This window comes from Enoplosus armatus, chromosome 18 (assembly GCF_043641665.1).
Source record: "Enoplosus armatus isolate fEnoArm2 chromosome 18, fEnoArm2.hap1, whole genome shotgun sequence".
Classification (NCBI taxonomy): Eukaryota; Metazoa; Chordata; class Actinopteri; order Centrarchiformes; family Enoplosidae; genus Enoplosus; species Enoplosus armatus.
In genome coordinates this window covers 4437895-4498842 of record NC_092197.1, presented here as the reverse complement: position 1 = coordinate 4498842, position 60948 = coordinate 4437895, and the positions used below count along the sequence as shown (strand labels likewise).

The 60948-nt window shown below is 41.4% G+C and overlaps 1 protein-coding gene across 1 annotated transcript; it reads left to right on the top strand.

The window, feature by feature from the left end:
- The first annotated feature begins 270 nt into the window (after nucleotides 1-270).
- On the top strand, nucleotides 271-11903 carry enc1 (ectodermal-neural cortex 1). Its single transcript, XM_070924711.1, has 3 exons — nucleotides 271-472; nucleotides 6098-7913; nucleotides 11104-11903. Exon 2 carries the CDS (start codon nucleotides 6104-6106, stop codon nucleotides 7877-7879), a length of 1776 nt encoding a protein of 591 aa, XP_070780812.1. The 5' UTR covers nucleotides 271-472; nucleotides 6098-6103; the 3' UTR covers nucleotides 7880-7913; nucleotides 11104-11903.
- Nucleotides 11904-60948: the final 49045 nt, after the last annotated feature.

Here is a 60948-nt window from a genome sequence, read left to right as displayed (position 1 = left end):
ATGGTGATGTGTGTGTGTGTGTGTGGGGGGGGGGGCTCCTGCTTTGGGAGACCAACTGTCCTCCACATCTTCTTGCCTGGTCTCTCTCACTTCATTTCCTGCACGAGGAGACGGTCCTCCCCCTCTCAGTGTAAACACACCCATTGATTTGAGGGAGAGAGGACTGGGAGCCCAGGAGGGGGACCGCCACACAGGAGCAGAGCAGCAGCGCTGGAGGAACGCCTCCAAACATCTCGCCCCATTCCTTATATTAAAGCCCGTCAGTGCTGATATATAAACGTATATACAAGCCAGTGTAGTGTGTTATCTGAAGAAAACGGCCGCATCCTGACCGAGCATCCGCCAGCATTTCGGAAATAACCAAGGAGTTGTTCCGCTCCCCGAGCGCAAGGCTTGCATCGTGGCTCTTTCAGAAGCGGCATGTTCGAGGGATACTGCGGGCACAATTGAACTCCTGCTTTCACCCAAAGAGGTAAATGTGACAGTGAATGACATCCGTGTCGACTGTTATAGCTGATTAACAGATGGTTATGTTGTAACTACCGCTGCATCCCTCTCCGGTCACCTGATGATGGAAAACTCCGGGCTGTGGCTGAGAAAGCGCAACAGAAAACACGCTGATGGACGAAGGACTGTTGTTGACATTCACTGATTATGTCAGCATTGCCTTACTGCTATCATTTACCCGGCACATTGATTGCACTATTGCTTTGTTTTCATGAAGTGTGCCTCAGATCTCCTCGCAGTCCTTTGTGTGCTCCCTTCGGCGTCTTGTTCCTGCATTCTCATGCGCGCTCAAGATGTTTTATATGGTTTTCAAGGCGACATCAGGTGTGACACGCTCCTCTTGGCCTTATAAATTGATAAACAGTGTTTTCTAAGTGGCAGGGCTTTGGTTTAAATACAGTTAACCTCGCTGGGATGTGTGTGGACAGCTGGTTTGAGGCTATAAATTTGATTCTGGTGGAGATTGAGATTGATGCAGACATGCAGATCAATAGCTGCTGGCGTGTCCTCTTGTTTTGCATCTTGTTTCATTTTTTTTTCTTCCTCGAAGTGGCAGATGTATAGAACTGGCCCATGTAAGCCTGGTGTTTACTTTTGAAGTCTCCCCCTCCAATCCCTCTTCCTGAGTCCATGGCTGACTGTGGACACCTGGCAATGATTTTAAACAGGCTGCAGCCAGCCAGGCCTCAGATAGAGTCCAGAGGCTGCATGTGCAAGCCCTTTTTTTTTTACTGTGTGCTTTGTGAGTGTGGCATGTTATGTGCTTTCTGGTTATGTGCCCCGTGGATCTGTTTTCCGTGAGGGGATGAGGATGACAACTCTCACAGACATCCAGCCAACAGCTCGCTCTCACATGGCTGGCTTATTGTCTGCATGCAGGATGTGAAATACATCAGAGAAGTTACAACAGAATTTCATTTCAATTAATCCGTTACTTACTTTATTAATGAATAAATTAATCGTTTAGTCTATAAAAATGTCCATCACAACTTCCCTGAGGCCACGGTGAGACGACGAGAAGAACTAAGAACAACCAGATAGTTCTTAGTGGCCAAAGTTAATCCAAGATAATCTTAACTTTTCAAAAGTTTTCCTTGATGGTCCAAAATTAACGTCCTTATAATTAACAGCATTAGGGCTGAAATTACCAATTCTTTTTTAGATTAATTGAGCAATCATTTGGTCCATTAAATGCCAGAAAATAGTGAGCTCAAGGCTTGTTTTACCCAACTAACAGTCCAAAATCCAAAGATATTCAGTTTACAATCACGGACCAATATAAGCAGCAAAGCCTCACATTTGAGAGGCTGGAATCAGAGACTGTTTGGCAATATGAATTATTTATCAATTATATAGTTGGCGATTCATTTTCTGAGGATCGATTAATTGTTTCAGCAAAGACAGTTTTGAGACCTGAGACGTTAATGCCAGAAAGTTGTCAGGAATTTCACAGCGACTTGTTACCCTCAGGATGTTTACACGCGTGCTGTAACCAGTTATCTGTGAACAAGCAGATTTAAGTAGTAATCTGATTTGAGAGGTTCTATGGGCTGCAGTAATCTGATTTTCCCAATAATCTTGTGTTTACATGTGTTGGGTTAATGTCCAGAGGGGGGGGGTGTGGTAGTAACATTACATAGAGCCAATAGTCTAAATGGGTGCATATGATGATGAGAACTGGTGATTGCAATATTTATTATAAGACTCCATGTAAGAAAATATCATTTTAAACTCTGAAACATCCAAGTTCTAATTAGATTCTGTGGGTCTGGCATACAATGATAACACATCCTCACGAGACTCAAATGTTGGGGACAAGCGAATTTGCAACGAAGGACAAGTTCCCATTTAAATTACAAATATGTGACCTGCAGGCCTAGTTGGTAATCCAGGCTTTATGCTTTAGTATGCAAATGGTATAAGTATCTGGTTTACTGCTTTTCTCCTTGTTCAGCTCTCCTGCACTCGCTGTATGTATGAGTGAGCTCATTCATCCGTGGAAAACTTTGTTTATTGTTTGGCAACATGCAAAACTGAGATCATACAAGAAAAACACCTTCAGTAATTGTATGGGGCTCGTATGTAATTTAATGGGATCGTGGCAGGGGAATAAAACAGGTGTAATATTCCTGATTATCATCATTTTGGCATTGAATGCATCATCAAAGGCTAATTAGGTCAAATTCAAAATTACACAAGAGTTACAAGAGTTAATGGCTGAGTAGATTTATAAATACATATGAGGTGAGCAAGAATAAATGACTCAAACTCTTACTTGGACAACAGACCCAAATATTGGCATTTCCTAGAACAAGGCCACATCATGCCTCAAGATGAGATAATCGCTCTTTGAGTCATTTCAAAGAGGAAATGCTGGAAACACTGGCACAGAAATTAATTATTAGTATATGCAAACCCTCTCCAATTTAGACATGTGAGTCCAGTGAGGATGGATTATCATTGCATGCCAGAATTCGGATGTTTCAGAATTTAAAATGATATTTTCTTACATGGAGTCTTATAATAACACTGTGTGTGTGTGTGTGTGTGTGTGTGTGTGTGTGTGTGTGTGTGTAGCAGGTGACATATGCAGCTGAGAGAGCAGGCTATGATATTCTCATTATAACTGAGCCAGAGGCCAGAAGATGACGAGTCGCCAGTTTTGTCAGTGCTGGAATGCAATACATCCTGTTGAACCGAAGCTGCAGTTGGTTTTGTATTTCATTAAGTTTTGTGATAAATAACAATCTTCCTCCTATTATTACGATGAAATATGACTATTGTTTAAAAACTAGTCCTCCCACTTTTTAAAGAGAATACTTTCACATTGACTACATTCCTTATTTAGACCAGAGTGTACCTGAAAGCTTTGCGAACACCGGTGAACCATTTATTATTGTTTTGTTCCCTTATAAAAATGTTTCAATGGCTATTCTTTTGGTTGATTCAAGCACGTCACATTTATGAGTCATTTGGTTTCAACATTAAACCAGATTTTTCTTTGGTAAGTCACTGAGAGCAGAATAACAAGACTAAGAGTCTACAGCCACGCTAGCGGCTCTGTGAGGCTTTATTTAGGCACAGCTGTGCTTTGAGCTAAATGCTAACATGCTCAAAATGACAATGCTAAAATGATTACGTTAGGTAGGTGTAAAGTTTACTATGTTTACCATCTTAATTTAAGGTGTTAGCATGCTAACATTTGCTAATTAGCACTAAACACAAAGTACAGCTGAGGCTGATGAGATTTTCATTAATTTCGCAGGGATTCGGTCACAAAACAAATTATTGTACAAACGGAAGATTTGACTAGATGATGGGGCTAAATTAAGATTTAGGGGATCACCAAAGTGATTATGATTCATCCTTAGAGGGACATGAATGTCCGTACCAAATTCCAATTGGCAATCCATCCAATAGTTCTTGAGACATTCACTCAAAACCACAAATGACACTGGACATAGAATCAGTCATCACCAAAGTTATTAGGCTTCATCCTCTGGGCACCATTAATGTCTGTATCAAATTTCATAACAATCCTTGCAGTAAGTGTTGAGATATTTCAGTCTAGACTGACACAAAGTACCTGAAAACAAGTGAACACAGTTCTTTCATGAAGCAGTCACATACTTTCTTATCTATGCAGTTCACATACAATTACAACAGGTTATCTCCTCGCCTGGTTTCAGTTATGGCTCCAGTTTGGAAGAATTTGGTTGGAATGTAATGCAAGTCGTTTAAATACATTATGCTAACACATGCTGCGGGTTGTGTTTTCCACATTATGTTTTCCACACGGAGAAGCTGGTTTGGGGAGTTGGTTTAACTGGAATTGAATAATTTCCCTGGAACAGCTGAGTTGTAGAGGAATTATTTATGACTCCTGGAAACCTTTCAACTCTATAAGTGTTGATAGTTTGCCAAAAATCTATCATTTGAGAATCAAACACTCGCCACCTGTAGGTTTGTAAAACATTTTCTCACTGACAGAGAAACAATGGCAGCTTGACTTCAGTCAGTTACAATGACTTACAGTTGTGACGCACATAGTTCCTCCAGGAAGTTGATTATTTAACTGTGTCTGTGACATACTGGGCAGCAGAAGAGTAGATTATACTGCAGGGGTGTTTTGATAAGTTTTATGGATGTTTTCATACTTTATTGTCTTGAAAACTTGTTATCATTGGAATCAATTTTAGCAGACATAATTCAAGCTGATCAATGAGGAAACTACAAACATGCTACAACCACCTCGTGCCTGTTTAGATATTAAAAAGGCAGATTTTGTGTATAATTGGTCTCAAGGTTTACTCTTCTATCAGTCCTTAAATTATTTGGAGAGCGCTTGAAGAGAACTTAAAATGTGACAGCTGTGGATTTGCTAGGTCAGACTGGGACTCAGAGTGCAGGAGGCACTTGACATGTCTAGAAACTGTGTGGAATGAAAGTGAACTCAGGGCAAGGACAGGGAAGATGGGAGCTGTGACTTTCCGGAGGGGAGTGGAGTAAATTCTGTGCATTTCTCAGAGCCTTAAAAGAGTCCTGCTGTCTCTTTCTTTCTCCTTTTCTTAAAGAGCTCCGCAGAGGGACTCTTACTTGTAAATCATGGTATTTCTAAAAGAGGGGGATTAGTACTGCTTGGAGTTGAAAGTGGAAAATCCTGGTCTCTGTGAGAAGACAAGTGTTATCTACTTGACCTTCATAACTCCCAGACGTATGGTGCTGCAACTTGCAATCACTGGATCTATTGCTAAATGTCTCTCTATCTCTTGGGAAGGATTGCAATGCATCATATTATGTATTTTAGGGTTGCAAAATGTAATATTTCCCAGTGTGTGCATATACAATAGTTATGGCTGAGAATACAATTTAATAAGGAATATTAGGCCCACTTTACTTGATAGAAAACTGCAGCAATCTGCTTTTTCATGATTAATATTACAGACAGTCTAGTCTCCCTGATAAACAACATCATTTAGCCTGATTTACAGTGATTACACACAGCTTGCATACAAGCTAACAAGCGCTAACAAGCGCTAACAAGATGCGTATTTTGCATCAAACTTAAAAATGAGTGGATGTGGTAAAAATGAAGTTAGACGGAGATTGAATTATTGAATGATTTATGAATTGTTTTAATTCTCAAAATATTTTCCAGCTAGCAGATATAATTGATGTGAGTCATTTCTTTAAGAGCACATTGTCCCTTTATTGCCTTTATGCATCCCTTTATTGAATTTCACATTTATTTGATATTCTTTGGTTGATGTTGAGAGGGAATGGGGTTGTTTATTAGACTGTTACTAGAGTTACTTTGAGTCAGAGTGAGAATGCCTCTTCCGATGGCTGTCATCTTTATGATGGCAGCAACTTCAAGCAAAGTTTTTAAAGATGATGTGAATTCTCTTCATCGACTGAAATAACCAAGAATCTTGATTTTCCAAGTACACCAACCATTTATATTTTCACCTCATGGATGGAAATTGAAAAAAAAACTGTGACTTATACCAACCATTTCTTCTGCAAAACCCTGTAGAACCTTATATAATGGACATTAAAGATGCATTACATGTCTTTCTGTCTTTTTCAGGATTCAATGAAAATGTCCGTGTGCGTCCATGAGAACCGGAAATCACGAGCTAGCACTGGCTCTATGAACATCTATCTGTTCCACAAGTCCTCCTATGCCGACAGTGTCCTCATGCACCTCAACTCACTGCGGCAGCAGCGGCTGTTCACAGACGTCCTGCTTCATGCCGGTAGCCGCTCCTTCCCCTGCCATCGCGCCGTGCTGGCTGCCTGCAGCCGCTACTTTGAGGCCATGTTCAGCGGTGGGCTGAGGGAGAGCCAGGCCAGCGAGGTCGACTTCCGTGACTCCATCCACCCGGAGGTTTTAGAGCTCCTGCTGGATTACGCATACTCATCACGTGTGGTCATCAATGAGGAGAATGCAGAGTCGCTATTGGAGGCTGGGGACATGCTCGAGTTTCAGGACATCCGGGATGCCTGTGCTGAATTCCTAGAGAGAAACCTTCACCCATCTAACTGCCTTGGCATGCTGTTGCTGTCTGATGCCCACCAGTGCACCAAGCTGTCAGAGCTCTCCTGGGGCATGTGCCTCAGCAACTTTCCCGCTATTTGCAAGACAGAGGACTTCCTCCAATTACCCAAAGATATGGTGGTGCAGCTTTTGTCACATGAGGAGCTAGAGACAGAAGACGAGAGACTGGTTTATGAAGCTGCCCTTAACTGGATCAACTATGACCTGGAAAAGAGGCACTGCAACCTTCCAGAGCTCCTGAGAACGGTCCGCCTGGCCCTGCTGCCTGCCATCTTTCTCATGGAGAACGTATCTACAGAAGAGCTGATCAACGCCCAGGCCAAGAGCAAGGAGCTGGTGGATGAAGCTATCCGGTGTAAGCTGAAGATCCTGCAGAATGATGGCGTCGTTAACAGCCCGTGTGCTCGACCAAGAAAAACCAGCCATGCCCTCTTTCTTTTGGGAGGACAGACTTTCATGTGTGACAAGTTGTACCTGGTAGACCAGAAGGCCAAAGAGATCATCCCCAAGGCTGACATTCCCAGCCCCAGGAAAGAGTTCAGCGCCTGCGCCATCGGCTGTAAGGTGTACATCACCGGTGGGAGAGGCTCAGAGAATGGTGTGTCCAAAGATGTATGGGTCTATGACACCGTCCACGAGGAATGGTCAAAGGCGGCACCCATGCTCATTGCCAGGTTTGGCCACGGATCTGCAGAGCTGAAGCACTGCCTCTATGTAGTAGGAGGTCACACCGCTGCGACTGGCTGCCTCCCGGCCTCTCCGTCTGTATCACTCAAACAGGTGGAGCAGTTTGACCCGGTGGCAAACAAGTGGACCATGGTCGCTCCTTTGAGAGAGGGTGTGAGCAATGCGGCAGTGGTCAGTGTCAAGCTCAAGCTCTTTGCCTTTGGAGGAACCAGCGTCACCCACGACAAGCTGCCCAAGGTGCAGTGCTACGATCCACAAGAGAACCGATGGACTGTGCCCGCCTCCTGCCCACAGCCGTGGCGCTACACAGCCGCTGCCGTGCTGGGGAACCAGATCTTTGTCATGGGAGGGGATACGGAGTTCTCAGCATGCTCTGCTTATAAGTTCAGCAGCGAGAGCTACCAGTGGACTAAAGTGGGTGACGTGACGGCCAAGCGGATGAGCTGCCAGGCTGTGGCGTCGGGGAACAAACTGTATGTGGTGGGTGGGTACTTTGGCACACAGCGGTGTAAAACTCTGGACTGCTATGACCCCACGCTGGATGCTTGGAACAGCATCACTACTGTGCCATACTCGCTCATTCCCACTGCTTTCGTCAGCACCTGGAAACATCTGCCTGCTTGAGCCCCAAACCCTCTACCGACACCCTTTCCATGAGGTAAGTTTGACCTCTCATGTCTCTATGTCTGTCTGAAAGCGGAGCTCCACTGATTTTACACATTAAAGTGTGTTTACAGGAATTGGGGAGTACTACTTCATATGTGAATAAAGTACTATATAGCCTTTTGTAGCTCCAGGAGGAGCTGCACAAAATCTAATAGATTGCCTCAAGTGATTTGTCGTGAGCCAGTTGGGGCCGAAGACTGCCGCATTCAAAAATGGACCTCTGTAGCCTCTGCAACCTCTGTTGCATTGTGGATAATGTAGGCGCCTTGTTTTGAGTAAGAAGAATGGGATAAAATCTCTGGTCCTGCTGCATTGATCTGGATTTTTTTTAGACTGACAATGTTATAGGAAGGAAATGATAAGTTAGTGGAGTACTCGTTGAAGAGTTTGACAGTTTCTGCTCCTTTACCCATCAGTAAAACGTTGATATTCAGTTTCATTTTTAATGTATTTATTTGTGGGGGTTTTAAGGAAGATACCAATATCAGTTCATATAACAATATATTGGCTGATATTCCATTTTCACACAAACACTTCACATAAACAAAATCATTTTGGCAGTGATCCTTCAAATCTGGCAAAGACACATTCTGAAGCAGCACATTTTAAAGTTGAACAATAAAGTTTCCTATCAGCAGTAAATGAGATGATACAATACATTTTTACACGTTAACATATAGTTAACTCAGCTACAACAAAAATATTCTAAACATGGATAGGCAGCGTCGTCTCAGGAGTAGAGAGGAAGGAGCTGCAGAGGAGGGAGAGTGCAGCGATGGGGGGACTGATGGGGGCTTGTGTGCGTTAGTTAAGTGAGTTATGTGGCTGTGGGGATGGGCTGAAGGACAGAGAGGGTAATTGAAAGAGAATAGGATACTTTTATTGCTCCTGTGGGGGAAATCCCTCTAAGAGGTAAAACGGGGTCTGCCAATTAGACAAGCCACACACCAGCAGGCTACAACACCCCGGCGAGGCTAATCCACACTCAGTCGCCTTCCTTTGATGAGGTTATGGTCTTTACGCTGGGTGGGAGGGAGGCTCACGAAGTGTTGGAAACTATTCATCATCAGTTACAAGTAGAGGTGACTGAGAGAAGTGGCAGCAGGGGAAGTGAGGAGGGAGAGTTGTAGGGCTAGAGAGCGTCAGCAGCCCCCCGCCCCCCAGCTCAGTCAGACACACATCATCCTTGATCGTAGTGGTCTCGCTCTGAAAATTTACTGTTGAACTCGACAGTCTCTTCTGCCTCCATCTATGTCTTAGTGGCCTCATTCTAACCCTGCTCTGATGATGAACAGGCCGGACGTATGTGGAGCATGGGTAGTCAGCTGGCAAACCTGATCTTTCTGCATGCTGCAGGCTCGCAATCACATCACATCACACAATCCCTACACCCTGCACTGATGCCCCCACACATAACCATGCAGGCAGTCCTTTTCATTTTGCTGTATTTGCTGAAATGGCTGGGGGCCCTCACCTCCTGAGAAAGCGAAGGAAGAGACATAGAGTGACTCCCCAGCTGTCCAGCACAGCACAGTCTCCCATTTGATAATGCCAGGAAGCAGCTCAGAGCAGCTTCACTGCTGCTGCGATGCTGTGATGTTCCTCTTCTCCACAGGATGAAATTTTTTTTTTTAAGACTTATTATTCCTTTTCTTTTCGGTAACTCATCTCTGAAAGGAAGAGACTAGACTGAAGGTTTTAACTATCTCTAAGCCAATGCAACACAGCGCTCGCTGAAGGCTATAATCCTGCCACTAATTTGATACAGAATTTGTTTTTGGTGCGCCTGCCTGTCATGGCAACTGACAGTCTACTCACTGAACGCGGAGAAAAGACGAAAAATGTGCAGGAATGGAAAAGAAGGCTGACTGTTTAGGAATGAAAGGGGAAGGAAGTATGTGAGACCTCACAGAAGGAGATTGTAGCTGTGAGAGAGAAAAGAAGTTCTCTCTCAGTTTGTCCCATGGGAACAATTCTAACCTTTTTAGAATTTCTTTTCCTCGGGAAGCTTTTAGGGTACTAACAAAATCAAATAACTCAGTATTTTTGACTGAATTCCTTAGTGCTGATAATGTAACCATATTTTCAGGATGATTTTTTAGATATTTAGAAGTTATTTACACACAAAACTAAGAGAAACTATCATGAGCAATGTGGATCTGATGATTTTTCACTTCACTCAGCTGTAAAGCTCTAATGAATTGAACTGAGATGCAGCTTTTAGGCCAGGAAATGGCTATATAACAATATTAACCAAACCAAGTAATTAGTAGTGAAGTGCAGAATGTATAATTCGTATCGCCATATCAATATATAGTCAGGTAATCCAAGAAAATGATTAGATGAACAAATGTAGCGTCACAACAAATGAGTCAGTCTCTAAATGCAATTTGGTCTAAAGTAACATGATCAGCTTCATCTGGTTTCCGATTCCCATTGCAGCCGTGTGGCAGTTTAAATGAAAGAAGCATAGTGTATGGCATGAGCACAGTGCTGACATTTTGGGAAATATGCATATTTGCTTTCTTGCCGAGTTAAATGAGCTTAGCATGATGTCTGTATGCTAAATATGGAGCTACAGCTAAACAGCCATTAAGCTGAGCTTAGACTCCAGGAGGTTTCTGCTCCTGTCCAAGAAAAAGTCTGGCACATATCCCCTTGATAAAGTGTTAGCCCACTCTGCTGTTCACTCTACTTTGATTAATAAATCCATAAATGTATTTCTCTAAATGTTAACATGAAACAAACTGGAATCCAGGGCTTAGCTAGTTTTTTGGATTTCAGGTAAGTTTACAAGAGATGATCATTGTAGCCTCAAGGCAGATCGAGGCTTCATCAGCAACAAGACATTTCTCTCCTAGCCAAGTTGCTCCTGGGTAGGAAGTGCTCTTCAGGGTTTACTTATTCAGCAAGACAAAGTGCATATTAAGTGAAAGCTTTAAAAAACCGGAAAGGTTGAAGTGAAATTCTGAGAGTAAAAGGAAAGCACAGAAGGCCACACACACACACACACTCTTTAAAGAGAGAAAAAGCAGCAACTAAAGTTTCAGAAAGTTTTGAGGTTCTTTTGTACTTTGAATGATTAAAAAGTCACCTTTTAAGTTGTTGAGCGTTGTTTGCTTTCAGGCATCTTCACACATCTTATTAGCCTGTTTAACGGGTTATTGTTTTCTCCTCCTCAGATTTCTCCTGTTTTGCATCATCTACTGGACTCCAACTGTGAAGAAGCACACATCATCTTCCTCTAAAAGAGACGCTGAGCAGTGATGTACAGACACGACCCGCATTCATCTTGATGTTGCAAAGATACAGAACCAGAAACCCGTACAGGTGGACACTTTACTGGAATGATGTCATGTCTCATTTCCGAGAAGGAAGCTGAGACATACAGTGCAGTAGCTCACGCAAACAAACCAAACAAACTGCTGCTTATATTATATGCGGCGCAAGCTCCAACCTTGTGTACATCTGGTATATCAGGCTTGTGCTTTCATGCTGCCGTATGAGGACTGCAAACATATCACACAACCTGCATTTTTCCCCATTTAGTCATGACAGGCTTGTGAGGATCTGTATTGATGTTTTTCTCTATGATAAAAAAAAAAAGAAAGAAAAAAAATACTCTTTTCATGGAGACTGCAATGTATAGCATGGTGGATGTTCTATTTAGATTGAGGGAGGGAGAATGCAATGATTGGTGTGCCAAAGAACAGAAAGCAGCTCAGTTTGAGTGCAGCTGATTTATAAAAGGCACAATGAAGGAGCAGATCTCCCCCTTCTTTCCTCTAATAAGCTCTTTTTGTTTGACGCCTTATCTCTTTTTTTTCTTCTTCTTTCAAAGACGTGCTTCTAACAGCTCTGACACAGAAACAAACCTTTGAGTGTTCCTCTTATGAAGGCTTTGGCAGTTTGCTGTCACTGCACGCCACGAGGTGTTGATGACCGACACCAGCTGAGGTTGAGGAGGAGGATGGAGGGGATCTGTGCGTGGCCAGGGGGGGGGTTGAGGTGCCTCGGGGTCACGACCTTACATGTTTGCTGTTTTGCAGCTACGCATTAACGCCCGCTGAGCGCCGGTTAACTAACCCACTGCACACAGGGACAGTATTCAGTGTGTGGACTCAACACTGTCACATTCAGCTGTACACTTAATGCTGTAAAAGACCGGCTGTGCTTCTGTTATTCTGATAAAAGCAGCGGCTCGCTCGCTGAGTCATAGCTTTTTAGAGCATGTCCACTCATAGTGATTCAGTAAAACTGGCATGAACTCTTCTCTGTGGTCACAGAAATCTTGTCACCTTAACCTAAACTGAGAATGAATCAGTTTCTGTTTAAACTTGCTGCAATGTAGTCTTAATTTATATGACAATGATTACTCTGTTATGTTAATGTGTTTAATCCTATTTATTTCTTCTCTGCCTGCATTCTTACGTGAATGTATGTTTGGGTTATGTCATGCATGGCCAGGTGTTGTGTTTTATTGGATCTCAGTTGGGCTGCATTTTGCACAATTCAGTCTTTCCCAGGAGGAGCTTGTTCTTTTACAAGAGACAGAGGTGCACCTCTCCCAGGGTTTTCATTTATGTCAGAGTATGAATGGAAGAGGAAGAGTGGCTCGGATTACTGAAGGTGTGAAGCAGTGTAGGCCACAGGGTCGCTGCCTAAATAAGAAGACTGAATGGGGGTTGAAAGAAATATTCATTTTACTTCTGATAGATTCTCTTTAAGCTCTAACCTGGGTCCAAACCTGTCTTAAATCGTCCCGTTGGGGCCCAAACTGTACCAACAAAACAAGAAGATATGAACCATAAAACAGATAGGGCTGCTGGAATGATGCAGTAAGTGACCCAGTAACTATCAGGGACGTCACAGATAACCCTGACATGGTGAAGAATGCGACAGTCTTTGCAGCTGTCCTTGGGACAGCTGCTAAGACTGTTGCATGTGCTAATTTGGCTCATTGGGGTGTTAACCCACAGTCTTCTTCACCATTTGGTTGAGGAAGAGTTGAATCCAGTAAGCTGTGCATTGATAAGGGCAGACACCGCAGTGCTTTTCACCATATTGTCAATGATAAACAAAAAAATGAAAATTGCAAGTTCCTAAAGAACAAAAAGAGAGAATGTCTTAAACACTTTCGAATTTAACTCTAATCAGTGTTTTGTCTGTATGTCTGTGTAGGTGACCTGAACATTGACGTTTTGCAATTGAATATTAATGGAATCATTGAATTTCAATGTAAGAGGTAATGTTTTGGTGGAATATGTATATATTTTTTCAAATGTCCTTCCTCGTGGATTCATGAAATAACTCAAATCTGTGGGGATCAACTGGTAAACAGCTCTGTAGATTCCCGCTCAGCTCCTTAAACCACCCAAAAGTTCCTCCTTTTATTGGCAATTTCAGGAATTCTATGGAGACCCTCGTGGCTCCATAAGGTTGACCTCCTCCGACCAGTGAACACAGAGCCTCTGGGCCCACCAATCAGATAAGAGCGTTTCTTTTCCATAGAACCCAAGTTTCCCTGGCAACAGCAAGCAATGAATGCCCCTTCAATTTGCACGTAATTGCTGATTGGCATTTCCCATTTCTGCTCTTATCCTCTGTTTTATCTGGAAATCCAGCTGGCTCAGACTGGAGCACAGTATCTTGCTTCACATAATGATGTAAATTAGACAGAAAACACTGTCAGCGTGCATCAGTCTCATTTCTTTTTGTCATGTAAGAGTTTAATTTGTATTTTTTATGGCATTATTTTGTACATGTGATTTTTTTCACAATGTGAAATTCATGGCTAATAAACATAAGAGTTTTTTCCTCTTGACTGTAAAGCATTGCGTCTTTGTTTTCAGTGCGAATCACATTTGTCTGGCGACATGTATTAATGTAATGGTGCAGATTTAGAAGGGAAAAGCAGCTTCAGCGCAGCATAGGGTGCTTTCTCATTACTGCATGTTTCGCATATTTAGGCAGCTTTGGAGTGAATACAGCAGCCAGAGTGTCCTGAGGTATTTAAGGCAGTATATCATGCGTACAGCTTTTGTTCTGTGGAGGAGGGACTGAAATCATCTTATCTGTGCCTCTGGCTTCTAAGCTTCCTGCACAAGAACAGGCAAAACAGAGCCAGATACTTTCCCTTTCTCTGTCAAGTCACCTTGGCAACGGCAACCTTTATCTGCAAACTGTGGGGGCTGGAGGAGAACATGAAATCTTAAAAAGCACCTCTTTCTCTCTCTCTCTCTCTCTCTCTCTCTCTCTGTTCCCTCCCTCCCTCCCCGGCCTGCCTCCCCTCTCACTTCCTACGCCCCCTCTCACACTTTTCATCAGTGAAATGCATTGCAAAGTGGCTCGCCAGTGGCGGAGCCCTCCTGCGTTCCCTGGATTGTAACAAGTCTAACATCCCATTAGTGAGTGACTGCAGAGCACACTGCTTTCCTCCAGCTCTGAGGAGTCCGGCTCTGTTCACTGTTTACATTCTTCGACTTGACACGACTCCTGACCGGTGACGTGATGTTGAGAAACACCAGTTTTACTGGATCCTGACCGTCATGCATTCACAAACAAAAAAACACCCCTATACTGGGGGGAGGGGGGAAGCTTGAGAAATAAACAAGCTTTCTTTTCACTGTCACAATATGTGCTGACATGTTATAATGAGCTGTTAAAAATCTTATCTACATTATCAGAAGATAAGTTAGACACAAGATGGATTTTCTCAGGCGCTCTGTGGCTGAGAACCAGAAAAAACAGTTGACATTAAAGGTGAAATGTGGGAGCTCTGTGTGTGGGAGAGCCCTCCGTGCCCCTGTGAGATCCAACAGTCCCCCCATTAATCAAGACAGGAAGTTGAATTTCCTGTCCGCCAGGAAGTAGCCCCCCCCCCAGCCCTCCCACAACATACCGCTGATGGCTCAACCCTTCAACACTGTGAATCCTTTGGGTGCTGTTAGCTTATGCAGAGCTTGGCTGAACAGACTAAAGTCTAGTGTTTTGTGTGGGCAGTCTGTGTGTGTGGCCGAGTGTGATAAAAACAATATACCTACATGTCACCGTCGCCTGGCAACGCAGACATGACTCAGTCATGCGAGCGCGCGCACACACACGCACACACACACACACACACATACAGACAGAGATGTTTTCCAATAGATTTAAAACTGCATATTAGTTGCGCATGTCCTTACACTACACTGACATGTTAGGGTCAGCTGAAGTTATTTATCATATTTAGATTTAGGAGAAATAAAAATATATAGAAGATATAGAAAAAAGTAGTCCAGTATCAGTTGCTATATATGCTATGTATGCTAAGATTAATTACAAATTTTAAACTACAAATTTTTATGTTTTTACTGTGTTATTCTACAACTTGGAGAGCATTGATGATATCCCTGAACAATGATTAACATTTTCCAGAAGAAGTCTTAGGATTAGTCTGATGTTTTTCTTACTGTCAAGTCCCATGAAAAGACCAAACCCAGCAATGTGTTAAATTTCTCTTCTCTGACTTTGGCAGTCAGCACCAAGCCCATTGGTTCCTACTGAAGATGCAGATCTTTAAAAACTGTTTACAAATATATAGTTTCATTAAAAAAGAGAGACATTGCTCACACAGGAGTATATAATGCATTTGCTGGTGATTTTCGACAGTGGATTAATACATAATTGGTGTCCTAATGAGTATTTCAGCAGCAGGACAGCAGTTAATGTGGGATTGAGTCAAAATAAACTACACTGTGTGTGTGTTCATGGTAAAGAAGGAACATGTCACCCAGTGCAGCAATGCAGCTCATAGATGTGTTGTCAATAGTCTTTAGACAACATGGGACTTTTGATATCACAACAGTGTATTAGGGCCGCTGTTAGACAAAAAACAATTGCAGATTTCATAAATAAAGTCATAATATTTTGGGACCTGCAGAAGAGATATATATCGTCAAGCGAGGGGGGGACGCGGAGGTGACTAGCCTGCCCTGCAGACCCCAGACCAGCTGGTCATAGAAAAGTGACAACACATGAAACGCACAAACAAAGTGTTTTGTGAGGAAAAGGACTGTTAAGTATATATGCACTGTCAAGAAAGGCTAAGAGATGCATTATTTGGTCTTGAAGCAACTTAATTTGTTCTCATAATCTGACGTTTTACTGTAATATTACAACTTTTTTGTCTCAAAACACAACTTGTTTTTCTGGTATATTTACCACTTTGTACTCAAAATGTTGGACAGACGGTACTTGTTGGCAGAATCAATTAATCTGTGGTTTTGGTCTTTTCAGAATTTGCTGACAATCAGGAAAACATAGAATATCGCCAGACTGGAGGAGAAACACTGCAAATCTACAAATATCAAGTTATCTTATTTCAGAAAATAATGCCATTTGGGCTCAAGAGGCTGAATCCATAGTTAGGTGCTTGGCTACTTGTGTTGATTGTTGAAATATTTTGTCACTGGATTGCATGCAGATACAGATCCAAAACAGACCCCTTTCACAGAGGATTTCTGAGGATTTCATCAGCTGGGTGGAGGTGCAGGTAGGTTGATACAAAGCTGAAGAAGCCTGCTGAGCTCCTGAGCTTTCGCCCACCCAGAAAAACAAAATTCCTAGTATGCAGGGTGGAGCTGCTTTAAACCATTCCAGACACACACGCACAGACACTGTGATCATGTCAGGGATGTTTTCAAAATGAGAGCCGTCCACTGGGCCGTGCTCGCTCTGACCTCTGAGTTACATCAGCATTCAGGCGCTGCAGCTGAGGACCGATCCGCCTCGAGCAAGGGGACAGTGTGCCGCTGTCAGATGTCCTGAAATGTAATTTACTGTAAAGATCTTCTTATAGAAAAGTTAACTTTTTTAACTTTAAATATCAGAGCTGAAATGTCCTGTCAGTTTTTCATGCTACCTCATGTTTTACCTTATAAACATTATGTTACAATTAGTTCTGTTCTAGTATTAGTGAATACTAATGAAACTGTTTTGCTGTTATAAATGTGTTACAAACTAGAGTTCCTTTGAATGTGTCACCTGCTTTGAAATGTCTACTTTAAAGAAAGTTTACTGTCCTTTCAGCCCTGCAGCTGATCCTGCTTATCTGAACTACAAGGCGGAGATAACATACTGAGGAAAAAAATAGCATCTGCTGGACTCAGATCACACAAGAATTTCAAAACCATCCCTTATCGGAGCTTTCATTTAACTTGCAGTACGACACAGAGAGACGTCTGGCTGCAGAGATGTTTCCTGGGTTTCGGAAGGTGGAATTCTTACTGTTGTTTGTTTCCAGTAGCTCAAATGTTTGTTGTATCTCTTAATGTTAAAGTTGTTGTTTTTTTCAGTTCATTTTGTGCATGACATCATTAGTCCTCTGTTTATCCTCCACAGCATGCGCCCTTCCCTCTGCCTTATCGTGAGAAGGCTGAATGAAAATGGATGAGAGGTAATTAAGTCTAAGGAGGTCTGCTCAGATGCACAATGGCTCCTCTCTTCTTTCTCTTTTCACTTTTTGCCTGCGCCTTTGTCTCCCACTTGTGTCATTACTTTAGCCTCCTCCCTGGATAATCCCCGCTGACCCCCATCCTTAAAATCTGTGGCTATCCCAGGAAAGATTGGGTTGCTTTGCAGCCGCAAGCTAATTTACAGCTTGAACATCACCTGAAGTGATTTCCCATCAGATGAGGACATTTAGAAAAGCGTTGTAATTAATCGAACACAGGGGAGCAACAAATACGTGACTGACCTTGACAACTTTCCTCTCCACTGATTTGGTGAAAACTCCACCGACCTTTAAAGGCCACAAACTTAAACTTAAAGGAATAGTTTGACATTTTGGGAAATATTATATTATATATATTACATATTATATATATATATTTTTGGCTTTCTTGCTGATAGTTAGATGTGAAGGTTGATACCACTCTCATGTCTGTATGGTAAATATGAAGCTACTATTAAACATGTTAATGTTTTACTGTTGGATAGAGCCAGGCTAGCTGTTTCCCCTTGTTTCCAGCCTTTGTGCTAAGCTAAGCTAATTAGCTGCTTGCTGTAGATTTGTATTTATTGTACAAACTTGAGAGTGGTATCAATCTTCTTATCTCACTCTATGCAAGAAGTTAAGAAATTATATTTATATTCTACAACTACTTTTCAACAGGAAATACATTTTGAGAAAAACAGAACGCCACCAGGAATCAACATCAAGACGAGATGTTGTTAACGTTACTGGCAAGTTGCAAAATGTTCTCTGACAATGTATTTCATTTGTTTTCCTACTATATCCGCTCCAGCAATTACAGCATTATTAAACACTTTTATGGATATGTTTAGGCATTGACAGCACTGGGTTAAAGTTTGGGAAAGATCATGGTCTTGGTTTAATACAGAAAAAGAAAGCGTTTCAACGGATGCATTTAAGTTTTTTTTTTTTTCTTCAAGCGCACTTAGTGACGCATAAGCTCCACAAACTGCATTCAAAAATCACACAAATCACCCAGTGTATATATGTTCTGAACTTATTCACTGTGTCTGTAATAAGTGATCAAGGCTCCCAGTGTGGCTGTGAGCTTGCTGGTTTTACTATAGGCAGATTTCCCCCTGTTGCTATGGTGAGAGGGGAAAGAGACTACATGACTACATGAGAGCTGTGCTGACGGACAGTTGGGTCTCACTTTTGATGCAGACTCCCAGTAAGAGTCGCTATACTCTGTCAAAGGGACAGCAAGACTTTGGGCTGAATGCTAACATGCTCACAATGGCAATACTAACATGCTCATATTACGCAGGTATAATGTTTACCATGCTAGCATTTGCTAATTATCACTAAAGACAATGTGCCGGATATAAGAAGACAGATGTCTTTTGTTAAACAGCTGGATCAACACCTGCATTTTGCAACTGTCCTGAAATCCTACTCTCATTTTTTTCTGGCAGCTGCAGATTTATGAGCCTGTGATTTAAAACACCACTTCACCCTTTGGATATCCCACAGCTTTATCAGGCTTTTTCATGATAAGATGTGTTTGGGGGTCATTAGTACATACTTATTAACCGCTTAGGGATGCTTTTAAGGCCACTTAGCTTACCTCAGCGATCTCAGGCTTATCTCATCGCTGAAAACCACAGAAAGATGAAACGCTACACGGCTTCATAAGGTAGATGTAATAACAGTTTGGGGTGAGTCACTGCAGGCAGTGTGCTCATAACATTGTTTATGTTCTCTTTGAAATGAGGCTGTTGGGTCTTTTAATCAGTGTGGCTCAAAGGCATTTGCCCTGCAATTTCTGCTGTTATATAGATTTTCACTCGGGTGTGGTTTGAGGTCGGGTAAGGAAAGAGGGAGGTGGAGGAGGGCTTGACGGTTTAGGTGGGATGATGGGGTAAACTCACTTTACTTTAAAGTAGCATAGCTCGGGAGAAGTCTGTTAAACAGTAAACATTATTCTCTGTTGACGTGAACGGGAAGCCAAAACAATCAATTACCTCCAGCCTTCTAATTAAGGAAGGGAATTCACGAGAGAGGTGGCGGATGTTAGCGCGCACTGTTATCTTCTTTCATTCCTCGTCAGCTGCCCTTTTCAAACAGACAACAGAAGGAACTAACGTGATAGTACGTCAGTGGTGACCTATATCATTCTGACAAGATGAATACATGCTTTTAGAAATCCTTCAAAATAATCAGTGGTAATGAGTATTCAGTGCATTTATTCAAGTAAAAGTACAAAAAGTAAAAGTAATACAACAAATCTAAAAATACTCCATTACATGTAAAAGTTCAGCATTGAAAACACCACTTATGTAAAGGTAGAGATGCATTATATTAACAGCAGCAAAATTAAATAATCAAAGTATCAAAAGTACCTGAGATAAATGGCCCCTGTGAGTGATTGATTTTTTAGATTGTTAATACTGATGCATCAATGTGTTAGCAGCATTTACTGCTGTTGTAGTTGGTCGAGGTGGAGCAAGTTTTAAACGCTTTATACACAGTTCATTAGTTTAGTCCGGTGGTTCTTGACCTAGGGGTCGAGGCCTCTCCAAGGGGTCACAAGATAAATCTGGGGGGTTGGGAAATGATTAATGGGAGAGGAAAGGAGAGAAAATTTTATTTTTAGTGGATCATTTTACCTATTGGCCCGAGAACAGTTATTCACATTAAACCATTAGAGAAGCATCTCTTTGGAGCAACTGTTAACTACTCATAGATGGCTGAAATGTGACGAGGGGCCCCACCTACACACAGCTTTCTTGTAAGGGGTCACAAGCCATAAAGGTTTGGGAAAAAATTGATAAGGCTATGATGTGTTTTTAAAATTGTACTTAAATATAGCACTTGAGTAGATGTAGTTTCAACCACTGAAAATAACACAAGTTGACCTCAAACTTTCTTAATTAACATGAAGCCTGGATTGCTTCAGTCTCTCAAGGGACTCCACAAATAATGAGAATCTTTCCTAAGAGAGGGGGGTGATCCAAACTCTTTCTTGCCCATCATGCTCAGCAGAGTGACCCACCCTGATCCCCTGAAACTACCTGTCAGATAAAGGTCAGCTGTGCTCTCACTCTGACAGGCATGTCTGAACAAACAACTCCAGGCTAAAACCTGAATCTGCAAACCAAAACTACCCCATCGAGAAAAAAATAAATAAAAGAAGACAATAAAAAAAACCCATAGCTGAAGGAATGGAAAGCCTGTGTTTACTGAGGCATGCTCACAATGAGGCTGATGAATGAATGTGTGCTGATGTAAGGTAGCCGAGCCGCAGCTAATGAATGAGCGTGAGGCGTGTGCAGAACTCCAATTTCTGAGGCATTTTTATAAGCACTTGAAGTCAGTCTGCGGTTTGAAGTTGCATTTCTCGTTCTCTTTCATCAATTCGGAGAGCCTCCTTAACTAAACGCCGGGCTTAAAGAAGGAACAGAGGTGAGGCTGAGACAGCAGTAGGTGGGTGTGTGTGTGTGTGTGTGTGTGTGGGGGGGGGGGGGGGGGGGGGGGGGTCAACCCACTGAGTTTGTAATTAGCAGACTAATACAGGACGTCTGACAGCTGGTTAGGATTTTGACTGTTTTATCCTTTGCCTGCCTTCCCCCGTGGCAGGTTGTTATCTGTGCCTTAGAGAGATTTCATTGGCTTCCCCTGACCCCCTGATGGGGGCTCTGAAGCTATATCTCAGGCCCCAACAGTGGGGGACCCCTAAACTTTTAGTATTAATCACACAAAAGGATTCCTTTCCTGACTCTGGCATGTGGTCCCCATTGGGGTCTCAGCAAGCATGAGCGAAGATGAAAGCCTGCCTCTCTTTCCTGCTCCGAATGTGTTGTGCACACGCCAACTCTGCTGATGAGTGTCCGCCTTTGTTCTGCACCGGACCACACACACACACACACATAAACACAGCAAAGCACACATGCGCTTGAACACACTTCCAAACACCCACAGACACACTCAGTTAGCCGCAGTCACTCCGACACCCAAAGCTCTGCGTCAGGACTGATGAAAAGTGGCTGACATTTCAGAGGAGCTTTATCACGCGGATTTGCTGATGGCTTTAGTGACCACATCAAACTTTGGTTCTCCTTACAGATGTTTTCCTCTCTATTTTGCCTCATGTGGACAGAGTAAAGGAGATGGAGCCGGGGCTTATGTTTGTGCTCTCATCGCTGGTGAAAAAAGGATTTACATGAAAAAGACTTTTCAGCGTAGAGCAGCAGAGACATGATGTTCTTAGACAGCAGAAATTTAAACCATTCAAGTGATCCTGAGAGGATGAATTTTCCATTTTCATTAGATTTCCTAATCTCACTTTTCAACACAAATACTGGGAATATCCTAAAATGCATTCATGAGTTCTTTTAATGAATCTACACTGGTAGAGCAGATGTGTATTCCAACAAAGCAGATCCACATATGGAATACGTTAGGGGAAATGACTGGTTAAGCACTGTAAGCTACTCTTTGCAAGCAACCTGCGTGCAGTCTGGAAGGACTATACCACAACAACGCAAGAAGAGAGCAAACAGACCCACAAAGAGGAAAACAAGGTGGAATGTACAACTCCATCAAAGAACAAAGCTTTGTTAAACATTTGAATCAGGAAACATAATCCAAAGAGAAATCTCAGTCCACTCAGTATCCTTAAATTGCTGTTATGTGCCTGAATCAAAGCTATTGGAGGCAGAACAAACTGCACAGTACTGTATAATGTATACCCTTTAAGGTACAGTCGGTGGCAAAGGTATTAGCTACAGGTAACAGTTTGGGAGCAGATCCAAACACAAGCCCTCTAGTGACTGCTTTAGCCACAGTCCACTTGTTATTAGGGCAGTAATTATAATTGGCCTATGCCAGCTACTTCTCAATCCTCAGACCTTGTCATCTTAATCTCTGCTAATCCTCCTTTGTGTTTGCAGAAATTAGTTTGTGAAGTGGGCTCAATCTAGGTCAATCCTTCTTGCACTTTGGAAAGAGTCTGACGGGGTTTGTGTACATGTGTGTGTGTGTGTGTGTGTTTGAGTCCCCCGCGACAGATTTGATGGGAGGCTGCAAGGAGGGAGGACGGAGCAGGGGTGCAGTGGTGGGCACTGAGTTGGGCAAACACCTATTATCACCATTTTAATTGGAGATTAGTGGGAGGATTTAGCTGCAGAGTCTGCAGGGAGGCAGACAGCAGTGGGTGCTGGCACCACTCTCTGTGGGCATGACTCTGTATTCCCTATATAAGCCTGCAAATCTGCTCAACGGAGAGAAAAACAAAAAGAAGACAGTCTGTTTGGGGAGAAGGCTGAGAAGATTCTTCTTTTCTTCTTTTTCCTTCTTAGACAAGATAGAATGAAATGACACACAATTTCAATTATGGTGCAAAATGAGTTTTCCCTTTGACAAAGTCGCAGGCAATATTCTTTCAGCGGTGACGGCAACGGGTCAGATCATGTGCGGAAAAATAATTCTGAATCAGAAATGGACAGCAGAGAGAGGTGAGAAGCAGTCGTGACAATATCAGGAAGGGATATTCAAGAATTTACATGATACTCATGCTGTTGACAGACCTGTCCACCTGCCTGAGGAGGTGAAAGGAACAGTCGTGGTTTAATGCGCTAAGAAATAGTTCGACACATAACTCCCCATAAAACCACAAAGTGTCGCTTTTACACTTTGTGGTTTTGTTTGTATTAAACAAAAGGTGATATAACGTTGTAATTAGTGAGCATACGTGGTGCTGCTAGCTGGATTTTGTTACCTTTGGACAGAGGCAGGCCAGCTCTTGCTCTCTGACTCCAGACTGTGTTAAGCTTACTGTCATATTATCATATTTACCGTACAGACATGAGACTGGTATCAGGCCTAGTATCAGGCCTGCCGGAGGAAAATCAGTTTCATCTTTTAAATCCCTTCTAAAAACACACTTTTATAAACAAGCTTTCACGTGAATCATTAGATCTGTTCTTAATTTGTGTCTCTATTTATTGATGTCTTCTTAGTTTATGGTACACCTCATTTCTATTTTTTTTTTTTTGTTGCTGCCTTTGGGCTTTATTGTATGGAAAGCAACTTTTTTTCCAAAGTGCTATACAAATAAAGTTATTATTATTCTGATGATTAATTAACTCATCTAACTTGTGTAATAACACATGTATTTCCCAGAATGTTCAACTATTCCTCTAAAAGAAGCTATCTCATGAATTCTGCATGTAAAGTCAAATTATAAAACTGCACCTGCATTAATTTCCCCAGTTTATATTCCAGCTAACAATCCAAAGATTAAGATTAACAGTTAACAGTTGATAGAGCTGCCTATCTGAGACCAAGCACACCCAGGCTGAATCAGTGGCCTCAGTGCCGGTGCTAATTGATAAGAGTTTTTCATTTCTGTTATCTCATAAGCACAGCACCTTCGGGTGTTACCTTGTGACTACAGTCATATCGTTCCAAGGTGAAAAGTGGACTCTTGTTTAATCTTGTGTGTTGAAATTGCTGGAAAGTGCACTGCCATAAACATGCAGGGATATAACCTTGGTCAGAGTGTGTTGGAGTATGATAACACACCTTGCCCTCAGCGCTAATGGCTAATAGGCAGGAGAGCTGAGGGGGATTTAAGATGATATATTGTAGTTTAACAGGGTTAATGTGCTTGAAAGAATGTCTTTTTTTATCTTGCTTACTTTGCTCTTTTCCCACAACTGTCTCTTCTCCAGAGCTCTGTCCACCTCCCTGCTTCTCATTTCTCACTGTCCTCCCATCGTTGCGTTTCTCAACTCTGTTATTTTCCTGATGTTTGATGTGTTTAAGCCACTGTTGGAGGCAGATTTGAAACACTATAAATTTGTATTATTTAAAGGTTAGATATGAAGCTACAGCCAACAAATGATTAGCTTATCTTAGCATAAAGACTGGAAAGCGGGAAACAGCTAGCCTGGCTGAGTCAAAAGGTAACAAAATCCACCAGCACCTCTAAACTCACCGACGTGTTATATCTCGCTTGTTTAATCTGCACCAAAACTTAAGTGTAAAATAGACAAGTTGTGGTTTTAAGCCTTGATCACACTTCAGTGCAGACATGGACAGGCAACGATACAACCCCCTGAAAAACCTCGACTTTCTCTTTCTGCTAAGCTAAGCTAAGCTAATCGGCTGCATCTTCAGATTTAGTTCAGTAGATATGAGCGTAGTATTGATCTTCTCATCTAACTCGGCAAGAAAACGAATAAGTGCATTTCCCAAAATGTCAGACTACTGCTTTAAATAAATACATACCCATGATGTTAAATTACATCTGGTAAGAAAGGACATTGTCTTCACAGCCTCATGTGTTAGTCGCAGTGGGAATCGGGGGAATGTAATTTAAGTATTTTTTTTGTATGTGTGGCTGCAGTTTGAGGAAATCCCCCGTATAACACCTTACCCTGCAGTTCTCATCCCACCCAAAGGCTTCACACCCATTAATCCTCAGCAGTTAGAAACTAGAGCATCTTATATCAAATGGTGAAGGGCTGGGAGGCAGCAGAATTTTTAAAGCACAAGTCAAAATCTTCTCAGTAGATACTAAATGCGTGAGCCCATTTACAAATCACCTCGTCGACAGTTTGCGGTTTGTTTTACATTTTATCTTGCGGCACACCTGCGCTCACTGTTTTCATTTCACAGTTGTACTTTTTCACTTTCACAGAAACAAAATATGGATTGATCATAATGAGCAATCGCAATTTCTTTCTTTCTTTCTGTAGCCATCTTTACTCTATCCATCTCAAACTCTGACGTTGTCTCTCTGTCTCTGACCCACTGTTAAACTTTCAACTCTTCCTGACTTTTGTGTGAGAGCAGCAGAAATTCTCCATCCATCAGATCACATGCAGGGAGCATATGCAACCCCACTCCTCCCTCATGACTAATCAGCTGGAACAGCACACCACCCTCTCCCACAGACGGCGAACTCTTTACCTCACAGTACTACGCCCACCGTCTGGATTTGACCTGTCCTACATACCACATGGGACAAGAAAAAAAATTCACAACTGCTTCAACCAACTTCAAAAGAATACTCCACCGATTTAGCATTCTTCTTCCTTTAAAAAAAACATGGCGCCATTACCCTCAGCCGCAAACAGTTCGGTCTGAGATTTGGGTGTGTTAGCGGCTAATGTAATGTGTAGTAGCGGCTAATGTAGCCTCGGGCCGCTAGCCTCAAGCAGAGAGCTTCATACAACTTATTTCACATGCAGTATTAATCCTCAACACCTGCAAACAGATTTTGATGTGCAGTTCTGCTTTAAAGTAAGTCGCCACTGCATTGACATTGCACCTGTAATTTGCTATTTATTAAACCCATGTTAGTTGACTTTGAAAATCAGCATATTGAAGTACTGATTACCTCTTTTACACCTGACAAACTTAATCCAATTTATTCCATCATGTTAAAACCATTAGTGCAGAAACAATTTCTTGATTGACATAAAATTAGTCAACAACAATTTTGATAACTGAATATTGATTGAAGTCATTTATGTTATAAAAATGAAAAATGTGCTGCTTTTCTGTCTGTTTTCTAACTTTTTAAGATGAATATCTCTGGGTGTTGGACTGTTAGTCAGAAAAAACAAGCAATTCAAAGACATCCCATTGGCAACTATGATGGGCATATTTCACAGTTTTCGAATGTTTCACTAAACTATTAATTGAATGAATGCTAAAAGAATCTCACATACAAAAACCAAACTTCAAACTGTTTTTTTCAGGGCTTTAAACCACCTCATAGTCTTAACCATGAGTTTGGTCAGTCGGCAAAATGGAGAGTTGTTTCCATGACAACTGAGCATGCTGATAAAGGCAAAGAGATGCGATTGAAAGCTCTAGAAAAGGCTACTACTGTAAATCTTAAATTACGATTGTAATTGTAACGACGAAGTGTATGTGTGAGTCAAACTACTTTTTACATGGACAAGAATGAACCTTCATGCTCATTGATTAATTGAATCACCGAAAAATAACTGAGAGATTAATCCATACCATCATATTGATTGTTTTTCTTTCCCTTTATTCATAAAAGATCATCTCTTTCCAGGGAATCTTTCATAACATTAGACATTTGTCCTCCTCTCATGTCCATTAGCCAGCTCTAAGTAATGCTGACCTGCTGACAGAGTCACCACTTTGGCTCCGGTCCAGTCCAAATGAGCCCACTTTGGCCCTGGTTCCAGTGTGGATGACTCTGCCCTGGCGTTGTTCCATTTGGGATCGAGCAGGTTCACTACCTCGGAGATCACTCAAGGTCACTGTTCAGAGCTCACATTTCGTTTCATTTCCTGAGGCAGGCCATGTACTGTGTGTTTTTTCCTTTCACTGTATCTGACCATAGAGAGAATTTAACTTTTTTTCAGTGTCATTAAACGTCCTGGAGCCAAAGCCTGAAGGCTGACATTCTTGTGGGTTTTATCTTCAGGTTGTGACGCCAGCTTGATACGGCATGGCTGTGTGTTGCGAGCATCTGTTATCCCAGAATGCCCCTGGGGCTCTCGGTCACTCTGTGAAATGACACTGGAATGTTAATTGACCTAGAAATCACTAGGTGTTTTTCTCTTCAGCTCCAGAGACCTGGAGAGATATACAGACATAAATACAGAATATGCAGTACCCATACATTTGACTACTTTGCAGCTTAATTTAAGCATGAACAATGACCAAAACAACTCTGCTCTTTGTTGAATACAGTATCTACCAAAACATGGCTCCAATTAATTAATAATACAAATAACTCCAACTCCTTTAATGTGACAATTTAACACAGGCACATAGTGTTTTTTTTTTGTTGTTGCCAGAATAGAGAAATAACATAAACACCTCATGGAAATAATTAGCCTGCAGTCCATTCATCCTTACTGAAGACAAAAATCAAAAATAGTCAGTAAGGCTCAGTAATTTCCTGAAACAGCTGGGGACTGTAGTTTTTAGCAAATGCTACTCAAACAGCAATAAACAGTGTATTTGTTGGCAACTATTTTCAAAGGCCAATTAATACACATTTGTTTGTCAGCTTTGTTAGCTAACAGTATAAAAGACATGTAGCAATCAGCAAAACTAGACAACTAGGACAGCTGATAGACTTCAAATCAACTGACAGAGCTCCAAATCATTTGATCACTCAAAAAATTAGTATTTAGTGTGTCAGCAGGCCACAATAATCGGATGATCTTGCCATCTTAAGACTTATCACCACCAGTGTTTTTCTTTATTTCTTGTGAATCTAGTTTTGACAGTGCGTCAGAGGGGTGTTGATTCAATTCCATGGTCATTTCTGTTGCTGCCGTTTGTTCCTGTCTTGATTGATTGTAGTATAAGGCGTCACTGTTATTGTCCCAGCTCTCAGACTAGATGGCTTAGCTGGGAGAGATTCCTCCCGACAACACCACACTTCTAACACAGTCTCTTTACTGATCTCGATACTCAATACCAAGCACTCAATAAGAAGTGGTCTATTTTGATTTGAAAATGCGTCACATTCATTTTATTTGTTTGAACATGGTGGGCGTATCATAGGAATGTTGGTACGTGACACTGGAATGTGTTTTGACCTAAATATCAATGGGTGTTTGTCTGTTAAGCAGTACTTATACATGCGCACACACCTGCCAGCGTGCTTCAGGCTACTGCCTCGTCCAAAGATGGAAATTCCAGCAGTCACAACTCATGCAAATCAGCTGGTGTAGCTGCTGCTGAGAGGGTCACAGCAGACCACAGGTTACAGTTTAACCTTGCTTGTTACAGCAGTCAGGTAGTGGCAGAACTGTTAGCCAGCCTATCCCAACCCCCAACTCCACCCCCCACCCTGCTACATTTCCACACTAAAATCCTAACAAGCCTATTGCGATTCAGGAGAAGGCGTTTAATTTGCCCCGGAGCCAACATTTTTTCCAGCATGTGTACACTGTAATGAGATTTCCACTGCATTTCCCCGAGCTGTGAAACCATTCTCACCACATTTGAATAGAGAGCAACTGCTGCAATTCCCCAGAAATAAAACTTTATGGTGAATAACAATAAGTACTGTTGGTTGTCGGTTGGTTTTGCATCATTCTGCCGTGCCTGGGTCTCAAGCCTTTGAGAAAAATACTCGGTAAAATAATGCCTTGTTTACTCATTACTGGTAGTCTTCTGCTGAGGAGAAATGATGGGATAAATGACTCACACTGCAGCACTGTGGGCAGGGATGCTTATTGTCATTTGTTGTTTATTGGCCTTGTTTGGTCTAGAAACTATTACTAATTCCTGCTCAGAGTTAAATAAATGGAACAAATCAATCATCAGTCATGGACGGACTATACTGACGGACTCAGTAGCAGAGGAGCAGTAATAGCAAAAAAAACTTTAAATGGCATTATTATGAAATGTTTGCAAATATACCTAAAGATAACACCATAGTGCAGCATCCGCCCATTCATCAAACGGACGGCAGAGGGAAAGATGCTGCTGGTGGGTTAAAGCTCAGTATGATAAGAGAAACACATAATCAATATTGCAGCAGAATGAGATTCATGAGATCATAATCATAGCACATATAAGATTAAGACATAAGTATATTTCTCCAGTTTAGGAAATAACTGTCATGTCATGACACTACACAGAAGAAGAATCATGTGATTTACACATTTTTCTCAACTGGTTTGTTGAATTAAATGTTTTAATGTAATATTGATCAAGACATGTTAAACATCACCATTGTGTCTATGAGAAATTTAATCTCCAACATTCACAAATTTCAAGATTTGGTTTAATATATCATCATTGCAAAGTAACAAAAGCAAAGTCAGTGGAGGCATTCAACAAATAAATTGGTTTTTTGACAAACTCAAAAACCAAAGAGTTTATAATGTAAGATGCTTTGTTTCTGTTGACTTTCTACTCAAATAAAAAGAAAATGTAAAAAAAAAAGTCGGGTCTGTAATCCCAGCAAATTCACACAAAAGTAGAACTAAATATGAGCATCTTGCTGCAACTGCAGCTGCTGTGTTTCCTCAGATTTTGAGTTGACAATTGTTGAACACAAAGTTGCTGTAAAAGGCCTCTTCTGGCTGTGATCACGTAGATGTAAGGCTTGAGTGTGGTTGTGAGAATAACTACAAACACATTTGCCTTCCGACTTGGTCCGACAACACGTCTTACAAACTAGATCTTGTCCTTCTAACCTTGCCTTTATAAGCCTTGGTGGGCCTAAAGTGATAATCTGTAATACTTTAAAGTAATCAAGTGTTGTAGTCAATGTGACTCAGATAATACTGACTATGTGCGCATCATATAGACAGGAGCCAATGTCTGTACTGATACTTGCTCCAGATAATAAGATGGTAATAAGATGGTGACTAATTATCAGATAACAACCAGATGGTTAAAAATACACTTAAGTGGGATTATGGTTGCACACATTAATATCACTGGAAAAACATTGCTCCCAGTCTCTTGCATGCATGCCCAGATGTATAAGACCATAAAGCACTGAGTCAGAAAAGAAAGGATTGCATGGGGGCGACTACAGCGAAATGGACTGTAAGAGCTGATGTATTGTCAGAAAAACACACTCCCAGAGCTGAATTAGTCACACCAATACATCAGTTAAAAAACATTATGAGTCACATTTCAAGCAACTCCTCTAAAACCTGACATTACAGCCCTACATCGCCCTCCCCCAGCCCCTGTCCAGGGCCCCATCTGTCATAATCACTCACATATGTTTTGGGAAAGGGCCTGGGGCCGTCCTCTAAAGGCACCCAAACATACCCCACCTCCCCTGATTAATCTCCTGCAGAACAGACACACTGTATGATGCTTAACACACACTCTGCCTTGAGACTTTTTGATTGGCCTAGACTGAGGAAACATAACCCCCACCCCCAACCATACAGCTCATTCATAAAAATTAACACGTGAGAAAATGTAATCGTGCTGACACATAGACGTGTTTGATTTCTCACAGGGGCTTTTGTGTGTTGTTGTGCAAAGTGATGAAATATCCTAAAGCTTCTTACATGGTGCACTAAAGAATGAGGAACCAATGAAACTGCTGATGTTTTCATGAGACAACCGACTTCATGAATGAGAGCCTTTGGCACCTGCTGCCTCTTAATTGGAAGAGGTTGAGTGTTCTCTCACCTCTTCTCTCACTGATACACCCCTCCTCCTAACCTCTTCACCCCCTTGACTTTGTTGCTGCTGGTGTCACCTGCTGGGTCAGACTGTCATCTACTTCTTAGCCTCCTGCCGGGGAACCATTTGGGGGGACTGGAGGGAACATCACAGGGGGATGGTATGCTGGAGTAGCTTTTGCAATTTAGAAAACCCTGAAAGGAGGTAGATGAGCATCACTTAAGGTGTGAAATATATATATTCTTATATGTGTTTCAGACCGCCTCTCTCTTGTCTGCATCTTCTTTCTCCTTTTGTCTGAGTTTCTGTAATGGGGTGGAATGTGATGAAGGCTTGTTACTTACATTGTTGTTCATTATCTCTGTTAATCATCGTCTTGCATATGAGCAAGAAGGGTTGTGTCAAATCCTGCAAGGCTGGTTTGATACCCTGTCCACAGAGTAGTGGTAGTAGTAGTAGTTTTCCATTCACCATAGCTTTTGTTGTCAGAGGTTCCAATACATATTGAACCACTAATTAATTATAGATTCACTGTTGAACAAGACTTGCTAGCCGGTCTGTGAGACATAGTGTACGTAGGCACAGGGGTGCACTGAGCTTATAATACATCTTGGTTTAGCGTGTTAGCATGCCAACATTTTCTAGTTAACACTAAACACAAACTTCATGACACTGATAGGAATGTCATTAGATTTCCAGATATTATACATCATATTAGTATTAGCCATATTAAAATGTTGACCTGATAATGGAGGAAAAAGGTAAGGGACCATTAAATCACCATATCTAGAAAGAAGTCAGAGATGTTTTAAAGAAGCCAATATAGTTTAGCCAGATTATCTAAACTACTTTATTTGGAGGTAAAACCGAAAGTAAGTGTTGGTAACAATCCAGTAGGTCAGAACTGAACCAGGATTATGATTTTGTCGTTCACTTGTTTTCTTTTTTAAATATGTTTGGTTAACCCATTAAGTCAACTGCATAATGTGTTTGAAAATGGTGGGTGAAAACATTTTTTAGACTTCCTCCGGCTTCGTATGTTTGGGCCCACAGAGCATGGGCATTAGAGCCGGCCGACTTCCAGCTGGCTCCCCATACACGAAGGGCACCAAAACAATTTACTGATATGGCTTATGAGACTTTTGGACTGTTTGTGATTGTCAAATAATTTATTTATCATTTTAGAGCCACTTCTTTGTATTGATTGTGTGTGGGAAAAAGTGTTTTTTTTGCCAGAGGAAGTCACTTGACCTGCAATACCGACTGTGGCCACAACGCCAAAATTGCCTCACCACCCAGCGCTGTTGTTTGGGGTTTGTCAGTTGAAATACCAACTTTCTGGCTCAACTTTGACCTACCATACTTACCGTAGTTGTGAGCATAACTTTTGGTTGGAAGATGCAGTTATTTCTGACTTCAGCTCAGTATTTTAACCATTTTACTGTAACTCTTCATGAGGGTTTCTCAAGTGGAAGTGAGTGACTACAGCTCTCATTACCTAACCTGCCCATCCACTGGTGTGGGTGTGCGTCAGTGGTTTTAAACGTATACTTGCTGAAGAGTTTCAATAATTCACTGCACTGTATGTGTCAGAGTTCTGTTGCGCGTGAGGAGTTGTGGGCGTTAATATTTGATGTCCTTTCTATCTGTGAGCTGGTACGAAGCTGATGGATGACCCCTGATGCTTGTGTGTGTCCGTGTTATTGATCAAACTAAAGAGGGAAAGAAAGAGACAGACTCATTCAGGATGTCTCTGGTCAGGGAAGTTTCTCTTGCATTTTCTTTGGAGGTCTGCCAAAGCAATCAATTCTTAACGGAGCCATCCTATAGACAAATCATGAATAAGTAACCTTACCTTTCACCTGTAAGGGTTTATCTGTCAGGCCAAGCTACCAGCTTGTAAATGGAAACAATGAGAACAAGACAACAAATAACACATAAGATAAAACTTTAATGCTCCTGTGGTGAAACACATAAACACTGGGGGTAGCACTGTAGGTACCCTTCAGCAAATGCAGAACCTGTAAGCTCAGGGTTAATTCTATTTTTAAGATGATCTACTCTTGGTCCAACATTATGATCTGGGCATCAACTCTGCTGAACAGGAGCTGAGCTTTGTGTTAGTCCTGTGATTCACAACTACAGGCCGGTAAAGTCTGCAGTCTCAGATGATATAAGGGTCGTATTTCACCCTGACTGGCATGAACTCCTGAGACACTCTGGCGTGACCCAGGGCGGCTCTTGTCTGTCAACGCAGTTTAGGTTTAGTAAAAAAAATGGGGTAAATCTTCTCTGGGACTTCTGGATGAAAATAATTTCTGGCTACTGAGAATAACAGAGTTGAAAAATACATACATTGCAACATAGTGTTCCTGAAATCAGCAGATTTTCATGGCACCATTAACATTCCCAGTATAAAACGGAGTAAAAACACAGCATTTTGACCTCATCACCTCCGTATATTAGCTACAGACACACATGAAAATAGCTGTTAGCACACTCCTTTTGTTGCACTATTTTTTACAAATCTATGTTCATTCATAGATTTTTTCCTCTGAATGTTTGCAGGCTGCTTGTGATTTCCAAAGAGATGAAAGAAAACCAAACATGAATGAAAGTTTGACGGCAAGTAGTGAAGTGAAGCTGCATCACACTAATCAGGGCAGCTCAGGAACGAGGTCACACACTTCTCCAGACGAAAGTGCCACAAGCCAAACTTAATAGGAAGAGGACACAAGAAGATGCATTTCTGTGAGACAGAGAGAGGACATGAAAAACAGCCTGTTCTCAAAACCTTAAAGTAGGTTCCAGCCATGGCCTAATAATAACGTGAGCATTAGACAAAGTCTTGTGGTTTCCTGCTTTGAGCTTGCAGTCATGTTTCTTGCAGAAAAGGAAATCTTCCCAGCTGGAGCCCAAAACCCTCCATCCTGCCCGTCCACTCTCCAACTGTCTCCAACTGTCTGCCTGCCCAACAAATACGTGACTGGAAAAACCTTATCAGGCAGATCCCTGTCTTGTATACTGTATAGCTCATGGGTGTGTGTGTGTGTGTGTGTGTGTGTCTGTGAAAGTATGTAATGTGTGTGCACTACTATTTCACAGATTTACCTTCTCCAGCTAAATCAACAGGTGAGATTCATCTTGAAATTAAGGATGTGCACCAGGTGTGTCCCTGTGTCCTATTTTCTCATATAGCTCCTATAGAACTGAGGCCATTTCTTATATCAGCCACCACCATTACAGAATTATTATTATTATTATCATTATTATTATTTACAACCTGTGCTACAGGGACAATGCTGACATACAGGTGTGTAGCAGTATGTTTACCATGTTCATTATCTTAGTTTAGTGTTACCATGTTGACAATTCCTATTTAACACAAAGTGCAGCTGAGGCTCATGGGAAATGTTGTTAGTTTCACAGGTGACACGAGATGAAAACGTATGGGATTACAACTCATCCTCTGGGGGACATGAATGTATGGACCAAATTTCATGGCAATCCTTTGAATATTTTTGAGACATTTCAGTCAAAACCACAAATGTAAACATTGAGACAGCGTTAGAAGAAAGGTCAGGGGATCCCCAAAGTCAGTAAGATACATCCTCTGAGGACCATAAATGCATGTTGTAAATTCCATGGCAATCCATCTTCTAGTTATTGCGATATATACTGCATCAGTCTGGACCAAATTGGTGGGCCGACCGACACTGCCATCCATAGAACCATGCCGCTATCGTGCCTAAAAATGAAGGAAAACATCAAAATTATTACCCATTCTCTCTGTTGACCTCCATTTAATTATGAAGACTGACTTTCTTGTTGAGCCGAACTAGCATGCACACAGTTTTTCTGTGCAGTGGGAGATCATAACTAACATTCTGGGTGTGCTCGCCTCCAAATGAGTTGTTTAAATAATAAACCACTCTTCCCCACAGACCTCAGCAAAACTTAGTGAGTAAAATGTTATCAAAACCAACAGGACGGTGGCTAAAACTAATAAAGCAAGATAGAGGTTTAAAATAAAACATCATTATGCTCATGAAAAGTCTAAATGCAAAACCCACTACTGTCTTTCTGACTGATTTACTGTGTATGCTAGAAGTCAAATGCTTGACTTACTACTGCTTTGGGATATGCAATACATCATTGCAAATGAGACTATTATGGTAATTTTTTCCAAACACATTATAATGCCACAATCACTGCAGTTGCAATCATGTCAACATTAGCTCTCCCCGAATTGAAGGTGAAGAGATTATTAAGCTTTTCCAGCTACATGTTACAATCTACTGGGACTCAAATGTAGTTTTGCCTCCTCAACGCCACCAGAATTAATAACGCATGATGATGGAAAAAGTGAAAATATTTCAATTAAATGTTAAGAAGAATGAGTATGGTCTCACTGAAATTGATGGATTACTTTTGTCAGTAAGTATCTCTACTTTTTCCAATTTTCATGTGACTCAGCAGGTGAGTCAAATCTGCAGCACATCAGACTGTAGGAGTCTCTGTCTGTGGTGAACACATCAGTAGGTTTAGGCTTTTTGTTGTAAAATTACAGTTTTATCATTCTTTCAAAAACCTCTGCAGAACCTTCGAGCTTCCTTCACTTGTGTTTACTCCATGTTGTTGTATTCTCCTCAGGGTTATAAAGCTTGTGTGTGTGTGTGTGTTTGTGTCAATCTACATTATTATTTGCACCTGTAGAATTGAATCCTTGAGGGGCAAAACATCTTTTGTTACACCTATTAAACTGGAAAAAAAAGCAACTTAAGTTTTTCACGGTCTGGGTAACAGAGCAGCACTTCTAAGATTTAAAGTTTCATATTTTGCCTTGCATTCTTGTTCCTGATGACCACAGCCAAACGGGAACAACACGCCAAATGGGAACAACACGCCAAGTGTTAAACAGAAAAACACAGAGTTACATTATAAGGAAATTACAAAACTAAACAAAACTATGTTTTGCAAGTGTGTCTGTGTGGAAAAAAAGAGAGAGCTCTCGCGTCTTGGCACTATTTTAGCTTGTGTTTAATCTCATTCAGTGAAGCCCCTCTGAGATAACAGTCTAATTAAGCATCGCTAATTCATCATTTAAGCCAAAACTCTCCCAGCATAAACAGTGGGATTCACTGTTGACTTGGAAGTTACGCTGCTTGAAACCATTTCTTCCAAGTTGATCACATTGTGTCTGGCCTTCGTTCCAACAGAAGAGTTGGAATCAGATCGAGAAATGGAGTGTTGACTGTACACTTCCAGCAAATTGATTCTGGAAATCAGTGACTCTCCATCTAATGCAGTGGCTACAAGCTGCACCAACAAACCATGGTGGTGAACTGCAAGTAGGCATTTTTACATGGTAGAAAAAGGACAATAAACGTAACATCACCTGAATTACATTTTTATCAACATAATGAGGACATTTTTTAAATTAATGTATCTGTCAAAATGTTCACATTCAATGTATCTGCAAAACAGTCACTGACAACGTATTTCAAATGTTTTCAAATGTTTTTTCAAATGTTTTCCCCAAACAGTTGTCTAGTTGTCTGCTTGTAGCAACTAAAGCATGAGTACTGTTTTTATGGTTATGTTTATGCTTTTTCTTGCCTCAACGTAAATGTCTCCAATATCAAAGTCATGTGCTTTTTAAAGTCTGAATATAATCAAGCACAGCGGATGAAGTCAAGTCACTTGAAAATGGAAAATATGGCTTGCATGCCAAGCTCACAAAAATGTGATACTTACAGAAGCTATGCAAAAAACTGGCAATGCTGAGCATCACTGCGCCTTCGTCATGGATACAGTACATGTTTATATAATGCCAACCCTCAAACCCAGAGTGAAACTGCTCTCAGGGACACGGAGTCCAGGTTTTTCCCGCTGTTTGATCAACCTGCGAGATTCATCTGGCTTCCAAGGCTATGCGGATCAGCTCTTTGCTGCAATTGGCCCTAGAGTGACTATAACATGGATACCTTGACATAATGAGAGCAGCCCTCTGCGAGTCTCAACCCCGAGAGTAAACAAGTGGCTTTCAGCTCATTATGTTTCAGCTGCTGCAACACGCTCATCAAGTTTGGAAGAGTCAATCGTTAAATGTCCAATAAATTTATTTTATTTTGGTGAACTTCATCAGGTAACATGCAATGAAACACAGCGACTGCAAGTGCTACCGCCTCAACTCCTTTGTTGGAGGACAGGGCAGCCAGGTGATTTAGTGGGCCTCTGCAGTGCTTGGCTTGATTGGAGGGACAGAGGTCTACTGGTGACACTTCATATATCAACCACATCCCCTGACAGAAAATCACCGAGGTATAGGCTTAGACTCCTTTCTAGACAAAGCTTAAAGGATGATCAATATTTTATTACCCCGTGCAATGCTCTCCAGAGTTTGAACCAAAGCTGAAAAGAGTAACTCTAACATCAAGTGTAACTATATTTCATTCAGATGATGCTTTATCCTTGTCCAAGCATGGGTCAGACATATTTATTATCTAAAATCTGAATATTAATAAAAGTCATTGATACAACAAAGCAAATCGAACACCTATTATGAGATATTCATAATAAGATATCTACTGTAAATCACTATGGGTCTCTGTGGTGCAGGTCTCATTAAGACATTGTCAGTCAGAACCTGTTTATTAGTTACAGACAAGAGCTCTCAGCTCGTATAGAAGGTGTTATGTCTCAGTCTTAACACATCCCAAGATTAAGAATAGAGAGAAGATAGAGGAAGAACATGTGATTTTCAGACCGCACAGGAATACATTACTGCTTTTGTCACTAGGTACATGAATTAAACACATTCAGTGCACTGACTTCAATGGTAAAAGAAGATATCCAGAGAGAACATTTTGAGGGGGCAAGATGACACGGAAGATAATGAAAGAGCGGGACGAGAAATGTTCATTTCATCCTCAAACAAAAAAGAAAATCACTATGGAAATTATAATACCAGTAAGCAGCAGACACCAAAATCTTCTCTAATCAACTCCCTGAACAGCGATTGTCCAATCATAGTTTATCAACCGTAACTACAGATGGATTTCCCCACATGCTATTTCAATACTAGGCATTTAAAGAGTTTGGAGGGTGGTGCCATTTTCTTTTGCCTTCCCACAACCAAAAACACAAAAGCAAAAGTGTAAGGAGAGGACTAAGTGTATTTAACATTGTATCTAACATGAGCTGTATGTTAGCATGTCCAGCTAACTATTTTACCTACTACTCCGGCATTAAAAACCTTACCCTAACCCAAAATTCGTAGGCTAGAAATGAGAAGCAGCTTAAAAAATTATGAGCAGTAAATATGTCACCATTATCGTATCATAATGTTTTTTGTTTCCCTCACATTAAGTGTGAGGGAAATACTAAGTTTAATTACCTAAAAAATACAAACTGGTTGTTGTTACATAAAGTGCAGGTGATGTTAGCCTGTTGAGAGAAGCTAACTATATATGTTAAAAATTCGTATCATCTTGAACTGCGTGTGCCTAAACTTATACTGCCTTCAATATAGAAATTAAAAAACATATTTTCCAGTATTTTTTAACTCGCTCAGGATAACACAAGGTTACTTCATTGACAAACACACAATCATCATATACAACAAGCTAAACTTTAGCTGACAAACATTTAATGTTACCACACACTTAATGCTAATAATGCTAATGTTAGTTACAAATGTTTTAATAAAAGACTGGAGATAAAATCTGCCCAGGAACACCTGAACATTTCACTCGCTGTAAAGCTTTCTTGGACTATTATTTTACTTCTAGCTGATTTTTTACACAGAAGATACTCTCACCCTCCCACTCTCAGCAAAAAGGAGTTAAATTAACTGTAAAAATAGTAGCCTATTTGGTTTTACACTTTTGTGAAAAGGAAAAGGAAGTGATGCACCTTCTCCAGGTCTGCAGTTGGACCCTCTGGGCTTCCTGAGTGCGCAAATGAAAGACTCTTCTTACTTTGCTTATTCTTACCACGCTGTCCATGCTCCCTCTGTTAAAGCCCTGTGAGAGTGCGACAGAAATGCATGAATGGATTACATGAGCTGAATCAAAGTAGAGAGGGATAGAGAGAGGGAGATGACAAGGTGAGAGAGGAGGGATGGTGTGGAAACAGGGGACTGGTGCATGGTGACGGAGAGAGCAGAGATGGGAAACCTGAGGTGAGAGAGAGAGAGAAAGTGAACCTACGTAATCCCTCAGCCTGGGCGTTGCTGAGTTGAATTCTCCATTGGCCGAGCAGTGGCATCCAAGAAGGATCATGCCATAAAAATGATACAGAGTGGAGACTTTGGCCATGGCCTGGGGAATACACATTACACATATCCCTGCTTTCATTACGCCTCAGACTGCACACAGCACAGTGTCCTCTCCTCATCTACTTCCCCTTTATTGCCTCCATTTCTCACACGGAGAATTCATTAGAAATTGACGCTTGACAAGTGTGCAGAGCTTAAACCACTTAATGGATGTAGGAGATAATAGACATCACTCTTTGTGTTTGTGTGTGTGTGTGTGTGTGTGTGTGTGAGAGACAGTTGGTGGTGTCTGTACATGTGTGCCCACAGTGTTGACTCTCCTATGGAACACTGATTGTGTTAGTTTGTCTGTCTTTTTCATGCATCACTTCCTTGTTTAAAATTCTCCACAAACAATCTTAAGGTGCTCGGACACACCTGCCTGTAATGGAAATGTGAACAGATAAGAACTTTCTCCCACGCTCACACACACACACACACACACACACACACCTTATCACAAGGCTGCCAGGCAACTGCGTGTTTACCTGTCACACCAAATGCATGACACTCTCCTCATCGTGTCTGCCATTGCGGAAACACTGATCTTTGGCGGCAGGTTGCAAGCTGTGTTTACTTTATACTTACGGGGTTTGAATGGAATGATTGTTGTCCTCATGCCCTGATTGGCATTAAAAGGGGCAGTGGCATGAAAACATGATTAAAACAGGAAACAAGGCAATGATAAAAGAGGTTATGACTGAATGCTTTTATGGAGGTAAAAAGGGATTGTCTACAAGCCATTTTTAAAATTTCTTCTCATGAGGAACCGTGTGAAGTCGAGCCAGACAGATGACATCAGATAGCTCATGCTCACATTTTCCCTTTGCTGACTTAAACCTCATTTTGCTCTAGAGAGCGTAAGATGAATATCTCCTCACTTGAACAATGTCATGGTGCTTTGAGAGTGTGAGTGAGTGCCAGTTTCTTGTTTTCAAATGAACATTATAACTGGTTGAAATTCCCAGATTGAGGTGATAGTGAAAGCATTTACATTATTCAAAGTACTGCAATCTGATTTCTACAGTAACCTGAATTTACATGATTTTACCGTTTGTTTCACCAAATTTAAAATAGATTTATTCTTTGTAACAAGGAAACAGATTTGATGGCAACCCAAAAATGTTTGTTTTCCTTTTTTTCAATTCATCCTCGCTGATAGTTTCTGGATAGAAAGACTGCTTTCGTACAGATGCCCCTCTGGTGGATACAGACCAAATTATAAAGAAAATGACAATACCCAGATTAAGACGTTTACATGACAATTTTTTCCAGGGTGTTGTCCTAATCTTTATAGTCAAGTTATTAGTGTGCATGTAAACACACTGAAAACACTTTCTGCTAACTTTATAAAAGAAGCGTTGGCTGTGGGCTGGGACAGAGACCGAGACAGGCACTGTGAGAACAATGAGCCATCTGGAAGGTGAGATCACTCCTTAAAGACAGGGTGGAGCTGGCGATAGGGATTGCAGATGGATTTAACCCAGACTGACATGGTTATAACTCTGGTACATCATAAATCACACACACACACACACAGACGTCAACCCTCACAAGCACACATGCAGTGAAACTTACACACACATACATGGAAGTGGTTAGCCGATCCTACTTGAATTGAGCGGGGCCTCTTTCAGAGATACTTATCTCTGAAAACTCCACACGCTAGTTTAACACACCCTCCTCTCCCTGTGGTGCTCTTCCTTGTTAGAGTAACTGAGAGAGGGGGGGGGGGGGGGGGGGCTGTTGTGTTTTCATAGGCGGGCCGCCCAGGCTGACCTCTGCTGGCATGCAGCCTGGGTGGAGACACTTGACATAATCCAGCATGATGAAGCGGCGAGGCTGCCCAGTCATACTGGACTCCAACACAGGGTGGTTCGACAGAGACGGCGGAACTAAAATAATCATGAACAATGATGTCTGCTTCAAAGGATCACCAGGGTGGCTGACTCTTATTGGACAGGACAGGGCTAGCCCACGACTCCTTGGCTTGTCCTACAAAAGCAATCACAAGAGAAAACAAAAAGAGTGTTAAAGTAGATTGAGTCACTCTTTGTCATCCATCATCACGCTCCACGTTCATACAGTTACATATAGAAACTAAATACTTGAGCTTCTACATGCATTTACATCTGGAAATCAAAAATGTACTCAGGGTTATAAAGGCTAATTACAGCAACTTTGGACCTGATTGCACAGAGCATCTTTAGTGCCAAAATAGTAATAATACATTATTAGACATAGTTTTACAATTAGATAGTTAGATAGAGCTACAGGAGGGGATGTAACCACAGTGTTAGAGAGGCTTGAACCCAGGTATCAAGTCTGCAGTAATAAATACTAGTAATGAATATTTGCTCTGAAGTGTTTTTTTCAGCTGGAAAGAGGTTCAAAGAGTCCTCGGGAGGAGTCCTCACTGATAACCAGCTGAAAAGACAAAGCAAGATCCTTAACTTTTAAAATTGATAAAAGAGATTATTACTGATTTAAAGCACTACTAAACGATTTATAAACATTTGTCACTGATTGGTACGCAAGCCATTATTAACAAGATCCAGGAAGTCCAGTTTGAGTAACAGATCAGATCAGATGCCAAAACACAGCAATTTATAATACTCTGAGACAAGATTTTATACTTGCATCATGACAATTGCAAGGTAAACAGTAGAAATATAGTGTTACACGTTACAAAGTAATCTACTAGGAATGTGTTCTTGCATGTATTTGATTGGCCACCGCAGCGTCTTGGAGATGACGCCATTTTGCGGGACAAAAGCTAAACCAGTCTGAATATGGCCTTAGTTTAAATTGCTATCATGTTTTCTGTACAAGGCATAGACAGAGATGATGCTTGTCAGCCTGCTCTGTGTCAGTTAGCTCATTTATTTTCTGGCAACGCTTTCATCCCTCTCGACAATGTTTCGCCTCTGACCACACAAATGTTTTCCTCAGTAGAAATCTGTGATGATAGATAGTCTGATTTCCTCTTGGTCATTATTATAAGAGGTGATATTTTGTTTTAATTCCTCAGCCGCGTCCTGACAGTGTGTTTCAGTGTGTGTAAAACCAATCACATCAATACAACCACTGTGATGAAGAAAGCTGTGTGGGAAAAAAAATCAATTCAACATCAACAAACAGCGTCATATGTGTTTGTGATATATCATCAAGCACATGAATGCATGTGTTTCGTGATCACACCAAACCTCCATCCTCCAACACACACCCACCACCACTACCAACCAGTACACACAAACACATAGTCAACACTCACGTACAACCATGACGTGATTTATGAGACCAGCGCTGGATGCTGCTCTGCAGGGTAATGCATTAAGCTCTTATCTGCCTCTCCTGTAGAAGGCAGGCCTCATATCATTTAGGAGAGGAGGGCAGCCCTATAAACCATTGCCACTGGAGATTCATACACCCACAGAGCTGCAGAGAGAGGAGCAACACAACAAAAATGCTTTTGTATTGATGGGGAGTCGTTTTGGCTGAGAGCGGCCGGTGGGAACGTGTGTTTGAAAAGTGTGTGAAATGTAGAGTGAGTTCAGAGAACAGAGGCTGACTTGTCTCACAAAAAAAAAAACATAATAGTTTTGGAAGGATATAAGATATGAAAGGTTATTGAAACTCTAAAAGGTAAAAACTACCTTATCTGTGCTGGGGAATCTTTGAGGATGCATTGTGTCTTCAAAGACAGCGGCAAAAACACAACCTGTTAAGTCTGATACAATCTCATAAGCTCCAACATAATCCTCTCACTTTGGTCTTCCTAGAGTGAGACATTGGCTGAATACTAATAAAGCACAAAGGTAGCTGAAGGGAGACACAATAATGTTCTCTGTAACTTCTTACTATCAATACACAAGCTGAGCTGCACAGTGGACCCGGCGTTTGTGTGTAGGTGTTGTGGGCTTTACTGAGAGAAAGAAAAGGCGTAGAGAAAAATATACTAAAAGACAGCTTTTACTCTTTCATGTCTGCGGCAGCTGCTTCCAGTCTACACACTTAGGAAGAAACAACCTAACTGTTATGGCTGTATGCGTTTCCCTGTGCTGTTTGTCCCTTTTTCCTCTTCTGCCCTCTCTTGCTCTGCCCAGGTGTGCTACATCATGATTGTCCAATGAGGTGCACCTGGCCTGGGCATGTGTGGGGACTGCTAGTCTTGCTGCCTCTCTGCCTTTTGGTTGTCTTGATTTAGTGTTTTGGTTGTTTGTATGCCCTTTTTGTTAATGAATCCCACGGCTTTGGTTGTTTTAAAGGTATTTCTCTGTGGTTGATTGGGTCAGTCGGTAGAGTTTTTGTTCATCCCATAGGGCCGCCTAACAGTGGTACGTAACACTAATCAAAGCCAAAGTTTACAGCTGGTTCATTCAGACAAAAACTACAAGAAATTAACAACTGGTCCAACAAATTAATTTCCATGCCCTTCCTGACCATGGCTAGTAAAAGACAAGTTCACATTTTTATCATCTTAAAATGGATATAACATTGTATTAAATGACAATGAGAATGAGGTCACTAGTAGTGATGAACGTACAGAGAATTATGACGCCAAATCTGCAGCTTCCCTCTGCTTTATGGCGAATTTAAGCTCGCTTTCCAGTACGCAACTTTACAGTTTTGGTTCACTCTCACCTCTCTCATAGTGTTATTTTCACCTGCAGCAGGCAGCTGTTTTCAGTAAACAAGCTCTGATAAACCCACTGGCTAGTTGGTGAACATAGTGGAGCATTTAGCTGCTAAAGAGCAGGAGCTGGTAGAGAACAAAAACTGAGCAAAAATACAGCCCCAAATGAATGATAATATTGCGCCGTGCCTGCTGGATGTGCTGGATTAGCAATTGTTTGCAAACAAGTTTGGAATTTAAACTCAAGTTGATGTCAATGTTGTGTTAACAACTTGTTTCTGCAGCCCCAAGTGGAAAAAAATGGTTATTGCAAGTTGGTTATTGCAACTCTTAAATACTCATTTGTCCCTTGAAAGAATTGTAGGCCGTTCCTCCTGTCCATACTGGCTGTGCTGCAATATCTTCATAGAGCGACTACACTGTAAGAAATGTGGGATAAAATCCACAGTCCAAAGGTATCTTTCAAAGATACTGACTTTATTAAGAAAAAGAGAGTTATGATCTTTTTACTACATGGAAACACTGTCTGAAGAAACACAAAGAGACGATTTGTTTTCTGTTCTGGTGTCCATTTTGCCAGGACAACATTGTTTTATGCCTTCCAAAATGATCCATATCACTGAAATGATTCATCTTTGATCTGCCACCTCTACTTTAAAGATTTGGTTTCGTTTAGGCAACTAAAACTTGGTTGAGGTTAGGGATAGATCATGATCATGGGTCAAAGAAAAACTCCTTGGTTAAGGTTAGAAAAACATTTGGGTCATGAATAAAAGACACCAACACTGACAGCTGGTCGGAGGCTGGATGCGAACAGCTGTCTCTGGTGTCAAAGTCACGCACTTTGTACACAGTTTCGTCATTTTAAGTACTTAAACAAACAAATGGTAATGCTGTCATTTTTGTGGAGAGGACAAAAATAGGATATTGATATCATAATGAGAAGAAAGCTTTACATGTGGTGTTGCTTTCCCAAACTCAAATCACGTCTCCTTTTTTCCTCTCTCTATCTTTGTATTCAAGTGGACGAGTAAGTGAAAGCATAAGAGATGAATGGAGGCTTCCCACATTCATCTTTGTCAACTTTAGTCCCTCCTTCATTTCCTGCCTCTGTCTCTCCCTCCCCTCGAATCTCCCTCTCACCCATGTTCCTTTTTTCTGGTCACCAAAAGTATATACGTAGCAGCACACTTGGTTAGTCCATCCACATTCCACATAGAGAGAAAACCTATAATTTGAGTCGTCTGAATTCCTGTGAATTCCTCCTATCTGTCCCTCAGGTACAGTATAGAAGTAGATCTGCTATCTGAGGGCCAGATCTCCAGATGCTTGACCGTACCTCTCTCTTCTCTATCTGGGTAAACACAGACGGATGAGATGCACAGTGGCTTCACAGAAGCAGTTCAAACATGAAATATAATTGAAGTAAATCCAGGCTGAAGCAATATAGTCTCATAGCCGACATGTAAAGGAGTGGGCAAGATGGTACAGGAACTTATGTGGTGTAACAATTTACAAAAACTCTATGTTGAAATGATTAATTCTACAGGACTGACATGTCCTCTCTTTCTTGCAACAAAGAGCATAAAGAATATAAATGTACTAGCTGAAGCTGCACAAGGAGATTATGTACCACAGGACATCACATCACAGGTAAATAAACAGCTAAGGGACAGTAAATGACTATCAAAGCCACTAATAGCAGAATATTGCCACATCATACTTTTAACTTTTTATGAAAATCAACCTGCACTTCTTTGAACTCTGCTTACGGTAGGTAATCCATCACAGTCAACATTTTGTTTTCCTATTTTTTAATGCAGTTGCAAGCAGAGGCCATTTAAAAAACTCTCCTTGTTGGTGTGTTCAAGGACTTTCTGACACCTGAAATTTGCAAAGCAGGCTGCAGAAAAGCAGTCAATTCATGAGCTATGTTCTCAAAAACCCAGAGGGCAAACCAGGACGCTGTGATAGACAATCAGAAGTTGATTAACTCCTTTTTTCTATATATCATTTGTGTAACCCTAACCCTACATCAGAGTATTTCAGGGGTGTGGAGTTTTTGGTTCTGACTGACAGTGTTGGCACTGTAATTTGGTGCAATATCTGTGTGGACAGATGCTCAAAATAGTTTGCAACGGCCACACCGGCAGCAGCCACAGGACCGACGTTAGCCATAGGATTAGTCATATCTGTGATTTCAGCACTTCCCCTGGTTGTAAGTTTTGACAGTCTGGTCATTTTTTGAGACCACAACTGGATGAAAGAGAGCCAGCCAGCCAAACGCTTGCTAGAATCCCACTAGAACAAACACAGCACCTTCCTGTGCAGGAGCTGCCGATGACTCAACAGGTGTTGGTATAGCCTGACTTACAGTGTGGTGTGTTGTACAGCTTGAACATGTGTACAGTGCGTTTTGTCATCTGCTGCACCTACGATAAAATCAACTTTGTGCTGAAACCTCAACAGCGTCTCAATCAGGAAAGTTCTTTAGGGCCAGACGTTATGATTTAAGCTGATGAGACAGATATTATTCTGAATTAAACACACTTCCTACACTGCAGCTTAAAGGCAGCGTGTCCCTTTTCTTTGCAAATCGTGTCGGTAGCTTAGATGCTTAGAATTGCGTGCAGGGATTTAACCTGAACTGTCTGTGCACTCATTGTGGTGACTCACGCTCACATGACTGAGCTATGCTTGGAATGTAGGTTTCATATGTGTTTTTGTTTAGAGCCCTGACTTCCCAGGTCCCCCTGATCCGCAGGTAGAATGATTAAAGAAAAGCATCTCAACGTTCAGCAAAGGCCACTCATCAAGATCCACTGCAAAAAACAATATCTTACACTGCATGGGTGAAATAAGTACTTTTACTTACTTTACTTACTAAAGTAGCAATACCACAATGTAGAAATACTCTGTTACAAGTGAAAGTCATGCACTCAAAAACAGTACAAAAGTATTAGCATCCAAACATACAAAGTACTCATTATGCAGAACGGCCCATTTCATAATAATGCACATTATATTATTGAATTATAATTAGTGAAGCATTAATGTGTACTGTATATGTGCTGGTAAAGGTGGGGCTCATTGGAATTACTTTATATATTGCTGGGTAGTTTGTGAGTTTCCCCCCAGGGATTGATAAAGTCTTATCTTAATTATATTTTATTTCATTAATCTGAATCTGCAAAGTGACTAGACACTAAAGTTATGAATTGTAGTGGAGTATAAAGTAGCAGAGAAATGGAAATATTGAATTAAAATACCTCCTGTAAAGTACCTGAAGTACCTCAAAAGTTCCTTTCCACATAAGTATATAAATAAATCCACTGTTGCATGCTCATGTGTTTGTGTGTGTTCACACAAGGAAACAGTGTCCTCAGGACTATGTGAGGTGATACTTCTGCAATACTAGAACTGATGAAATAAACATGAAGGACTCCCACAGGACACACAAGGCAGTCTGAGGCAACAGCATCTGTTCTACAGGCACACACACAAACATGAATACTCATGCAGACACACACACAAACACTCATATGAAACACCAACTTCTGCTGCTCACCATACTTCCCACTAATCTCTAACTCTAATAGTGACCGATTTCCGTAACTGTGACTGTGAATGTCGCACTGCAGCTCCTTTTCCATATAATTAGATGAGTGTAAAGTTACTGATGAGTGACAACATGCAGAGCGATACTCTTTCTCAAAATAAGGAGGAAAAATATATGCCGAACTAATCAAATTCCTGTATATTTTGCTATGTTGATGTTTCGCTGCGTCTGAGTGTGCTCGAGAGTTTAATACTGTCGCTTCTAATGTGTTCCACAAGGAAACAGGAGAGACTACTATCACCTTACTATTGACACACAATGGAGAATACAGTTTCAGACAGGCTCCACAGGCGGCTTTCAACAAAAGTGTGCAGACAGACACATTCTGCAAACGTTTATATATATATATATGTATATTTATATGTATTAACCACACACACATTTACACATATGAAGTTAAGCAAACAAAAGCACAGACTTTTATAACTGCAGATACAGATCTCCTGACAACCACATGTGACTACATAGAAACATACACAGGATGGAAAAAATAATGTCCTGCAACACCTCGTGAAAGAGGACACTGAAGTAACTTAATCAGAGGTTGGAAGTAATTAAGAAGCAGCAAATAAGCTATCAAAGAGGTCTGGCAATCAGCACTTTCATATATGAAAAAAGGCCAAATCATCTGTGTACAAATCGCAAATTTGCACCACAACTTCTGAATGATTTAATATTTGATATTCAAACCAAAAAGTACTCCAACAAAAACAACAGAAGAGATTGTTGTCTTCTATGAAGTATATGAATATTTTCTGATCCAGCACCTGTTGACAAACCACATATGATAAAAGTATTAATATGAGCATTTTCTGAGAGTTCAACTTAACAACCAAAGCTGTGGTTTTTCTGGTGAGGACATTATTATCCCTGCAGGCAAACTGCATCGTAAAACTGTTTCTGATAAGATAAAACAGAGAAATGTTGGCATGTTTGTAGCACTGTTTTGCGCTGGTGATTTGTTTGTTCGTGTTTTATTTTTAAGTTGAATTCCTTTTTCATGAAGTGTTGACATTATTTTGTCTACCCCCTGTAAGATCTTCAATGAAATCAGGCTTTCTTCTCCGTTGGTCTCACATTAATCAACTTTCTGTCTAGCTTATAATACAGCCATTGTACGTGACAGGCTCCAGAATTTAATATACAGTGGAGCGGTAAATGAGGCGCCCTTCACAGCCGATGTGACAGGACCATCTATGTGCTGCTCTCCTTCCCTTGAACCACCGGGCCTCGAGCGGGGTCGCTCAGCTGGAATGGGTTCGCGCAGGACAAGGTCGGAAGTTCAAACAAGCTCATCAAATAGTCCCATGCTTAAAGTGTTCAGAGTGTAAGGCTGCGCTGGAGATGGTGCCTGTGTTTAATGGAGGGGGCTGCCTCCTTCAGCCTCGACTCTCTTTCTCGGTAGGAACACACACACACACACACACACACAAGCACAAACCGCCTCAGCGCAAACGCACTTAATGCAGGTGACATCTGGCTGCCCGAGGATGAAGTACAAAACAGCAAGGACGCTGCAGGCTGCTCTGACTGGAAACTTGCTCTGAATGATACTGTCAGTCTCTTGGTTTACTTTGTCAGCGTGGCCGTCAAACTACTCAGTAGGTGGATTTGGCTCTGTTTGAACATAACTTGCCCTCGGGAGAACTGCAATGAAGTGGATTTGGTTAATGGGAATCTGTCCATCACCATATCTCAACTCGCTGTACATTCAATTACGGCGCTGCCTGCCTGGCTGGCTGTAATTATTTACTGATCTGGCTGACAGAGCTTTCAAGTTCATGTGGGTGTGTGTGTGTGTGAGCTGGGGTGTAAGTACAGGGGTGGTGGTGGATGGGGGGGGGCACCCCTAGAGTTTATTACAAGAGAGGACGGTCATGTGTCATTGGAGTTCATTGTGCTGCAGTGCCAGCGTCCCCCCCGATGACTACAGCTCCTAACGGCGTGAGGAACCGCTGTGATTAAGCAGGACGACGTGCTTACAAATTGATTTCCGCAAAAGAAAGTCATCGCCTTTGAAGGGAAAGGGAATCACGCCAATTATTTAATTCCTCTTTGTTGATTTTAAGAGTAGCTTCCCATAAACATCTGTCTGGGAAACCCTCGAGAAATCCGCAGTCATGTTGTTTGCAGGACTTTGGCAATAGAAATGGGATTTTGGAGGCAGCGGGGCCTAAATGAAGACAGACACATTTGCCCACACAGTCGTCACCCTCTGGTCAGGCTGTCAGCATCAATCAGTGTGCGTAATATTTTAATAGGCCGGGGTAATGTATAGCCGCTAATCTAGAGACCGCTGACATCCTGCTGGCGGACGGCCAGGTGGGTTTCCCTCTCAAAGTCTGCCCCCTTTTCTTTCGTCTCTCTCGCAGTGCGCCTCTCGTCTTTCTCCTGTATTCTGCCGCCCCCCCCCCATCTCTTTATTCTACCCCCTTCAGTCTCTCATTACAGCCTTATCGCAACTATTAATCTCACACAAGTACTTCACTCAGCAGGTCTTATTGTGAGAGCCACCTGCCCAGAAGTGGGGGGTAATGAATACGAAGATCGCTCCTTCCACATCAGCAACCAACCATCGCTCCATTTTCTTTTCTTTTCCCTTGTTTTCTTTTCCATTCTCTGATTGTTTTCTGTTCTTATTTTCATCCACTCTGATTTATTGTGCTCTTGCATTTCTGCGTTTTCACCCACTGACCCTAAAACCTGAGACCTTGGGGCTGTTTACTGGCGGTAGATCGCGATGGCTTCATTGTATTTCCATCAGAAGCACCATGATGGTATCAGGTTTGGACAGCTGACGTAACTCTACAATGTTTCCTGTCATAACAACCCGTGCCCCGGACAGCTGGGAGGGTGGCGAAACAGGGTGCCTGCAATCATTGAACAAATATCCTCAACTGTTTTTTCTCTCACAAATCGAATTTCTGATAACATTCATGTTCGGTCTCATTTCTCTGTGCCTATCACATGTGTCTCTAAATATGTTCTGACAGTAACTATCAGACAAACAGGAGTAATGACACGTTTTCCTGTACATATGTGTCCTCCATCCGATTTCAAAGGTCTTGGAACAGCACATATCGCCGCTGTTGAGCGAAAGCTTTCCAAAATTCGAACTTTTCAGGATTAAAGAAAAGCTGTCTTGTTTTAGGCAAGACCACCGAGCATATTTTTCAGTTTATCCAGTGGGATTTCAAAGACTTTCATAAGACCAAATGTGGTAGAGGTTTCTCAAGCCGCAGAGGAGCGTGTAATTCTTCAATTGAAGTGAAAACATGAAAATCACCAAAATTGGAGTCACATTTTCACAGGCACTCTTTATGTCTCCATCTGCAAACTGAATACTTTTGTTGAAGAGAATAGTTTTTGTTCATGCTTGTTGACGCCTACACGCTTTCTATACATGGGCCTCTGCAGACCCACTAATGCATACATTTCACATGCAGAGACAATCAGTGAAACGTGCTGGTGTATGGATGAATCCAGAGCTAAGGAATGCAAAAATGCAATCCAGGAGAGCTTGTACATTCACTGCACTCCGCATTCTCCAGGGTGGCAGAGGGTAAAGCTTTTTGCCTGGGAAGTGCTGACTGCTGGCACAAAAAAAGCTCCTAACCCACTCTTTGTTGCACTTTAGGGAGATGACATGAAGGCCGAAGGTGCTTTAAAGCTGCATCAGCTCACTCTTGATAGTTTAGGAGTCATTGTGTTCAATCAAGTCCGGTGTACGCCTCATCCCCTCACTGTCGCAGGGCAGGTTTCATCAGCATGCTCATATTGCCTTGATAACACTGTTGGAGAAACCTGTGAGCTTTAATATACCTCGGACTCTTCGCAAAGAACAGGTCTCTGCCCTCTCTTGTCCCCTGATTTTGTGTTATCAGTCCAGTCTGCTGTAAAGTGAACACCCAGGCACTTGCAAGACTGGTCCAGCTCCATTTAATGCTCACTTTGAGTCACTTCCTCTGATTCTTGTGTCCTTGTTTAACGTCAGGCTGTGAATATGGTTCCCTGCAATACACAGCATCCTTTATGTTGTAAACTCACCAACATCCATCTCGCTGGTTGTGAATGGATGCTAATAATAGTAATGGTGAGGCAATATTCTGTGTGCAGTAATTATTTTTGACATGACATAATATGTTGACATGGATGACAGTATTATCACGGTCATGATTATGATGCAATGATAGCATGAACTGAAAACAAGGGGCAACTTGTTACAGCGGCACTGTTACATGATACAATCGGAAAGAAATATGTTCATGACTGATAAATGCAATTTTATCTTGAGTAACAGACAGCACTGAATTTGGATCTTTATATCTGCAATCTCGTCCCTCCTGATTTAAATGGATTTAGTGTTTTTAAGAAATTTCCTTTTCAGACTTGATGTCGTGAATCCATGTGGGTTTGTGCTTCTGCTTTGGAGGTGGTGGATGTTAGCTGAAGTCAGGATGTAGGTTGGAGCGTCTGTTTGCATCCACTAAGCACTGACTCTGTGTTTTGTTAAATTGGAGAAAAAAAACCCCTGAAGTGCTACGGTATTAACCTGACCTTTGGAGAATGTCAACTAGAATCATTCATTTTTCAGTGAGTTTCTCAATGTTTTCACTTTCCTGTTTTGATTACACCCACATCTCTTTGCTCTTTGAATGCCACCCACTGACAGGCTCCAGGGTAGAATGCAAACACGATTTTATGCATCATTGGAAAGTTTACAATGGATCGACTGAACTGAAATTAACCACAGTTAGTTAGAAAAACTGGGTTTTCATCTTAAACTTAAATTTGTCATTTTACCAACATCACTGTGTGTAGACATGATGCACCTCATCTGTACGCTGTGTACGTTTCTGTCTGTGTCTTGAATCCAATGACAGACGTTTAAATCTGATCCTTGGACTGTTGTTTTTCTGAGTGCACTCCATGACCCCATCCCCAGCTAGGCACCCTGTCGGTGGGACAAAGAGCGTGTTGTTATATGAGGGGCTTTAGATGTGTAATTACCCCAATCTACTCTGCAGGAAGCTCCGTAAACACACAACTACATACCTCTCTGCACCTGAGATTTACACTGACCAGGGGAACAGAGAAATTCTTCACACCAGCACATAAACACGAGTGACAGCAAACACTAAGCAAACAATCCTCTTTCTCCTTCAGCTGCAATACCCTAAAAATAAGATCTCAGGAGACAAAATGTAAAAAAGATTTTTTTTTTTTTTTTACACTTACATGTACATTATGTGCTTCATTAACTCTTAGCTTTGGTATATGAGAAGATCTATTCTCAGAAATTAAAGTAATTACCATCTTTTTCCACCACCACTCCCGTCGAGGAATCCAAGTTGCTTAATTGTGTGCCTGCTGGCTGCAAGATCCTGATATTTGCCTTGAAATTTGCATATTGGGCATTACATGAAAATGGGTGACCTTTTCCTTTTGACCCTCAGGGTGATCGTTTACATTCCAAATTCACGTGTGAGAGGAGGGGCCATGCAGGGTAAGAGAGAGTGCAAGAAGAAAAATTAAAGGGTGGGGGATGTGCAGTAAAACTGCCACCATAATAAATCACTGCCGTCCTGGAAATCATAGACACAATTATGGTGACTTGTTTTTTTCACACCAATGCAAAGATTTACAGGGAGGTTAAAGAAGGTTTTAGTGCACTATTGAAAGGAATAAACCAGTATTGTCTAGTGTAAGTTTGGAAGATGGTGAAATCAGCATTCACATAAAGACACTTCCTCCAAATCTGAAAAAGCTGGATCAACCAGTTGGTACTGACAACAAACAAATTACCAAACTGTCACGGAACAAAACAATAACCACAGTCTCACACACATTTGCACACACAACCACACACACACACACACACACACACACACACACACATATACATGAGGTAGCTTAATTCTAAATCATTCAAAATAGCTGAAATTGAGGAAATATGCTCTCACATGCGTGAAAAAAGACACATGACCTCTGGGGAGGATTTGCATTTGCATTAAAGACACTGCCTGACATACAAGCATTTTCAAGGTTGTGAGTGCTCATTCTTCTCTAATCATTTCTTTCACACTCTGCTGTATGTGTGGGCAGTGGCAATGTAAATTATGCCACATGTGTTTGGTTTAGAAAGAGAGCTTAAGGAAGGAAAATTACAGGTTTTGAATATATGTTGTTCAAGGGGCCAACAGTGCCAGAAACACAAGAAAACTGTGAATTAAACTTTGTAAATACGCGTTATTTGATATTGATCGTTTACCATGCCTTGATTATTCAGGAACAGTGATACTATAATGCTTAACTGCAACATATTTTCAAGTTAATGTTGAGCCATGCTTCAGCACATTGGAGCTTTGAGCTAAATGCTAACATTAACATGCTACCATGCTCACAATGACAATGCTAACATGCTGATGTTTAACAGGTATAATGTTTAACATGTTCACCACCTTAGTTTATCGTGTTAGCATGTTAGGGGGTGTTAAGTTACTCTTTAAGTATTTTACACATTGGAACAATCACATCCAAAACAACTTACAGTACCACCTTCACATCTGTTTTAGTCAATGTTTATTGTATTTGTGTAAACCATGTGTAACATTCACAAACATATTCAACATTCATAAGCAGCATCAGAGTTGTTGCACAAACCTCTGTAGCTCTTGCTAGTTAAAATAACATTCATATGATGCAATATATGCAGGTTTCAGGCAAGAATAATCACTGGGGCGACTGGGTGGAGAAATTGGATGTGTAAGCTTTTAATATCAACCTAACTGCAAAGTAAACTTGTAGGTTGGGTCTGCATTGCAGGAGATTTCTGTTCATTGGTGAGATCAAACCAAATGTCTGTGGTGAGAAATGGAGAAATTTCCCCTTGAATATTTCTGAACACTTCTGTGACTCAACATGTTATAATGAGAAAAGATGAAAGACATACTCGTACATAAAAAGAAATATGTTTGGCATTGCATGTTTAATTGGATTAGCTTTTATGTCGTTCCACAGCAGCAAGAGACATATATCCCTTGTATTTGCTATTAAGAACATTATATATGAAGGTGTATATTCATCGGTGACTTCACTATAGATTAATTGATCATTTGCCATAATTGGAAAAACACCTTGAGTGTGACGGGATTCATTTGTTTCTATTATGCCTGATTGATATTTCCATTTTCTTATATCCTTCTTCTTTCTCTGTTCCATGTTTATGCTGAAGGATAAATCACCGCATTTCCCCACACTGCTGCGCTGATGCATCTTTATTCCACTCAGAGCCTTTACAGCGCCGCCCTCTGACCTCTGAGATCAGTCATGTTGCAAGCAGAGGGAGACTGAAACCTCTTGCATCCTCCTCCTGTGCGAAGACGAGCTGACGGGATCAGCCCATCCTTCATGTCATGGGAGTTGAGATGCCTCCTGCATTAGCATTCCTTGGCTGGACTTGACGTGGTGTCATCCTCCTGAGCGCAAGTTCAACCATGTCCAAGGTGCTTATTTTCGCCCACAAAATAATTTTCCTTCATAACAAAATTACACAGAGGCTGCATTCCTAAATATGAGGTTAGAATATCACACCCACCCAATACCACAAGTATCACACTGTATCTCTGACGACACTGTACAGTATGTGCACCTATTTTTCTTCACTTATTCTTTAGGAAAGTAAGTGTTACAAATCAATAGTTGCAGTTTAAAAGCCATGGTTGTTTTTGTGAGAGGACATTTTAGTATATAATATAAAGTGATGCATTATGACTCTGCCTGTGGGAATGTGGAAAGATGTTTACTATACAGCAAAGTTCTCACTCTGCAGTGGTGAAGTTTATAACCTGGCAGCATTCTTGCAGAAAGTAGAGACGATGGGAAACATAAACAAAGGAGAGGTGCAAATGTGCGACAGATAAACAGACTGGTCCTCTGGGAGAAAGAGAGCGAGAGGACAGACGGGGGGAGGGGGGGGGCAAGAGAAACGCACAGAGCTTGTGATGTGAGCGCGAGGTAGTTACATGAGTGCTGACATTCAGGAGAGGTGGATGCCGCACAAGGCTCCACTGTTAGAGAGCAGGACGAGGGAAAGGAGCAGCTGTCTGCCGGGGCAGGCAGCGATACGCCTGCCCCCCAGCTGTCAGAGCCCGGAGAAATGGCCAATTCACATACAGGACATTGGGTCAGTGTTCAAGGACTGATGGGACATCGAAACTCACACCACATATACAGGAAGGTATGTGTTCTTAACAACATGCAACACACACAGGAGAACATTTAGAAGAAAATGTAGAAACACACTTAGAAAACATGTTTAACTCATATTATTTCTAATACATATTTTTATACTAGAAATGCATTATAATCTGTACACTGAGCACCTGATACATAAAAGCCATTCAACTGTGAACATTTTACAAATGTGTTCCTATAAGACAAATCACTGTCTTCAATATAATCATCCATCCCATAACTCAATGCTGCTGAAGTTGGGAAACTATTCATCACTATCCTCAGTGGATTTTATTACTAGTAAAGACATATCAAGTAAATAGCCTAATATTAAAATATCAAGTCTATATTTTAAGTGAAAACTAGTAGTAGTATAATATTACATAACATATGGCCAATATGAGGACATATTTTGGCCAATCGTTTAATTTTTAGCCTGAATATGTTTACCTCACACTATGAAATGTCTTATCCTGGTTTTGATCATATTTAGGATAATTTGCATTAAACATAGCAGAACCTGCTTATTCGTATGCCTGAATACTGGATTTTAAGAAGACTGTACCTGTTTTAATATTTTTTTTTACTATAGATTTCAAAAATAAAAGTGAGTGAAGGTAAATTTAGATAGTTTGCCTGAAAATCCTGGATCAAAAACTGACTACTGATTCTTTTAGACAAATTACATTTTTTTTTTACATCCTACCAGAAACTCCTCAAGCCTAATTTCTTGGTCCCTGACAATCGTCAAGGCTCACACCCAGACACTTGTTAATCCCGACAGGAGGCATCGTGGTGAAGTGAATGGCGACTGAGAGCAGAGGGCAAGTTTATCTACAGAGAAATTGCCGCTCAGTCTTGTCAAGATTGAGCTTGAGGTGGAGGGCAGACATCCAGCTGGGGATCTCCACCAGAGACGCATGATGTGCACATTAAGCAGTGTTTTAAAAAGGAAAAAAGAAAGGGTAGAGTCCAGTGTCATCAGCATTGCAATCATCACAGAAGATACTTAATGTGATGATGATGAGCTAACATGCACATAGCAGAGGAAAATCAAAAAGAACCCCAAGGAGAGAGTGCAGTGGTGAATACAGAAGAGCGGCAGTTTGGTGGGATAGAGTTCAGGAGGCGGGATCAGACAGAGAAACAGAGTAGCTAAGACAGAATAGGAGGATGTGGAGATTGAAAATGCAAGATATCATTTGTTTGTTTGTTGTTCAAATGTTTTGCTGATTTGCAAAACTTGTGACGATCAAATGGCAGGAGCTCAGAGAGAAATATGAAGCTAGCATAAGAGTCTGTGTAAAAAGAAACTTCTGTGTTCTGCTCATAGGCTGTATAAAAGAAGTGGACGTAGCCACCGTGACGTCACCCATTGGTTGGTGAAGATTGTTTTGAAGAGTTTGGCATTTTGGCCATCGCCATCATGTGACCATATTTGGACGAGAGGGTGGAGATCTGAGAACTCGAAGACAATATGCACGCCTACCTGTACCGGCACCTGGCGAAGTCGCAGCTAACAAAGTTAGCTTGTAAATGTACTTACCGGAAAAAATGAACAGCCAACTCCTGAGAGTGTCTTTTACACCCTCGCACCTCTGTCCTGATCGACAGGTCGCTGTGGTAGCAACTTGTCAATCACCAGGTAGCCACGCCCTAAAGCATACCCTACTCTATTGTCTGTTTTACTCTTAATGGGACCATCATTTACAAAATAAACACCATGCTGTATTGAAGAAGACTTGAAACTAGCGACTGAGACCATGAACTCATCAGGGAAATGTTTACTGAGGTAATAAATCAAGTGAGAAGTAGGGTCGTTTTGTCAGGGTTAGAATCTGAGTCACTATAGGTCCAATAAAATTTGAAAAGCCTCAAAGAGCTGTATCAGTAAATTATTATCATCCCATTCATGTATGCGAGGAGCCAGCAGGACGATTCTAAAGCAAATGCTCGATGGGCCCAAACATGTGGAAACCAGAGGAAGCATGAAGAACGTCTTTTTCAGCGAATGAACAACTTTCATTTAAATGAAAGGGATGCATAGATGGAATACCTCTTGGGCAAAGTGGGCATGTGCCCAGGGACCTGGAGTCAAGGGGTGGGGCGGGCTGTTGAGGATTTTTTTAAGTGGGTAAAAATATCTGTAAAAGGACTGTTTATATGGGTGTTTTGTAAAAAAGCAAATGAAAGTGCTTGCTAAGTGAAAGGGAAGTAACGCTAATGTCAAGTGTAAGCCACAATTTAAACCAGAACCCAACTTCTAACTGATCTCGAAAGACAAAGAAGCAAGAGTTGCAATCGAGACAGAATTATAGTGTTGAGTGAACACTTGTTCCTCTCCCTCTGATCTGGACAAACGTCTCTCTGATGAACCTAATGATGATTGTGCATGATTCATCTGCTATCATTATTAGCTGTTCCTATTGTGAACAATCTGATCACTTGAATGGAAAGCCTTAGGCAACTATGGGCATAATAATGTGATATTTATTGTAAAAACAAATTAGATTCATGCATCATTACAGAGTCACCATTAATTTGTTGAAAAGATATACTGAGGTTGCTTTTATAGAATAAGTTCACTCATTTAGATTTTACTGGAGAGCCATGTAAACTGACAGTGACTGACAAGATTAAAGTCAATGCTGATCAGAACTGAGGAGCAAACAGTGTCCAGGATGAGAAATATCTTAATTCACTTGAGTAAATCCCAGCTACAGGTAGCAAACAACACCAGAACAAAGCTCACAGTATTTCCAGAGGAGGAAGGCATTGTCAGTTAAACCAACAGCATGGAGGAAAAAGAGAGGTCAGGCAACCATGGAAGGAAGAGATCAGCTGGCAGCAACACAAAGATAAATGACTGTGGTTTGGGAGGAAAGAATGGAAATCTCCTCAACATTTTAAACACCAGGCGAGCTGGAAGGAGCCGTGAAGCGGAGTACTGTATAACATCTGTGCCTTACAGAGCACAAAGGTTCAGGGAATAAAGTGGGGAAGCTTCCTCCAACACAAGACAACACACAGACAGACAGCGGGAAGCCAAGTCGTGACAAAAGGCTTCCTATCAAAGAGGTTGAAAAATGACTGCACATTAGACCTTTAATTTGCACACAAAAGTGAGTTTCTTTTTTTCCCACCTGATGCCATGTTTGAATCGTAACTCGTGACACATTTGGTAAATCAAGTGCAGACCTGATAACGGCTAATGTTCCACTCACTTCCTCTTGGTAGATCTGGGTTATCACTGTTATCGCCATTTTCTTTTTCCCGTCTCTTTGTTTCCTTGAATCATCATGAAAAAGATTAGTGCACAACCAAACGCTTTAGTGAATTTTAGTCTAAGCCTAATGTGTTTGATCTTGAAGTTTTACTTGGACCCACATAAAAGTACACATCTTTATCTTTGTAAATGTTATTAAAGAGCTATATTCAAACTGTTTCCATCTCATGTTCTGCATTGTTGACTTTCTGCAGTATCTTACAGTACAAATAAACTGCTCTCGCTGCTTTTCAAACGCTCACATTTTCATCGACTAGGTCTGAGGTCATGCAAGTGAATGTTTGCCATTATTCTACAAAAAGAGCGTGTTTTCAATGCCTGGTTGAAAAATATGGTTATTAACTGAGTCTGTCAACATGTGTTTGTGTGTGTGAGTCACGGACGGTCAGAGGTACTGTGGAAGCTAGCTTGCAGCAGAACTGCCAATGGCATTTCGTTGGTTTCAAAACCGCAAAAACCTGAAAGCTTTTAAAGCCTTTGACAGTCTGAACTCCTTACGGCTGCCCTACAAACAATCCACAGCACACCCTGTCCTGTTTTGAGGGAATGAAAGCTCACCAAACTGTTGGTGGTTTGGTTCTTGAGCTCTTTGGAGTACACACTTGGCTCCACATCCTCCTTTTCCAATGCACAGTGATGTGGTAAATAATGGACAACTTGACGAGTCAAGACTGACTGCCCAAGGCTGAATTCTAACATCAGGGGGTCTCAGGAGGAGCAGGAGGCTTGAATCAGAGAGCGCTGTGTACTCCAGCTCCAATGTGCTCCTGATTCTGCTTTGTGGTTGTGCTAAAAAAAAAAGCCTCCAGCAAGCCCAACAGCACCCATAAAGGTACAGAAAAGAACTGACAACAACAGTGATGTGAGCGGTCAAAGTTTTCCTTCCATGAACTGTTCACCAACTTCACTGAATCACTCATCACTTGCCCGCATGCTGCACTACATAAACACCATGGACTTCTCCTTTCAGTCAACTGTAAAAACGCCCAGGACAAGAAGCTGGAGTCATCTCCCCCACAGCGGTTAAAGGTTTTCCAAACATCAACGTGCATCCGTAACAACATTAAAGTGTACCAACAGTCTGAAGGTGAAATACGCTGCGGAATATATTGAATATTATCTCTCACATACAAACAACAAATCCTTCCATCGTTTGGTCTGACAGTCGCTATTAGTGACTGCTTGCCGTAAAGTCTGTTGCGTTACTATGACAACTGGCCACCATGAGCTGTCGTCACCAGTTTTAGCTGTGGCATAACTGCATATTTAAGGCTTGTTAATGCGGTTATTTAGATGTTTATTCCTCCCTTTTGATACATTTGAAAACTTTTAATGAAAATGTAGTTAATGTGTATGTCACCTCGTTTTTTTTAATTGATGAAACTTTAAATATTAAGGAAAATATTTGCTGTACCATATTGGCCCACCAGTTTGGGAACCACTGCCCTAATGTACAGTATGCGTACTATTGTCTATACTATATTGCATTATTACAGACATTAGAGTAACAAATATTTTCTTACAATTGTTGTACAAGTCGTTAAATATGACTCACTACTGTAATACTGTGAGTAATCACGTGAATTTGGATGTACATACCAGTACAACACATTCAAACCAATACATCAGCCCTGCAGTAAAGACTTCCTATGAGAAGCGAATAATGTCCAGTTTTTGTTAAGACAGAGAAGACCAGATTCAATAGCTGCTCTGCATTATAATCTATAGGCACTGCTGAAATTCTATTAAATTCCCCTTAAGTCGAAAATACTGTAAACACAACACCTTAGTATTTGTTTAGGGCTGTTGTATTGGATTGCATAATGCATTGCATCAGTTGCCCATATGATCGTGTCCACCCGCTGTATTTTCGTGCTGACATGTGCGCAGGTATTTGCAGCACGCTTTGCATGCTTGTTAGCTCACACTGACTACACATTATGACCAAAGAATTCAACACATGTTTTCCAAAAGCAAGACAAGGCAAGCTTCATTGAGCTTATCAGTAAAGCATGGGGAAACTCCCCTGTTACATGGTTACATTCCTGGCCTGGCATCGATATGGATACAGTTGGCGAGCCGGTGACAAGGGAAATTGCCGGTAAACAAACAACCAAATTTTTGCCTGATAACACATGAAAAAGAAACGGCCCTGGCACACTGGGACTGTGTGTGTGGGCAGACAGAATGTGTTCATACCTCTCCGCACTTCCTTATCTCCCATCGGCACATGAGAGGATTCCCGGCGAGCAGCCGTCCCTTTGAAATCCCCCAAGCGTGTTTGTTTATGTCAAGCACTCGCGTGTT

Coding starts and splice junctions, on each gene's coding strand:
- enc1 (XM_070924711.1), top strand. CDS start 6,104: ATGAAAATGTCCGTGTGCGTCCATGAGAACCGGAAATCACGAGCTAGC.